Below are 72089 nucleotides of genomic sequence, written 5' to 3'. Positions count from 1 at the left end.
TGACAAGACGTGTTTTCAATACTTGCTTGGTATAAACGGTTTAAAATCTTTCACATAAATTCAAAAGCTTGGTTAGATCATTTTTTTTTGTTTTTGTTATTGCAATTTTTACTGTTTTTAGGCGGAGAAAATAGAAAAATACAAAAAATATTGTGTTTTTGTTTGTACAGAAAAATTCTATAAACTCCAAAAACATTCAAATATTGAAAAATACAAAAACATTGAAAAATGCTCCTCAAAATTGAGTTTTTGATGCAAAAAGGGAAAATGATAGCACATTGACTTAGCGGACCTAACACATAAATAAAGTAGACTTAAAAGTGCCGTAAGATCAATTGTATGATGTGTATGATAGGCTTAACAGATCGTATAAGTGCTGAAAAGATATAAACCTAAATGCTTGCCAAATCTAGTGGTGTTACATCTTGATGCATAGTTAATATATGTATTAAGTATAAAAAGCTTTAAAGATTGTTGTGTGTGCATACATTCATTTTTGAAGAAAATTCTGCTTTGTTTTATCTTTAATTTTGCAAAGAAATTCAACTTCATTTTTTCTTTATTTTTATTCAAATCTTGGATCCTCTCCTGTGCGATAAGATTATCCGACCTGAGGGTTAAGATTTGGATATTCTGCTTTATTTTCTTGGTGTTTAGTATAAAATCTTGAATTTTCTCCGCGCGATAATATGGCATTATCCGAATTGAGAGTTAAGATTTTATGCAACTTCTGCTTATTTTTATCTTTTTATTTTTGTTAAAATGGAACCTTATCTGCGTGTAGTAATACCGATCTTAAGGGAAAATTTTAACTTTCTGCTTTATTTTCTTTTTATTATTTTTGTATGAGTCACAGCTAATCAATTCAAAGAAAACTAAAAAAAACGTACATGTGAAATTCACTGTATAAGAGATATGAAACTGTGTCTGACAGGTGGGTTACACATAAGATTTGTGCTTAAGTGAACCTTAAAATGTATCGTAAAGTTACGGACGGATCTGTCTAAAGTTTAAAGTGGACAATTATATCTGCAATCATCTTTGGGTTACGTGCATAATAATGTCAAAATTAAAGTGTAGTCTATGACGTTATTAGACAATTTGATTACCTGCTCAACTCACAAAAATATGTACTGCTTTTCATTTACTGTGTTTAGTTCTTTGCTACTTGAAAATTTTCAAAATATACAAATAGATTTTATATTCTTTTTATTTTTCTGCTTTAATTTCGATTTGCCAAGCTAGCGAATTAATCATTGAGAAAAGGAAAAAGAGTTAAACCCCAGAAAAAGTTTAAGTTAAATCGTGCTTAACGTATTTTCAATTGGTAACAATTGATGTTTTAACGTAAAAATCCGTTTAAGTTAATCAGTACCGATACTTGTTGATCGGGAATTATAATATATACAAATTAAAACCTAATTTGGATTTAATTGATTAATTCGTTTGAAAACCCTAATTTGGTTTTTAATGATTATTTAATTCCTTAATGAGAAATTATTTTTCTCATTCGTTAAGGAGGTTTGGTGATTCGTTAACATGTTTAACGAATGTAAAGCCATTCGTTATTTAAATCTAACGAATGAATTATCTCATTCGCTATATAGATATTCGCTTCCGTTGTGCATAACGAATGGAAGACATTCGTTTAAACATTTAACGAATGGGAATGGTTAATGTATTATTCGTTAAATATTAACGAATGAATTATTTATTCGTTAAAGATTAACGAATGACTTAGTTATTCGTTAACAATTTAACGAATGATAGAAGATTCGTTAAAAATTTTAACGAATGAGATTCAACAGTTAACGAATGAGGTCATTCGTTAGTTCAAATTTTGAATGAATGACCTCGATTCGCATGAAATTATTGGATATAATCCCAAGGTTAGACGAATGACGGTTCATTCGCCTAATTCCTATTCCATTGTCTTCTCTAAACGAAACTCTGCCAAAATTTCATCAAAATCCATTACTTGCATATTTGCCTAATTGATTGTTATCTTTGTGATCAGTAGGTAAAAACGATACCCATCATATGTGTTTTACGAATATTTATCGGTGGTTTAAGCGTTAACTTGATTCATTAAATACGTGAAACTTAATTGAATTCTTAAAATCGATAATATTCATATATGAGATTAACTTTGAATCGTTAATGGATGAATTATTACATGCATTTGGTTTTTGAACACAAACTAAATGGTTAATGGTACAGATTGTTTGGAAATTCAAACAGATTCTAACATGAACACGACGATTTTGACTATAAATAGTCAAACTTGTTGGTATTTTGACTCTCAGTTTAGTCAAACAGACACTCTTGACTGATTCGTTATTTTTATAACGAATGAAGCATGATTCGTTATCTTTATAACGAATGTAGCTTGATTCGTTAAAATAGTTAACGAATGACTGTCTGATTCGTTAAGGTAACGAATGGATTGTTTAAAGTCATAACGAATCAGATTGGATTCGTTAAGAGTGATTCGTTAAAATTGATTCGTTACTTGTAACGAATAGGTTAACGATTAAGGATAATTCGTTAAAGATAACGAATAAACTTTTTCATGTTTAACGAATGTCCCATTCGTTTACAGTTTTTAACGAATGTGATTGTCATTTGTTAAAAAGTTTGTTTATCTTGAAATATTTTACTAATGTATGTTTGTTCTAAACAGATATGGCACTGTCTTGGAATAAAAGCCACAACATATGTGCGTTTTTAGAGCCGAACTTTGAAGATACTCCTATCTTTGGGGGTATGATTAGTTTTCTCATCCGTTCAAGAATTTACAAGGCCATTTCTACCCGTGCAGTTGTTTATTAGAAGATAATACAAGAGTTTTGAATACTGCTACGTTCAATGAAGAAGATAATCATATAGAAGCGGTTATTCAGGACAAACGGGTAGTGATTGATATTGGCGTGATCAGAGACTCACTAGGATTTAATGACACAGTTGATGACAGATGTGAGTTCGATCGAGCATTGATCAGAGGGTTATTTGGTCGTGTAAAGTATAATGGTAATTTGGGCATATCTATGTACAACAAAGCAAACTTGTGTGAACAATACAAGTATTTGCTTCACGTATTGATTCATTGTCTCGATGGCTGTAAGGGTGGATTGGACGAGTGCCGGGTGATGCTTCAATCTGCGTTTGTTGCTCTTGTTCTTAATAAACCATTCAATTTCTCCGAATTGGTGTTTTATCATTTGAAAGAAAACATCACTAGCAGACATAAGTTTTTAATGTATCCCAGATTTTTACAAATGATGATTAATGATCTGGTGCCTGACTTGGAAAAAGATCAAGCAGACGTGATGAAGCTCGATCATATGAATGATGAGACGATGCGACGTTTGAGATCGTACAGAGGTCAGAGTTTGGCAGATCGACCAAGGTTTAAACGTTTGATTGGTCATCTAGAGAATATTGATTATGTCGCGCCACCTAATGATCGTTGGGCTCATGACGATTCCGATTAAGAACGTGAGGGTGGTGATGGTGATGATGGTGGAGATGATGGTGGTGATGGTGGTCCAGGACCACAAGCCGAGTTAACTTATGAACAGAAGCGTAAGCGTAAAGGTAAAGAACCGATGTTTGAAAAAGGGGAGAAAATCAAGAAACAACGAGTTAGAAGGGGTTCGGGTATTGAGATACCAAGTCAGCCATTTGTGCCTTCTACTGCTGCTTCTACTTCTATTATTTCATCTACTGCTTCTCCAGTTCAAGTTCCACAGATTTCACGATCTCCTACTCCTATTGTTATGACAGATTTTCCTCGATCTCCAACACCTGTGCAGATGCCTACGTCTCCAATGCCTCCAACTTTGACTTTGGCTACTACTGTGAGGCCTGATCTTCATTTTGGAGACATCTTTTATACTGTATTGGCACATATGCCTTCACCACAGCCAACGACTTATGTTACTCCTGTTACTTCTACACCGTTGCCGAGGCCTGAGCACTCTTTTATGACATTCAGTCGTCCTCTAGGTCCTATGCAACCAGTACATCCTAATTTTTATCACATGGCTCCTCACGCTCAATGGTTTCACATGATGAATCTATTGCATTTACAACACACTCAAATGCAAGCAGATCGAGCTGCAAATGAGCTGGCACAACGAAATTTGCTTCGGCATCTTCTATCAGCTCAGCGTGATAATAAGGAACTTCGAGCCCTAGTTACTGCTCAGGGGGAGAGGTTAGACAAACAGGAGGAGATTATTCTTCAACTAACATGCGAGGAGATTATTCTTCAACTAACATGCAAAGAAGATGAATTAAAGAAGTTGAAGAATAATGAAGACGATCAGGATGGTGCAGGGGGTGGGGTAGATCAGCAACCGGGCGGAAGTTCCACACCGTCGGCGGGTAATAAGACTGATGCGAGTGTTGGTGATGGGTCAGAAGATAGTAATCTACAGGTTGTTCCATATAAAGATTACACGAGAGCCAAGCCAATAGACGTTATTCCGGCTAACATGCTTCTGTTTGTAGGAATGGATGGGATTGTATACAGTATGGTGAATGTTGATGAGATCGAAGAAAGTGAATTTGTTGATCATTCGTTAACGAAAGAACAAATTGCCTTGCTTCTGGATCTAAATGATGATGAGATTGAGGAATTGGGTAAAAACGTGAATGTGGAGATGGAAGATCGTACTGATACAGGTATTCCTCACGGGAATGTACCTGATTTTGAAAAAGTGGAAATGGAAGATGTTACTGCTGAAGAATATCCGGAGTTTTACACGGATAATAACAATGACTCGGGTATTCCGTTCTTTACAACTGAGCATTTCAATGCGGCAGAACGTCGATTACAGGAGGAGAAAGATAAGTTAAAAGCTGCTGAATCGAGCTATGCGTCCACTACAGAGAAGAAGCGGAAACGTGCTTTTGATGGTGTGTTTGAGTATAACGTTGAGAAGATGAATAAGATGATCGAGACTTTCAGATATCATGACCGAGAAAATGTGAAAGTTGAGAAAGCTCGGGAATCTGCATACCAGATAAAGAAGTACAATCCTGCTAAAGACGTTAAAGGTGATATGGTGGCTTGGCAGTACGATTCAGATCTTAAGGTATATATCGTTAAGTGGGAGCACGGTATTTATTATTTCAGACGCCCACACGATATTTTATCTATGCCCCGATGGGATGTACGAACCTTAGCTAATTGTCCGTTTGTTAACCGTGAAGACGATAAATGGGCTAGCTGGTTCTACAGGCAGTTATTGCATGAAACCCGCTTTGGTTTCAAATTCTTCTAGCCTCAGGTGCCGAAACACAAATATATTGACGAGATAGATACACGCACGGGATGGAGGAAGTTAATTTTAATAGTGAAGCCGCCGAAGACGATGAAGAGGGTTCCGATGAAGATATTCCCTCAGAGTCTCTTCACCTCATTTAATTATTGGTATTATGATAATCGTACAGGTGAAGCGGTTATTGTTTATGGCCAGGTTTCACGCACGAAGACGTTACGTGTATTTGATTCGATGTGGCTGATCAATCTATCTGAGTCTGACAACGACGCGTTATTCACAAATCAGATCAGATTCGCTAATGTAAAGGATTATGATCTTGCAATGCAGTTTCAGAGGGTTGTTCATGTCTGCTACGCATACAAGATTCATAGCTGCGTTGATTGGAAGACAAAGATGTTTCAACGCTAAAGTATGATAAAGAGCTCGAGACGAGGGGGAGTTTGTTGATACACGTTTTGTACGTCTCAGTCTTTATCAGGGCATTAATGTAATTAGTTTAAAGTATAGGGATCTTAATGTAAATATGGCTAAATGGGCCATTCGCTCTAATGTAAGTTACATTCGTTACCCTGTAACGAATGTAACACATTCGTCTAATCTGTAAGCTCATTCGTTAACCCAGATTAACGAATGAGATAACGAATGAGGGCTACTCGTTATATGTTAAATGTATTAACGAATGAAGAGTTCATTCGTGTGGTTAATGTAACGAATGACACATTCGTTAACTGTTATGTTAACGAATGTGGTCATCCCCTATATATATGCTGTAAATTATTCATTAATGTAAGCCTTTTCAAGTTTGTTTATCAATTCTCTCTCGTTACTCTGCCAATTAATTCTCTCACATTATTTGTATCAATCCTAATGTATATCGACCTTAATCGTATACCTAACCATCATGTATCGTCGTAATCATAAGATCTAGATCCTAACCATGCTCTCACAACTTGAATTTGGAGGGACAAAGTTGGAATCTCATTTTGTAGATGGGATATTTTGAGGATTTTCCCTAATTTCTTTGGATTAAATTAATTTTATATGTACCCTTACAAACATTAGAAATATCATATATGACCAAGCAAAACTTAAAATATCATATATGTGCGCTTACAAAATAGTTAAAATATCATATATGCACTTACCAAATAGTTAACGTATCATATATATATATATATATCTCCATTCATAAATAACACTTTAATAAATGACCATTTTACCATTTTTTTTTACAATTTTGGCTTTCATATGTGCCATTTTTTTTATGAATAGACCATTATACTCCTTTCTATTATATAATGTTTTTATATTCTATGTTATTATTTTAATTTTAGTCGACGTTTCTCATCTTTGACAACAACCAAATCGTCTCTCGTAACTTCTTCAAAATCGGAAACCCTTCAACGGTTTATCATGTCTAATGGTCTATATTGTAAACCTTTTATCGTGTCTACTCGAACTAGAGTAATATGGTGATTTTTTAAATTATTTTTAATGAACTGGATATATATTATATATTAACAACTTTGTAAGGACATATATGATATTTTTAGTTTTATGTGAATATATATGATATTTTTAGTATTTATAAGGGTATATATGAAATTGCCCCTTTTAAATTTGTTATGCAAGTATAAATAATGCCATGGCAAATAGTTATGAGATATTCAAGTCCTTGCCCATGTATGAACGTTAACTGTATAATATTTACATTGATTGTTATATATTTTTTCTAACTATGATTTTTATGTATAATAGATATATGTCGAATGTTAACCATGCATGGAGTGTTGAGAACCTTAACCATTTTGAAGCAAAAGTGATATTTGTAAAACTTGATATTTTCCTAGTAAAAATAAGGGGACTAGTTATGCCATCCTTACATAGATGTCTCATTGGACTATTGGAGTTAAAATCATATCTAATTAAGTTAAAATTTAGCGTCATTAATGTTATGCAAAAATCCCCATTGCCTCCATAAAAATTTGTTTAAGCCCCCTTATTGCCTCATGTGAGAGAGAGAGAGAGAGAGAGAGAGAGAGAGAGAGAGAAAACTATGGGTCTATCATTGATTAAAATCTGATTATGACATTCTTTGTTAGCTTGTTATGAGTGTTGTTAAAACTTGCAGGTGTCACTTGTATTTTAATCCTCTATGTTGCATATATTTTCTTCTTCTTGAGTGTCAGGTGACCTCATTCTGTTAGAGTTACTTTAAGTTCTTTTTAGAATCTGATATGCATATAGTTTTACTTTATTAGATGTTTCAGTCTTGTCTTTTTGTTTACCTCATAATAAAGTAATGAACTATCTGCATATCAGATACGAGTATCTAATTTGCTGACTCACGTGTCTATAAAAGGTCGTCGCCATACAATAATTTTCTAACAGCTTTATAATAAATGATACATGAACTAGATTATTGTATCTATGTTTTAGACTCATGTGTCCTTAATGAGAATTTTTTTTACAAGTAGGGGGTTTAAAAAGTTGTTAAGTGCTCGTAGGTGGGTGTTTGAAGAGTGGACACAAATATATATTTCGTTACTTGTACATGCGGACTCCAATTTATTTTCATAACAAAAAAAAAGAGATGACACATTGAACGCACACTTGTACTTGAGATTCGTAGTCCGTTAATTGAACAAGTAGACTATACAAGTCCGTTTGACCACGTGAGCGGATTAGGGGCGACCTTGCTTGTTCAACGAACATACTAGAATCTCTAAGTATATATGTGTGTTCCAATATACCACCTTGTTTTTTTTACTTATGAAAATTAGCTAGAGTCCATTAGTTCAAGTAGCGAACTACCTATTTGTGTTTATTCTTCAAACACCCACCTAGGAACACTTAACAACTTTCTAACACTTATACCAAAAAATTCCCTTGATACTTATTTAATTTGCTCCATAATAATTGATACATCAATCAAATTCCACACTAAAAAAATGATAAAAATCATGTATTAAGTCACGTATGTTATGATTATAAAAGAATTTATGATGTATTGGCAAAGTAGAATAGAATCTAAAGGCAAAACTAACAAGGAAAATACAAGGCATGTGGTAGTTCTGCAAAAGAACTATTCCAACGGTAGGGTATGCATCGTCTATTCTGTACGTTCTGACAGAACGGAGCCCCTATATATGGTCAAATAAAAAGACGGATTTCATATCTAGCTCTTTCCATACATTGCTACAAAATTATAGGAATTTCAAAATTCTACTTTTAGCGGTGTTTGGGATTTCTTACTTTGGGTATGTTTGTCAAGAAGCTTTTAGAGGCTTCAAGTTTCAAACTTTTAAGAAAAAATTCATACTCAATTAAAAGCCTTGTTTGGTTGAAGGAGTTTGAAGCTTTTAGGTCATGAGAAAAAGCTTAAAGCTTAAAGCTCCAACTAGTAGCGTTTAGAAAGAGCTACAAGCTTTTAATATTTTAATTACTTAAATAACATTCCAAAATAAGTATATTTAATATTATTGTTTTTTAGTTATCCCAATTTTGATTATTTTATACATTTTATTAAAAGCTCCAGCTACTTTATCAAACACCTAAATAGATCTAAAAGCTATAGCTTCCAGCTACCAGCCACCAGTCACCAGCTACCACCACTAGCTAGTCTTGCCAAACATACCATTTACCTCTTTATAACTTTTCATTAAGTTAATAAGTTACAAAAGTGTAATTTATGGAATTTTTCCTCTCACAATATAAGCAATCCCAAACACCTTATTACTTTTCAAAAAGTTTATAAGTTATAAGTTGGTGAAAATAAGCAATCCCAAACACCCCATTAATCCCTTTGCCTTACAACTTTCTATTTTCTAAGTTCGCACGTTATGGGCTAACTAGGGACGTTATTGATCACCAGGTTAGGCTCTTCACTATGGTGGGGCTTTAAAGCCCCTCCACGTCATCTTCACACCATCGTCACGTAAGAAATGAGGCATCGAAGTCCTTCTTTATAATGTCCTATTGTGGTTTAAAGCTCCTTTAACACCCTATTATATACACACACATATATGTATGCGTGTGTATGAGAGAAACACATGGCCCTACCACCACTTTCCTTACAAGGCATGCTTACACCACCTAAGGAAGCAACTTTCAACACAACACAAAAACAATCCGCCTAGATATCATAGTTAACCCATTTAATAAATGGTCGTTTTTTGGATTTACCAGCTTAATAAATGAGACATCTCTGTAGTAAGGTATCTTTCCTCAATCTAAGAAGTTGATAGTTCAAATCCTACAAAGTGTTGGTATAAGTAGATGATAAACCGTTCTAAAAAAGAGATCATTTGCCCTTCTCTAAAAATAACAAAAAAAAGCTCCTTTGAAAATAAATAAAAGAGTAGCATGTTTTATGAAAACGCTGCCCCCAAGAGAAGAGTGGGATGGGAAAGCCCCAAAAGAAACCATTTTAGATCTCATGCCTCCTTTTTTCTTCCTTTCACTTCCTTATATCGGGTCTAGTGCTTGCAAAAATATGATCCACTCGGACCTCCATTTTCAAGTGTGTAATATTTTTTTTGGATGAGTATCTATCTATGATAACTATGAAAATTGGTTAACGGTTTTTTTTTCCGTTATGGCTAAAATACAATCAACAAATCACTAAACTAATATAAATTATGTTTGTGACAAGTGAGCCTCATTGAACCCTTAGTTTAATGACTTTGATCTAAATTCCTAATTCATTGTAGAGAATATTCTATTATTGTATCTCGTAAACAGACCTAAATAATTAAATTTAGCATATATTGAATTCTTAAAGTAAGTACCGGAACAACTTGAACCGCATTTTTACATGGCTTATAGCAACAGTAGGTGTTATAGAGCGTTATAAAGAACGTGTCTGGCTTACTGGCACTGCCAGACAGGCAAACACCATAAGACACGTAAGGTGAAAGGGCGCTACCCCTTCTGGCGCTACTTGTTTCACAGGTGTTAAAGTCACAATCCATGATTTTGTTGTTTAAATTATTAATTATATATTAAACCAGTAACACATCTCTAACTTACAACACCTAGTGATTATTTTGCCCGTTCATTCACATCTCCCGTAACCTCCCTTAGTGAGTGTGAAAGGTGAAAGCCCCTTTACGGCTTTGCCAATTAAGCACTTATTTGGCACTATTTATGCATTTCACCCCTCACATAACACATTGTCACACCCTCAAAATCCACTAACGGAGTTTTACCGTTAGAGGGTGTGAACTGGCAGGATCGGAATCATCAGTTATAATCAAACCATAAAATAAAGTTTCAAAACCATGAAAACGTTTACGAGTAATTAAATGCGGAAGCGTAAAAACCTTTAACCAAAAGTTGCGTCACGCAGGACGACTTAAAACCAATGATAACTGTTAAAAATAAGTTTGCATAACAAAAGCGTTTTCAAGTAATGCATGTTCCTAAACCGCGCGCCCGCCTCGGCTACCTGAGAATAACATACTAAAAGTGTCAACACAAGGTTGGTGAGTTCACAAGTTATATAAAAATAAAACGTTTAGCGTTTGCGTTCAGCGTTTTGCGTTAAGCGTTTTGCGTTAAGCGTTTTGCGTAACCACGTTACGGCGTTTTGCGTTACCAGATAGTGTTATGTCAAATTATATATCGATAGGTAGCTAGTCTATACAACAAGTATTACTAAGTGTTCGACACCGAAGCTGACTCGTTTAGTAAGTGCCTTGTCACCAGGTCCTCCAGACCATGGTACGTGTTAGCCAAAATTACACCCGCTCGACCTCCAGTCGAGTTTAGCGTTGGGTGGGGTTTGTCAAACCCAGTAGTACTACTCAACAGTGACTCGCTATTCAAAATATTAACCGGTTCGATGTGTAGGACTTCAAATGTTTCGTTTGCCACTTAGCCTTTACAAGTGATATATAATTTATAACAAAATCTTAAATGCGTTGTGGAGTATGTTATCTCCCCCAAGTGAAAAGCGTTTGAAAACAGTTTAAAGAGGGGAAAGTGAAACTCACTGTTTGCGAAGAATTCCCAAAATAAATCACCAAGATGCGCGTCACCGAAAAACTCTCTCTAACGTTCTAAAACAACAAAGAGATTTTTCTAAGTGTCGGAATATTATCGAGTCTCTAGACCCGGCACGTAATACCTATGCATATAACATGTTTCGTGTTTCGTTTGTGAATCGTGTGTGACTTTAACAAGTGTTTTTGTGACACATCACATGTGTAAGCAATCCTATACGTGTCATGTATTCATAACGTACATTACTAGCAATTTTTCCCGTAAGGGCATTTTGGTCAACAAATAACAATTAATTAGCAGTTATTCCCCGCAAGGGCATTTTAGTCAAAACACGACAATTATCTTGCAATCATTCCCCTCAAGGGCAATTTGGTCATAACACGATAATAAATTAGCAAGTATAATATTTCATGCATTTTCACAAAACTCAGCAGCTAGTTTCACCGAGACAGAAATCCTACTAGAAAGATTGTACTATTTCACTGATCATAGCGTCTCAATTAATTTACCAAAAATCATCACAGAAGCACATATGTCTTAGGTTTCCAGAACATATTTTATTACATTTTTATTCCTCATAGTTTTCTCACAATCATCAAATCATTACAGCAAACTCATAACAGTCAGATTCATGCACAACAGAATGTTATTTGCAATTCCATTTAAACGAAAAATCCAATAAATGCAAGACCACTTGGGTTTGGTTCCTAACTCAATGAGTCAACTTCCAGAAGTGGAACCAACCCAATTGGTCTCGTAGTTCATGAGATATAACATTTACAACATAACCTAACAGCAGGTCTAACAGCTCAGCTTTGCACAACGTTTTTATAAAATCATAAAAGTTAACTTCTACTTGTCGAAAAATTACAAACTTATACTTTATAGAAACTAGACTCAACCTAGTTTACTGCAGTACCCACAATCTCAACCAACTTTCACGTTTACACTTCGTTACAGTCACTTAAACATCGTATACACATTCTGTCCAGAATCTGTTTGCATCCAAACTCAACATAATAACAATCTATGAACTATCATGCATCCATATAACCCTCTAGACCCATAAACACCGTCCATGCACATCAATTTCACATTACATACAAGATTAGGGTTTGTGTTAGAACTCAAATCAAAGACACAACAATCAACATGTAACAACATCAATACTAGTTATCAATCATCATTAATTCAACAACAATCATGTTAGCTATGTACATACTCAAAATCGGTCAGCTAGGGTTTGTTATTAACCCAGCAAACATCAAAATCAATCAACAAGAATGTAAAAGATGATCAATTATACCTTCCTAGCACCTAGTTCTTCAATCAAACACTTGATTTGAGGGTTGTATGTGTGTATAAGATGGACGGCAGCCAAGGAGCAAGGGGATGAGAGCTCCGATCGGGGTTTTTGGGTTTAGAATAATAATAAGTTAGGGTTAAGTTAAGGATATATTTATAAACACACAAGTTACACTCAAGTCCCTCTACTTTCAAGTGTTGTTTTTCTAACTTAACTACTTAGTTCTTATTTCTTGTCTAGCATTACACACAATATAATCAAGTAACACATATGTTAACAGATAATTATCACATAATTATTGTTTTGACGTTTTTCGTTTATTCATCAATCGTTTGCGTCAACTCGTTTGCGTTTCGGTGCAAATCCCGAAAGACTACACATGTAGTAAGTGTTAAGCGTCATTTAAACCCTAGTTTAAATGTAATGAAGTGTGCGTTATAGATTTAGTGATCTTAAGTTTGAATTGACGGAGTTGAGTTAACGGAGTTAACCTGAAATTGACGATTGTCACACACATACCCTAAGTTGAAAAACAAAGTATAATTATGAGTTAAAATGAAGTGTAAACTTACGTTGGCACCTAGATCTGTTGTCACCAGTCACCTCCATTGCTATCGCATGTAGGTCGCTACCACACATGACTACAACAACCAAACATGCCCCCCCCCCCGGGCGGGTTGTTCCCATTGCACTGATTCCACCAAAATCACTGGACGCCATAGAAACAGGTGAATCTGTTGTAATCCAACTCATAAGATGTTCTTTAAAGCACTTGATTGAACCAAACTCTTAAGTTGACATTTCACACTACTTGACCTGCATTGTTGTATTTAGGTATATTGGTTTTTAATGGTCCCAACTATTGCCTTTTGGTCACTGCTGGTCCCAACTAATGAATTGGCTACTGATGGTCCCAACTTTTAAAGTATTTGTTTATAATGGTCCGCGACTGACAGAATCCTAACGTCGTTAGTTTCAGGTCGTCGGGAAAACGCTTTTTGCCGGAAAATTCAAATTTGTTGCCGGAAAACACCACCTGAACACCGCAATCACCGACAATTGACTCACCGCTAACCAACTACCACCACTTGAGCACCATCAACCAATTCCGACGATGGTTCTAAGGTTTCCGGCGACCTCAATAATTGGGGCTTTTACTAGAAAAAGGTTCCTAAAGGTCCGATACAAAGTTACCAAGATGTTTGGGACCAAAATGTTGAGTTTTCGGGAAAAAAATTGAGTTTTCCAGCCAAAACCGTTTTTCCGGAGACCTGAAACTAACGACGTTAGGATTCTGTTAGTCGTGGATCGTTAGAAACAAATACTTTAAAAGTTGGGACCATTAGTAGTCAATTCATTAGTTGGGACCGGCAGTGACCAAAAGTAAATAGTTATGATAATTAAAAACCAATATACCTTTTGAAGAAACACTAAGTGACCCGGTACAGATTATAGATAATCTGGGGGTTAAATAATGTTTCCCACGGATGAGGTCTAACTGAGAAGGCTGTTCTTCAGGAGACCTGCAAAACAAACACCGTAAGCTCGTCACTGAGAAGGGGGGAGTTCCTCCTTGTGACCACCCTCCGGCGTGAGAATCAGACTAGGTTGCTCTGAATATAAGTGTATATTAAGAGATTGCTAGATAACTGGATATCAGATGATCTTACCATTCCAAGATATTGGAGTATTTATAGCCGAAGGTAGGTTTCCAAGAAGGTACAGCCGGCTGAATAGTATTCCTGTTCAACCAACAGTGGACTATGCACAGGCCATACTGGTTGGTGGGTAGGTTACGGCCAACAGTAACAAAGTCGGCTGCACTATTCCACCAACTGTAGTTTATGCACGTCCCACTTACTGTGGATTGTACGCAGGCCATGCTGGTTGGTGAATAGGTTACGGCCAACAGTAACACTATTCCACCAACTGTAGGCCGCGCATGCTCCTCAGTAAGGGTTGGTGAGTAGGCAGCGGCTAATAGTGACAAACAGTACTAGAGGGTGCTCCTCCTCGCCCTGTTGTCGATGAGCTGTCACCCTGTGATTGGCTCATGGGCTGTTCTGGTCAGATCGTCTGTCCTGTCCATACCTTGGTAGGCATGGTACAAAAGATCTTTCAGAATCAGACTGGCTCATTTAGGCGGGATTGTTCCCGCCTTGCTCATTTCTTCATGTGACTACTGAAGTAGCTAGTGTCTTGTGCGTGTAGCCCTGCTGTCTGCGGGTAGCCTTCCCTGATGGCTTGTATCCGCAACTGCGGGAACAGGCGGGGTACTTCACCATTGGGAGGCTTTCCCTGCGTGTTCAGCTTGTGTACTGCGCGTAAGATCCTATGAGCATGATGGGTCCTGCGGGAGCAGATGGCCTTTGCGCAGACGTCCCTGTTCAAGGTGAGTCTTGCGGGACCAACTGATCTCTGCTAGGACCTACCTCTTCAAGTCCCCCCAGTCCAATGTTCTTCTCATGAATGTTTAATAAAGTGAGGTGAACTTTTGGACTAATGTCACTTGCAAAGGGGTTTTGAAAAGGGGTTTCTAGTTTTAAGGTTCTCCGTGGGGATTCTTCCCGCGGGTTTCCTAATGTCACTTGCAAAAATTCCCGATTTTTTTGCTTGATCTTTGGGTATGATGCGGGTAGGTATGTAACTTTCTCGCAAGTCAGGAGCGTTGAGTCTCACTTATGTGGATTCTCCTTGAGGTTTTAGTGGTTTTGAACATAGTGATCAATTATGTTTAAACCACCAATTCCATCCTGGAGCCTCAAACAATGTATTTCTCGACGTTCCTGCTCTGCGGGGATGTTATTTCCGTTTCCACAAGCATTGCCCAGAAGATCCTTCCTGGTTTTAATTCCCTGCCGGGCGCTAGGTATGTTAAGGGTTTTGCCTTAACACTGTACCCGCGCTCGTCTTACGGTTACTTTACTTTCAAGGTACTCCTGGCGTCAATTCCCTGCGGGTGCTAGATACGTGAAGGGTTTTGCCTTAACACTGTATCCGCACCCGTCTTATAGTTACTTTGTTGCCGGGGTATTCTTGGCTTCAATTCCCTGCGGGTGGTAGGTATGTGGAAGGTTTTGCCTTAACACTGTACCCGCATCCGTCTTATGGTTACTTGGTTGCCAAGGTAAGGGGTATTTTCCCGCTTACCTTTGAATCTTTTTGAATTTTGAATTTTGAAATTCGAAAGGTTGGTGAGGATAAGAACAGTCCAAACATCTGAAACGTCGTGTGACGGTTTCTTCTGACTGTGTCAGGACGTGCAGGAAGTTATGGTGACGTGACAGAACATGGTCATTCCAGTCGCTTTTTCAGGCGCGTGGGCATGATTTTTCGGGCGCGTGGCCGCGAAATTACTGGCACACGTCCTTTCAGCAGCTGTTGCCAGCTTGCTTTTTGCCACGTGTCATAGTTTTATTGCGCCCTTGATTTCTCTCTCATCCGCATTAAATTCACCGCATTAATTGCGATTACTATATAAAGGGGGAGAGGGTTATTTGCAATTCACACTTTTCACTCTTCTTCTTCTTAGTGATTTCCGGCAAATACTCCCCTTTTTCAGGCAAGCATTTTCCCGAAATCACTCTTCTTTCTGCAATAATGTCCTCTCGTGATGCTGAAGCTATAGCTGACGACAGGGGTACTGCTGGTGAGTGCCAGTGTGCTCTGCCCGGCGATCAGTACCGGTATGTTGTCAGGAAGTTCATGCTCGATCATCTCGAGCCTGAGTTTCCTGAATCCCACCAGACCGTGTACGATGCCCCCAGTGGCAAGATCGGGGTTTATGCTGCATTTTTTGTCTATGGGAATCTTAGATTCCCATTGACAAAATTTGTTTACCGTGTCCTTGAGAGGCACGGTGTCCATTTGACCGAGCTGCACCCCATGACGATCGCCAAGATTCGCCATTTTGAGTGGGTGTGCCGGATTTTGGGCATCGATCCCCATGTGGACCGCCTGATGACCTTCTATACCTGGAGGTGCATCCAAGGGTGGTACACCCTGACGACCCGTATTAAGGGTCTGAAGATATGCGACACCGAGCGCAGTCTTCGTGCGTGGAAGCAGGAATTCTTCTACATTTCTGCCCGCGCCATCCCCCTTGCCATGAAGTTTAAAAATGGCCAAGCGATACCGAGCCTTCACGCCCCCAACTACCAGGAGGCGGAATGGTTTTCGAAGATATCCCGGATCCAATCTCCGGTTTACCGGTTTGCGGAGTCCGGGATGGTCATGTTAGGGATGAGCCGGGTGTGGAAAGATGCATCTCTGGTTCCCATCCTCCTCGAATACGGTTTGAACTCTATTCCCTATGGTATGTCTTGTTTTTCTTTTTTGATACAAGTTTGTCTTCTAACTGTTTCTTTTTTTTTTTTTTTTTTTTTTTTTTTTTCAGAGGGAAATGATTTGGAGTCGCTTCTGTTTCCGCGGGAAGCCGACGGTCCCGCGCGGATGGGTACTCGTGCTTTGGACGAGGGCGAGTTGCCCATCCTGGAGCAAACAGCGGATCGGTTTGTGGAGGTCTATCCGCTGGGCCACGAGATCCTGAGCCAACGGCGGCCAGGTAAGGCGATATTCCTTCCTCAACCCCTTAATGCTGTACCCGCTGTTGGAATTCTTGACCTGTCTTCTTCTGAGGAATCCTCAGATGCTCCTCCATTGGTGCGGAAGAAGAAAGCTGCTGCCGGCGGGAAAGGGAAGGAGAAGGCCTCCACGGCTGGTCCGGTGGTTCTATCTGACTCGGAGTCAGATAGTGAAGAGGTGGCGGGGAAGCCCGGTGGTGAGGAGACCACTGTTCCGGAGGCTGCGACCGTTACCGCCGGAGAACCAACGAAGACGACGGTGACCGGGACCAAGAGGCCGGCTCCATCGGGTTCCTCCCCGCCCGTCCGTACGTTCAGGGTCAAGAAAACCCGTAAGTACAATCATAATGTCTTTGCAGATTTATTACTTCTTAATTTTAACACTTTGTGCAGGCGTGTATGTTGACGCATTCCGGGGTGAAGCGCAGGGGGGTACTTCCCCGCCAATGACGGTAGGCTCGGTCAGCCTTCCTGAGGCGTCGACCCAGGCGCCTGCGTCTGCATCCGTTGGTCCAGTTGCTCATTCATTTGGGCCAACTGTTCCGGTCGAGATGACGTCACCGCCGGCCGTGAGTGCGATTTTTACAGCATCCTTCACGGAGCCGGCGGTTACTGCTGCTGCTGATGAGGCGGCGACCGCGGCGGCGACCCCAACGGCGACCACGGCGGCTGCCACCATGCCCGCGCCACCGGCACCAATGGCCGGACCATCAGGTACGCGCAGGGCTTCCCGCCGATCTTTGCCACCTTCCCGTCTGCCTGACCTGTTGGATGGATTTCCTTTAGGTTCAGGTGATGGGTTTGGCGGTTATCGGCCTGTCATTGACCCTACAGGTGCGTAGGGTTCCTTTCTTTTTCCCTTATGTTTTTTATCATCTTTTCCTTACTGCCTTTGTTTCTTTTGCAGTGACGGATTCCAATGAAGTGTACGTTCCGCGATGGAACATACGCCGAGGAACAACCCTTCGCACACCTGTGGAGTGCGTGGACTGGGTTCGCCACGCTGCTCCCCCGGGTGCGTTGGGGGAAGCCATGGTTAGCTACCAGGAGGGTAGGCTAACCAACGAGCTTCGGGTTCTCCAGGCCCGGATGCAGCCGCGCGTCGAGCTGCTTTGTCGTGAAAACGACAAGTTGAAAGCAGCTCGCGCCAAGGACGTATCTGAGGCGCGTGCTCTTCGGGAGGAGAACCAACAGCTGGCGGCAGCTGCCGCCGACAAGGAGAAGGCCTTCAAGGCCCTCGAGGTTGAAGTTCAGGCGCGACTCGAGGCCCGCTCCAAGGCTGCCCAAGCTGTGAATGAACAGCTTCGGCTGGCCAGGGAGACTGCGCGAAACGCAACCGAGAGGGCTGCCCAGGCTGAAGCCGTTGCTGAGCCTCTGCGTGTGGAGAATGAGGAGCTGAAAGGCAAATTAGAGGCTCTCCAACGCGCTCATGATGCCTTGGCAATGGAAGATGCCAAGAAACTCCAGGAAATCCTGGACCAGAGGGGGGTGCTTGACCAGACCCAGCGGAAGCTTAAGGGCGTCGAAGAGGCTGCCGCAAAGAAAGTTTTACTTGCCAACCTTAACAAGAGCGAAGCCGAACGCGCCCATAACGAAGCTCAAGCTGCCCTCCAATGGCTTCTTCGAGAAGCGTTGCCTCAGGTATGTTTAACTTTGTCTTCACGCTTTTCTTTTGTAAGAAAAGGTTCTAACACTTGTATATTTTTTTTTTTGTAGGTTGTGCGTCGGGTCTTTTCAGAGACCTCTTACGATGATGCTATGACCGCAGCCCTCAACGCTTCTCATGAGGATGGGGAAAAGGCCGGCTTCCTGCTTGGTCTAGGGTTTGTTGAGAAAGGCGTCCCGCCTTCCAACTTCCCTTTGTTCGATGTGGATACCGAAGCCATTTATGACCAAGCATTGAACCAATACGCCGCCTTCCCGCATCCAGTGGTGGAAAAGGTGGACGAAGTAGCTGTTGCTGATGATGGGTTAGCTGTTCTCAAAGCGTTCCTCGAACCACCCCGTTCTTCTGACGGAGCGGGTCCAAGTGGAAGCGGCCCGGAAGCTTGATCCCGAAGATCCCTTTCCATTGCTAAGATAGACTTGTATAGATTTACTCTTTCAGGCGGGTAGTAACCCGGCCATTCTTGTAATATATCATTGAAATATAAATCTTTTTGCGGATAAGATTGTTATTTCCTTCTTTGGATTCCTTGCTTTATAAACTCATAACTTGCATACTTAGTTTTAGCAATTTTCCAAGTGTTTTAGAATAAGTTAACCTGTTGAACGTGGTTGATGATGGGTTAAAGTTTCGCTTCCTCCTTCGTGATTGTGCGGGTAGAACCGTCACTTGCACTTGGTAGGATGGCTAAATTTTAACTGTCATCTGACCTGCGTGAAGGTTTTCCTCATTTTTCCTCGAAATTTCTAAGTATTTAGGATAAGTTAACCTTTGAACGTGGTTGATAGTGGGTTAAAGTTTTGCTTCCTCTTTCGTGATTGTGCTGGTTGAACCGTCACTTGCACTTGGTAGGATGGCTAAACTTTACCCATACCTGACCTGCGTGTAGGTTTTCCTTATCCTTATTTCTAAGTATTATATATATATATATATTTTTTTTTTTTTTTAGGATAACCTTTGAACGTGGTAGATGATAGTTTGAAGTTTTGCTTCCTTATTTGTGATTGTGCGGATAAGACCGTCACTTGCACTTACAAAGATGGCTAAACTTTACTTACATCATACCTGCGTGTAGGTTTCCCCTATTTTTAACGTTGTGTTTATGCGGGTTTTGCCGCCTTCCACACGCAATGACTTACTTCTCCTCATTTATGCGGTAAATACCGGCACCAGTGGGGAGTTCATAAGGATAAAGGTAAACACATTATGAAAGGAGAATCATTTCCATTAGAAGTGGCTCTTGGCCTTTTCTTTACAAGTTTTGGAATTGATCTACATATAACATTTGCGTAATTGAGCTCCATTCCATGTTCTTGGGATGGGAGTGCCATCGAGCCTTTCGAGCCGGTATGCCCCCTTTCCCAGAACCTGTTTGATAACGTATGGCCCTTCCCAGACCGGGGCCAACTTTCCTGGGCGTTCTTGGTTCGAAGCCTCGTTGTTACGCAGTATGTAGTCTCCTTCCTTGAAGTTGCAGAGTTTTACCCGCGTGTTGTAGTACTTTTGCATTTGTCGTTTGTAGTTCTCTTCACGCACTGCGGCTAAGTCTCTGCGTTCCTCGGTTAGCATAAGATCCAACCGTCTTTCCGCATCATTGTCTTCTGGCTGACTCAAGACCCTTGGTGAGGGTAGACCAATTTCGACCGGGACCATGGCTTCAGTGCCATAAGTGAGGCTGACCGGGGTTTCTCCCGTACTGGCCTTCTTCAACGTTCTGTTTGCCCAAAGGACGTGCGGAAGCTCGTCCACCCAGCCGGATCTGTGTTTCAATAGTCTTTTCTTTATGCCTTCAACGATGCTTTTATTTGCTCTTTCCACCTCACCATTTCCTTGCGGGTGTGCCACTAAGGTAAAGGTGTGGGTGATTTGAAGTTCTTTTAGCCATTGTTGTAGCTTTTTGTCAGCAAAGTTGGTGCCGTTATCGCTCACCAAATTCTGTGGAAGTCCAAAACGACAAATTATAAATTCCCAAATAAATTTTTTGATATGCTTTGCGGTTGTTTGGGCTAAAGGTTTTGCTTCTATCCACTTGGTGAAGTAGTCGATGGCTACCACTAGGAACTGAACATTTCCTGCTGCTGTAGGAAATGGGCCTGTCACATCGATGGCCCACTTCTGAAATGGCCATGAAGAAGTGACTGGAACCAGTTCGTTTTTCGGGCGATGCGTGTTAGGTGCGTAAAGCTGGCAAGACCTGCATTTTCTGATGTATGCCAGTGCATCTGTATGCATCCCCGGCCAAAAGTATCCCGCGTTGTTTAGCTTGGCTACAACAGCGCGGGGACCTGCGTGTACCCCACAGATGCCTTCGTGTACTTCCCTTAGGAGGTAGTTAGCATCTTGGTTGTCCACGCATCTCAAGAGTGGGCCAAGAAAGTTACGTCTGTAAAGGATATCATTGACGAGTTGATAATTCAGTGCTTTACAGCGTAGTTTTCTTGCCTGTGTTTTTGACTCTGGTAGTATTCCAGCTGCAAGGTAATTTATTATTGGTGTCATCCACGTTTCTGTACTGGTTTGGATGACACAAATTTCCTTGTGCGGGACTGATGGCGCTTCGAGGAGTTCAATGCGGATGTCCTTTCCCAGGTGGGTGAAGGCTAGTGATGCAAGCTTGCTTAACGCATCCGCAGATTTGTTTTCGCTGCGCTTGACATGTATGACTTTACAATCACTAAAATCACGCATAAGGGTTTTTGCCTGGGCGAGGTACAGGGCCATGGTGTCGTTCACAGCCGTGTATGTTCCATTTATTTGGTTGGCCACCAGCATGGAATCCACATGGGCTTCCAAGTTTTTCACTCCCATCTTACGCGCAATTCTCAAACCGGCCAAGAATGCTTCATATTCGGCTTCGTTATTCGTACTTGGAAAGTCCAGCCGAATAGCGTAAGTATATTCTTGGCCCGCTGGGTTGGTTAATTTTAACCCTGCGCCTGAACCCTCGTTACTGGCTGCTCCATCAGTATAGAGTCGCCAGACATCATTGACGTCCTGTGCTGGGGAGGGTTGAGCCTCCTCCTGGCACTCTTTCTCCCGCGAAGCGGGGACTTCTGCAATAAAATCGGCCAGGACCTGGCCTTTTATGGCTGGTCTTGGCTTGTACTTAATTGCATATTCTCCCAATTCAATTGCCCATTTGGCTAAACGTCCCGATAATTCGGGTTTGCCTAGAACGTTTGAGAGTTTGAAGTTGGTGAGAATGGTGATTGGGTGGCCCTGGAAATATCGTCTTAACCTGCGTGAAGCATGTATAAGTGCTAAGACTAATTTTTCGAGGGTAGAGTACCGGGTTTCTACGTCTGTTAGTACACGGCTAACATAATAGATTGGCATCTGGACGCCTTTTCGTTCTACTAGCAGGACTGCCCCGGTTGCTCTATCTGTTGCGGAAAGGTATAGGATTAACTCCTCTCCCGCTTGTGGTGCTGTAAGTGTTGGGAGTTCGATCAGGCGTGACCGAATCTCCTGAAAAGCTGCTTCCGCTTCTGGTGTCCAGCGGAAGTGCGTTTTCTTCAAGCAATTTCTCAATGTTGACACGAAAGGAAACGACTTATCTGCATGGTTTGCCAAGAAGCGATTAAGTGCGACTAGTCGTCCATTCAGTGTCTGAGCCTGTTTGATGGTGGTAGGTGATTCCATTTTAACAATGGCTTCAACCTTTTCAGGGTTCGCTCTAAAGCCATCTTTAGTAACAATGACTCCCAAGAACTTCCCTTCTTCCATCCCAAATGAACACTTGCTCGGGTTGAGCTTCATGTTTATCTTTCGGAGCGTGTTGAAAGTTTCTTCAATGTCTTTCAACATCGCCTCAGGCTCGAGGCTTTTGATGACCAAATCATCCATATAGACTTCCAAGTTTCTCCCGATTTGGGCATGAAACTCTTTGTCCATTAGTCGTTGGTACGTGGACCCTGCATTCTTAAGTCCGAATGGCATCATTTTATAACAAAATGTACCATCGGGCGTCCGAAATGCGGTTTTGTCCTGGTCATCAATGGCCATGTGGATTTGGTGGTACCCCTTATACGCATCCAAGAAGCATTTAAGGCGGAATGGTGCCAACGAATCCACTTTGAGATCAATTTCTGGTAACGGATAACAATCTTTGGGGCATGCTTTGTTCAAATCTTTGAAATCTATGCACATGCGCCATTGTTTGTCATTCTTCGGTACCATTACGGGATTTGCAACCCATGTTTGATATCTACTAACGCGTACGATGCCTGCGTCAAGGAGTTCCTTGACTTGGGTTCTACACGCGTTAGTTTGCTCAGGCCCCATCACTCTGCGCTTTTGTACGATCGGCGTAACAGCCGGATCGCATTTGAGTTTATGCTCTGCCTTACTTCGGGGTACACCAGTCATGTCAGCTGGTGCCCACGCAAAGATGTCAGCGTTTTTCTGCAGTAAGCGTTTGAGTAAGGTGCGGGTGGGATCAACGATTGTAGGTCCGATGGTAACGGCCTGGTCGGGGTATTTGCCATTGAAGGCCCATTTTTCTGGTTCAGTGATGGTTGGTTTAGCCTTTTTCGGTTTGGGTTTAGATGAAACAGATGCAATGCATACCTGGGGAATGCCAGAGATCATTGCTACACCCTCAGCTGTTGGCCATCCCATCATGCCATGGACTGAAGATACCACGGCGTTGAATCTTGCCATCCCGTCTCTTCCGAATAGGATGTCGTACGTATGATGTGGCTTTTTCATTACGACAAAATCCACGTCTTCTGTGCGTGAATGATTCCCATCAGTAAGAGTAACGGGGAAAGATAGGATACCCAGGGGTGTTTCTGTACTTCCGTCAAACCCTTCCATTGAAGCGTAGACCGTTTCCAAGCGTTCTTTGTCTTCATCATCCAGCTTATCAAAGAACTGTCTGTACATCACTGTCGACGAAGCGCCGTTGTCAGCAAGAGTGCGTGAAGTGATGTAGTGCCCCAGCTGGCTTCTGATGACGATGGGGCCTTCTTTGCTGGGGCCTCCTGGCACTCTCGGGAAGCGCACCTCAGCTTCTTTCCACGCGCATGGTTCTGCCACCCGTCTTTTTCTTCCTCTGACCTTGCCATGAACCATGTTGATGCTGATATCGACGGGCTTTCGTCCGTTACCTCTGTACCGGTTGTCATTCCTTCCTCCCTTCCTGATCGATGCCACAAGATGTGCAAGCCTTCCGTCCTTGACAAATGTCTCAATAATATCTTTCAAGGATGTGCACTCTTCAGTACCATGACCCTTTGTCCCGTGGAAATCACAGGATTTGCTTTGATCCGCATTAGGTTTCTGCCGGATCAATGGGGCTTTAGGCCATGGTAATTTTTCCGTGGCAAATATCTCCGTGACGCTCTTCGTGAGTGGCGTCCACCGGTGTTTTCGGTTTGGAGGGTGTGTGTTGTCCCTTCCGCCAACAAGAGGGCGAGAGCTGGATGAGGTGTCAAAGTTTACCCTTGACTGCCAAATACCTAGCCTCCTCTTTTTGTTTTGCCGGGCGATCCGGACATTGTTCTCTCTGGTCCTCTGCGTGTAGAGGTGTGTACTCTGGGGAAGATCTCTTCCCAGTTGCTTTTCCGTCTCGGCAAAGCGCTTTGCCGCCGTCATGATGGCATCCCAAGTTGATGGCATGCCATCCTTACCCGTCAATGTGCGGATAAGTTCTGGGTATTCGGCGCCTTGGATGAAGGCGGCGCGAACCAGATCTTCACTTATGTTGCCGAGGCTAAGCTTTTTGGAGTTGAAGCGAGTGATGAAGTCTAGTAGAGATTCATCCTCCTCTCTCACGCAGTTAAGGATCGTCCACTGCTCTTCAGTGTACTTCCTCTGTTGGCTGAAATGCTGGCTGAACTTGTTCTGAAAGTCCGCCCAGTCATATATGTGGTGGATCGGTAAACGATCAAACCATGCCCTGGCCGCTCCGACCAGAGTCATCTGGAACATGTAGCACCACGTGGGTTCCGTCCAGTTGCTGACGGTAGCCCCCGCAATGAACCTGTTCAAATGGTCGTCTGGGTCGGATAGACCATCGTAAGTGCCAATGTTGGACATTTGTTTGGCACTTCTCGGGGCGATTGCTTCCGCAATGTCCCTTGCGAACTTTTACTTCCCTGCATTTGTAGCAGTTGGTCTAAAGGTTTTGGAAAAGTCACGCGGGTTTCTCTCCACGATTGGTTTAAAGGCTTCCCCAAAATTCCTTTTTGGTTGGACGTCCGTTTCCTTACGCTTCTCTTTCGCCTTATGGCGAGGGTTCGCGTCGGTGTCGGACTCCAACTCGTCGTCTGAGTACTCGCAGTCACTGCTCATATTGAGGTGTTGGCGAGTACTGGCGAATTCGTCAGCCTGTTGAACTGAACGCAAGCGTTCGTCCAATTCGGCTTGGAATTCTCTTTGCCGTGCTTCGGCCCATGCCTTCACTTGATCTAGTGTTTGGCGAGGAACCTTCGTTCGTTTTTCCAGTTGGGTATCGGAGAACCCCAATGGAATATTTACTCCACTTGCCCCGGCTTGGGTAGTCGGGGTAGTGTTCGTAAGGATTGTATAACCGCCGGTGTTTCCCCCAGTTGCTGGGGTTGTTACCGGGGTTTCTTGGTCGGTTACTGGCCTTTGAACCGGAGTAACGTTAACCATTTCTTCAGAAATTGTGAAAAAACTAAAGTAGTTCTAGCTTTTTCCCACGGATGGCGCCAATGAAGAAACACTAAGTGACCCGGTACAGATTATAGATAATCTGGGAGTTAAATAATGTTTCCCACGGATGAGGTCTAACTGAGAAGGCTGTTCTTCAGGAGACCTGCAAAACAAACACCGTAAGCTCGTCACTGAGAAGGGGGGAGTTCCTCCTTGTGACCACCCTCCGGCGTGAGAATCAGACTAGGTTGCTCTGAATATAAGTGTATATTAAGAGATTGCTAGATAACTGGATATCAGATGATCTTACCATTCCAAGATATTGGAGTATTTATAGCCGAAGGTAGGTTTCCAAGAAGGTACAGCCGGCTGAATAGTATTCCTGTTCAACCAACAGTGGACTATGCACAGGCCATACTGGTTGGTGGGTAGGTTACGGCCAACAGTAACAAAGTCGGCTGCACTATTCCACCAACTGTAGTTTATGCACGTCCCACTTACTGTGGATTGTACGCAGGCCATGCTGGTTGGTGAATAGGTTACGGCCAACAGTAACACTATTCCACCAACTGTAGGCCGCGCATGCTCCTCAGTAAGGGTTGGTGAGTAGGCAGCGGCTAATAGTGACAAACAGTACTAGAGGGTGCTCCTCCTCGCCCTGTTGTCGATGAGCTGTCACCCTGTGATTGGCTCATGGGCTGTTCTGGTCAGATCGTCTGTCCTGTCCATACCTTGGTAGGCATGGTACAAAAGATCTTTCAGAATCAGACTGGCTCATTTAGGCGGGATTGTTCCCGCCTTGCTCATTTCTTCATGTGACTACTGAAGTAGCTAGTGTCTTGTGCGTGTAGCCCTGCTGTCTGCGGGTAGCCTTCCCTGATGGCTTGTATCCGCAACTGCGGGAACAGGCGGGGTACTTCACCATTGGGAGGCTTTCCCTGCGTGTTCAGCTTGTGTACTGCGCGTAAGATCCTATGAGCATGGTGGGTCCTGCGGGAGCAGATGGCCTTTGCGCAGACGTCCCTGTTCAAGGTGAGTCTTGCGGGACCAACTGATCTCTGCTGGGACCTACCTCTTCACCTTTTATTTACCCATTATAGTTTTTAAGAACTAACAACAAAAAATATCATACAATACCAAATAGATGCCAAAAGAGCATTTTTCAATACATGTGGAATAACCTATTACACGCGTTTGAGATATATAATACCTATATAAAAGATTTTTCAAGCCTTGAATCCTTTTTGAATTGAAAAGATAACATAACACCTAAAAAATTAGTTTGATAAAATATGATGTTCATTTTATAATACCACATGCAATGTGGTCCATGGTGTCGTTCCTGGTTACGTGGAGCATATAGTTACAGGGAGATATGAAGCATAACACGGTTTCATGGACCATCACAAACAAAAAATATAAAAAGAGACAAGAGTGGAGAGACAGGGATCCCCTAGTTTCCCGGTTTTGGATGCAAATAAATAATTGAACTTAAAAAAAAAGCATGAGAAATCGTTGAGCCTATCTTGGTTCTCATTCTCTCACTCTTTTTGTTTGTTGTTTTTTTTTGTTTTTATTTTTTATAATTCTTAGAGCATATATAACACACTCATCTAGATGAAGTTCGAAGGAGACGGATAGACGCCTAAGTGGTGGAGCTCCTGCATTGTGGGTGATGTCCAAGTGTGAAGTCTACAACGTTCAGAAATGCAGACCGAGCAACAGACCAATATGGTGTGGGGGCCCTCTCTCACATACATACCCCCGCCCCAAAATATATATTATAATTTTAATAGTTTATTAATAACGTCTGTGTTTTTATACATATTTGGCGTTATAGAAGAAAATTTGGAATATGATGTGAATGTGCTGTGTTGGGTTGTTCTTAGTTTCCTGGTTTTGGAAGCTAATAAATATGTTTTTTTTTGGGATGTTATATTCAAACGTTGGTCTCATTTTCTTGACATCAGTCTATCAAGGCTTATGCGACCTACATAGCTTATACGAGGCGCATATGTATATAGGTTTCAGACCTACGTTGTCACCGATGCTCACGCCTATATGATAAGTATAGCCTCCGATTTCTCGTATAGAGCCTCAGAGCTATACGACCCGTATAGACCTAAACAAGTTGCATAGATAGATGATTCATATGTGTGTCTATATGACTCATATAGGCTTTTTTGTTACCAACAAAGACGAATTTTCAAAACCAACAATTCAATTTGTCACAAATCCGTAAGGAGCTGACAATAAACTTGGATAGCTATATGCAAGCCAGCCTATCGACAACCCCGGTTCATTTTCTATACGTGTCTATATAACTTTGTGGCCTACAAGGCATGTATTTTACTAGTTAACGTCTCCCAGACTCCCATACGTACACTCTACCATCTATACGACCAATATAGACATACGAGTCGTATAGATGTGTCCCGATAAAAGATTTCGGTGATTGAATATCGCATGCTTCTTTTTTTCCTATTCTATTCTTAAAAGTATGAGAAATAATTGAGACTTGAGACTAACTTTGTTCTCAATCTACCACTCTTTACTATCTACCCTTTATCACTTTGGACCCCACCAAATTAAACCCATCCCACCATTTGCTTTTACTCTAGTTATAAATCATCACTCACTAGTCACAACCAAAGGAGGCTGACTGAACTCAACACTCAGCCCCTTCTCCATCTCTACAACACACTCTCATATTTACCATTCTACCCTTCTTCTCCACACTAATGGGGCAAAAAAGAACCTGCATTGTAGTGTTGTACACTCTGCTAGTACAAGTGTACGTTGCTCAAGAAGCTGGTGCATCAATGGTGTTCCAGAATGTAACACTTCCTGGCCAACACCCTTCACCTCACATTGTTGTTGAAGATCTTCAAAGGTACAAGTGTTTCTTCACAATGTACCTTAGTTTGACAAAATATGGATTTGTTAGTTGTTATGGTCCTTATTTTCACAAAAATCCAAAATGTGTTTGTTATTATGTTTCATTTTTTTTAATATTTTGTTCATTCTTTTTCCAAAAGTTGAAAGTTTTTACTACTATATAGTATATCCTCTTATCTCTTTAATAAAGATAGAATAATAATAATACATACATTAAGAGAAAATGTACTAAAAGTTCTTTAAAAAAGACACGCTTATTTATCTTTTTTGGTTAGAATTTAGATGGATTCATATGATGAAGGCCGTTAAATACCTATTGATGGTTGAATATAAGCTACTAAACTTAAGTTATTTTATATATATATTTTTACTATTATAGATTTATAGTGAATGAGACTTAGTAGTATTTTAGTTGTTTTCTTTGCTTTTTATTTTTTTCTTTTGTATTATGTTAAAAGTATGGATATAGATACTTAAAAGCTTTTAGTGATTTAATGAAAATGAGAGAATAATTTTTTTTTTTTTGTAAATATTTACATTATTACATAAACAGACATTTATGTATTCAAGTGTTGAGGATGAGTATGTTGTGAAAGAAAAAAAAAAGCTAGCCCTAATAATCAGTTAAAGTGTAATTGAAAGAATCGACAAGCATGTAGACAAAAATAAGTAATATTTTAAAGAGGATTAATGGATGTTTTTCCTTTTAAGTTTGCTTGAGCCCAGTGCTAATATAATAATAGAAAGAATTAGTAATTTAATAATTCGTCTACTTTTGACTTTCCTTTGTTCAATATATCATGACAATGGTCCCCCTGTTACTCTATTCTGGATATACGTGCTTCTTTGCTTTCTAATTTCTATTTTTATTTTGTTTTTTCTCTTTATTTTACTTCCTATTTAACCAAACAGGTTCATATGTGAAAACTCGTTGTCACATGTTGGGCAACAAACTATAACATGTAAACAAAAATATTTATCATCTTATATGTTTCATATTAAAAAAGAATTTATCATCCTACATGGTCATATTATAATAATATAAAATTTGTAACGGTCACTAGAAAATCAAATGGGACCATGAATCTAAACCAAAAGATCTTTTTTCTTGGATTCGTTATATTCAAACACCAATCTCATTGTGTGTTAATAAGTGTATAGCGTATACGACTTATATAAATGCTTCTATACGGTATAGCCCTTACGTAATTGACAAATGTCCGAACAAGACTTTACGACAGCTTTTCAGTCTATACTACTCGTATAAATTGAGACACTCCGACACATTTTGACATAATTCTGGCCTATACAGCTCGTATAGCCCCTATACAACTCGTATAGGGGCACCTGGTATTTGAATAACCCATGTGGTATGGGAATAACCTCTGCCTTTTTTCTTGTGACAGGAGGGTAAATATGTCAATCACGCGGCGAGAAATGCTATCATACGCCGCAGACGACTCATCAACATCATGTTTGACTGGCAACCCAGTCGACGACTGCTGGCGGTGTGATCCCAACTGGCATCTCAACCGTCAGCGTCTCGCCGATTGCGGCATTGGCTTCGGCCAGTACGCACTCGGCGGGAAAGGGGGCCTGTACTACGTCGTTACTGACTCCTCAGACAATGACGCAGTCAACCCCAAACCAGGCACCCTCCGGTACGCAGTCCTCCAAACCGAACCGCTCTGGATAGTGTTCCCAACCAACATGCATATCCAACTATCAGAAGAACTCATTTTCAACAGCTTTAAAACCCTAGACGGCCGCGGCGCCAACGTTCACATAACCGGAGGCGGGTGCATTACCATACAATACATCACCAACGTCATTATTCATAATATTCACATTCACCATTGCTACCAATCCGGCAACACGAACATCCGGTCCAGTCCAACACATTATGGATACCGAACAAAATCCGATGGAGATGGGATATCTGTGTTCGGTTCACGCGACATTTGGATCGATCACTGCTCGTTGTCACATTGTAAAGACGGGTTGATCGACGTGATCATGGGGTCTACTGGGATTACTATTTCGAATAACTTATTTTCGCATCATGACGAGGTGATGTTGCTTGGACATAGTGATAATTACTTGCCGGATTCAGGCATGCAAGTGACTATTGCTTTTAACCATTTTGGTGAAAAGTTGGTGCAACGGATGCCTAGGTGCCGGAGAGGGTATATACATGTTGTTAATAATGTGTATTCGCGGTGGGAGATGTATGCGATCGGTGGGAGTGGGAATCCAACGATTAATAGTCAGGGGAACCGGTATACTGCTCCGGCGAATCCAAATGCGAAAGAGGTACGATTTTTGTTTAAGTTTTGATGAAAGTTTGCTTGAAGTTTGATGATTTTGATTACTAGGTGTGTACGGTTTAGTTTGAGTTGGTTTTGGGTTAAAACTGACCAAAACCAAAACTTCGGTTTTTGAATTGTTTAAAACCGTTCGTTTTGAGTTTTTGGTTTTGGTTCGATTAACTTTCATTTTTTTTCCTTATCATTTGAGCTTTAAAGTTTTGGGGTGAAACTAACGGACCAAAAATATAAATCATTTTGTTAATTATTATATATTTGAGTTAAATATTTATTAAATTCTTATAAATTACTTAAAATAAAAAACATAATATAAAAACCTATGAATTCAGTTAAGTTAAAATTTTCTGTTTTTATAACAAGCAAAACCACCGAAGCGTAAGTTCGCTTTTTTACATAACGCAAAACCAAACTGTCAGTTTTTGTTTTAGTTTGTTCTTTTCAGTTTTGGATCGTTTTTTTGGTTTAATGCTCACCCCTAATTTAGAGATTTGAAATTTGGTCAAAAAGGTTACAAAGAGGGTGGAGACAGCAGAGAATCATTGGAAGGGTTGGAATTGGAGGAGTGAAGGGGATATTCTGATGAATGGAGCTTTCTTTGTGGCGTCTGGCGAAGGGTTAGAGCTTAAATACGAGAAAGCCTATAGTGTTGAGCCTAAATCTGCGGCATTGATCGACCAACTCACCATGAACGCCGGCGTGCTCGGCAGCAGGTTCAATCCTTTTTCAAAAATAACTTTGTCCCTAACAAACAAGTGATTGATAAAACTTAAATAGTGAAAATCAGAAATGCTATTATTGATTTGTCTAAGAAAAATAATGTATGGAATGTAAGTCAAGAAAATAATTTTCTTATAAGTATATTTATAGTATATTATAGTATATGTCATTTTATAGCTATAAAAGTTCACCAAGAAAATATAAATTTTCTAGAAAATAAAGTAGATATATAAAAAGTAGATACCTAACTTCAGATATAAATACAAAAATATTTACAAATAAAAGTATTTACAAGTGGATTATACAAAATGATTTTAGCTATGTAATAGACATCCCTTAACATTTCTCTCATGCACATACTTTTTGACTTTCTTCTTAGTCTTTGTTTCTACCTCAATGGACCTATCTTCATTTTTGCTTACTTTTCTTGTCAGTAAAAATAATATTATAATAAACCAATGATGAAAATTTTGAAAATTTACCCTAAAGTGGCAATTAGTCCATTACATTCCCACCATTCATGGTTGGTTTGTATTGTTCCTTTTAATTACTATTATGATTTTGTATGTTATGTGATCCTAAACCTTGGATTTTGATGATGGGCAGGAGCAATAAGCTTGGAAAATGGACAGACGCTGATGGTAATGTTGAAGGAGGTGTGGATGATAGCGAAAACGACTATGGTGAAGATAGCGATGGATCGTCTAGGCCAAATTCTATGGCTTTGATATTGTCCTTTTTATTTGTGTTGCTATCGTTCTTGTTCTTGTGCTCTTCGGGCGATCAAATTGTGTTCTTGTGACAACAAAGCATTTGGAAAAAGGTTTTCCAGATTGATATTGAATTAACAAGGGATTCGGGTTTATGCTTCTCTTTTGATATTTGCTTTTTTAACCTAAAAGTATCCATTTTAGTATGTTTTAAATCCCTCCATTACACGCTTGTACAAGGAATTTTCACAACCCACAACCATACAATTGTGAATCCATGGTTGCGCATCTTTGTTTATTTGTGCATCCAACTTTATCCCTCAAAGCCGACGAAAAGTCATGTCGTGTGTGAATAATGGCTTGTGTATCGCCTTTTGTTAGCATTATGAACAATAAAATGAATGTGTAGGACCAAAAAAAAAAATCCAATATACACATGATAAACACTATCTGGCTATATAAAGCATGAAGTTAAGACATATAAACACTAGTTTATAACTCATTTAAACATGATATTGTTATGCATCGGTGACACTTTATCAACGAAGGTGATCCATGCATCTCAAAGATGTTTTGTATCAAAAGATCAATATAATGTTTGTAGTCAGTACGTAAGATCGCTCATGCGATTGATATTGTAAGAATGTTTAGTCGTTAAGACTATGTTCCACTCAAGTTGTAGTTAGTGTCTTGAAAGTTAGTCAATTTTGTGGGTAGTAATTGCAACAAAGCTAGCTCATGATTGATAGAAAAAGTAATGTAACGCTTAATATCTGTCAACACTGTATTACCATTATGCATTGTACCTTCCAATGTTGTATTATAAAGAAAGGTTTTTCTCAACAGGTTTTAAAAAATCTATACTTAATAATTCTTTCTTATCGAGCCCAACCTTTTAAAATAAACTTAGTAATTATCACTTCTCAAGCCTAAAAAAACAGTTATTTTTATTATTAGTTTCATTACTTCATTGTTCATAGTATACCAAGCAAATATTGGTTTAGACTAAACAATCCCATAAGCCAAAGCCTTGCCGACAAGCCCATTAATTATGAAAATTAAATTGAGTTACTTTTTCAGGGTTAATTATTCTATAAAATGAGACCAAAAAAAAAAAATGAGAAGGATTTGTAGGAAAAAAAACCCTAAAAAAATAATGAAAACTTAATAAAAAAAATCATAACTCACATTTAATAAAAAAACAAAAAAGTATAAAAACACAAAAATGTTTCCACCGTCTTTCTCGTTTACTAAAAAAATAATAAAAAAATAAAAAAAAACTCTAAAAAGACACAAAGTTGGGGAAAAAAATCATCGTATCTTTTTATTTATCATTGTGTTTTTCATTTATTTTCGTCATTAATTGTGTTTTTTTTCCTTCACATTGTGTCTTTTTTTCTTGATATTGTGTTATATTTCTCAATATTATGTTACATTTTGTTCAGCATTGTTTTATATTTTGCGACATATTATGTCTTTTTTTATTTATCATTGTGTTGTTTGTGATTTTCGGCATTGTGTCTTTTCGGCGTTTTTTTTTTGGAACGAGAATGACTAGGGAAACATTTTGGTTTTTGATTTATATTTTTAGTTATGATTTTTTATTATTTTTTTTTAATTTTTTGGAAAGATTTTCATATGGCCACAAATCTTTCTCACACTCTCAATCATAACTTTTCCCTACTTTTTCATATCAAACAAAAAAAAAGTATTTATTTTGTTATGACAAATATTGATAATAGCATTTACGTGAAATAAATCAAGAGATTATATTTTTATACGGATCAATGAAAGCGTAAAACAAGCTAGGAAAAGAATACATTGATCATATATGACGCTAAACTTTATTTCATTATGAAGTTACTCATTCTATTACATAGACGGTGAAAGTGATGAACAATCATAGATGGCTTTGTCCGACTATATGACCACAACTACCTTATCTTTTGATGTAAATTTGCAATCAAGGATAAGTTATGCTTGTCGGAATTCCACAACCATACATTATTCATATAATTGGACACGGAGAAGTTGACCTTTTAAGGTCAAATGAACTAATACCAGGATGTAAAAAAATTCCAATTCTTGAGATTTTTAAAAACAATTCGATTCCTGAATTCAAGTACCACATAAAATGGAAGCTAGAAAAAATTCAAGATCAACTTGTAACAAAGAACTCATACCGATTTTGAGCTTGAGATAAACAACAAATTTGACTTCAAAGTCAAATATTTCATTTTCATAAATGTTTCTATATAACATGTGTTATTGATTCTTCTTACACAAGAAGAATGATGATAAATCATAAACAAAGCTACAAAAAACATTTTTTGAAGATTAAACTCATACTCGTAATTATAATGCCGGAGAATAAAACATTCATTAACGGCTTGTGATCCTAGCGATCATCAAAAGATTTGTTCATGAGCTCGACTGCTGAATCCATAAACTGCACACGATGACAAAAAATAAATTTTAATAAAAAATGTTCCAGTTAATACGGTAATTATGAAAAAAAAATAAATAAATGGAATTTACCTTCCCAATATTCCTGAGTTCTTTGCCAACAGGTTCCAAAAACTTCAAGTCAACTTCAATAGGCCAAACCTTTATACAAAATACATAGAAAGCAGGATGAGACTTGAACAAAAATTTGAAAACAGAAAACACGCATCGCAAAATGTAATTTTCATTTCAAATAAATTATAATCACCTTAAAATAAAGATATTTAACAGTTCATTTATTTCAATATCTAGAAATGAAATAAAGGAGACTCGCCGTGATATCTTCATTTCTTTTTGATGATATAAATAAGACCCGTAAAAAATGTTATGTAATAAAAACAAAATGGACAAAAGATGAAGGTTTACAAAAATCTTTCAAGATGTGAAGAAACTAATGTCATAAGTATAATCATCATTTGAACTTCAAAACCGATACAAATCCTTTCATTCGAGGTGTTTCTCATGAATATTTAGGAAAAGTTTGAATCTTTTATCCATTTAAAGTTTAGATTCTGCATACATTTAATCAAAATAGAAGATAAAAGATATATTTTGATTAAGAACCAAATAACATGAAAAATCTATCAATGTTTTTCTCTAAAACACGCGAGTCTTGAGTAAGATAAAACTTCAAAATTAACTATAGACCATCTTCGCAATTATGAAACAGCTACTACCAGCAACTTATGACTTCTGAATATATTACAAGGTAGAGCCAGTTTGAGCAGAGTGTGGTTCTGTTCGTTTGAATAAAACAACTTCATTCTATACAATGTCAAACTCAATATAATCTTGGCTTGCAGATTACTGATCACATATTAAAGATCATATGAGTATATGATCATCATGCATAGTTAACCGAAACACATAGAAGTAACAGACATTTGAAATGAATCCTTTATGAAACGTGCTCAATTGCCACAATAAACATCATCTATCCCTAAAAGAGAGTGTCATCTAACAATTTCTAATAATATTATGTACTTCTAGCTTATAAATTAAACGTGTTTTATAGTTTTAGCATATAATCAACCAATTTAAAACCAAAGTACCGAACCAACATCAATTCGAACAAAGGTATAAAATGATAAAAGGGCACCTTTAACCCGAGAAGTTTAACCGGTGTAACCTGTCCAGGAACAACACATTCCGGCCCTGCTGCTTCCACTATAGCTTCCGTCCCTAACCCGTATCCAATCGGATCCGGGTGCTGCAAAAAACCCAAAAAGATCCAATAACATTCAAAACCCACATCAAATTATGAAACAATTCCAACCTTAAGAACCCTAATCCCCAATCTTGATATACCAACACAATTACATTTTAACCCTAATTATGGATCCGGGTGCTGCGAAAAACCCGAAAAGATTCAAAAAAATTCAAAACCCACAGCAAATTATTAACCAATTTCCAACCTCAAGACCCCTAATACCCAATCTTGATATAATAACACAATTACTCTTAAACCCATGTTCATACATCAATTCAAATCCCTTAAAACCCTAAATACCGATTCGGGCACCGCAAAAAACCCAAAAAGATTCAAAAACATTCAAACCCCGCAACAAATTATCAACCAATTTTGATATAATAACACAATTACACAATAACCCATGTTCATGCATCAATTTAAAACCCTTTTGAACCCAAATTAATCAAAAAGATTGAAACTTTAATTTCAAAATTGAACTCACCTTGACAAGAGAGATGGCATAATTGGTGTATGGGTTTTGAGGGATGGAAATAAGAGGTGAATGGTGGATTTTGGGGATGGGTTTGGTGGCAGAAGAAGCTGCTCTCCATGGGGCATCCTTATGCAACACAGCAGCCCCTGTTTTCTTTGACATTTGGGGTGTGAGTTGGACCAGTAATGGTTAAGGATTGAGGGGGTGATGTGATGAATGGATTGTGTAGATGATGATGTGGTGGTGGAGGTTTAGGATTTGAAGTTTTTGGTTGAAGTTAGTGGATATACCTCAATCCTTAGTAATCATAAACGGACCTGACCAACGGGGTCTCAACTTTCCCGGGAATAACCTCAACCGGGAATTATACCATAAGACCATATCCCCACACTTAAACTGCTCAATACCCTCAATTTTAATTGGGTAGGTTTGACGGGTCGACGGATATATAGTTCTATCTTATTATGACCCTACATTTATTTATGTCTTGTCGAATCCATTTAAATCTGGTTGTCTTTCGTGTCAACCTGCTTAATGTTCGTTTGAGAATAGTAGTCATAACTAATGACTTCTTAACAATTTAAATAATCAATTACTTTCCATCTAAACAATAAACGTATAATTTTCAAACAATTCTCAAAATAGGTATTTTAAACTAGTCGTGACGAGTAGATTGTTTTAGTACATGAGTAGTTTCAGGATCCAATCAAAACATGACGCGTGGCAATAAACTAACCGCAACGAGTAACTTCGCTAACCATCTACTCGTCACGACTAAAGTAGTTGCATGCATCATAAACAACAACCACGAGTACTGCATACATGTTTAAGTCGTGACGAGTAAATTAAAACTTTTCGAGACACGAGTAGTTTACTAAACTAATCACAACGAGTTGTTTTGTTACCAAATTCATCGAATCAGTTAGTTTTACAAAAAACTAACTGGACCGGTTACTTTGAAATCTCAAATACTATGTACGAGTAGTTCTTCCTTAAACATTCCCAATACGAGTAGTTCTTCCGTAAACATATACGATACGAGTATTTTGTTACCAATTAACCCATCGCGACTAGTTTGACCTTATTATTTACTCGTGACTACTATTTTAGCGTTAATACTATTTAATTATAAAATATTCTAAAAAATAACTCGTCATGATACAATTAATTAAATCCTACTCGTCGCGGTGCGTTTATTTGGATACTACTCTGCCCGAGTTGTTTGCAGAAACCATTCAAATTCTTTTTTATTTTTTTGCATAAGCCTTTCAAATTTTTTTTTAGTAACTGTTTGAAACCTTTTAGTTTCAAACTCTCAAACTCTCTTTCCGACCAAGTGCCGAAGTGACGGCCGCCGACGAGGATTAATTGCATTATGATCAAACCTAAGCTATATAATAACGGGGGAAACCTTTTAGTTTCAAACTCTCAAACTCTCTTAATGCAATTAGGGTTAGGGTTTGGATCGTAGGGTTATAAAGGAGGTGCAGACGTGATTAATTGCATTATGATCAAGCTTAAGCTATATAATAAATTTTAGGTTTAAGTCGGTTTATAAATCTATCAATACGTATCCCAATTTTGATCTTGTTTCCTAATTGTTGATGTCAATTAGGCCACTAATGATAAGACAAATCAAAAACACAATTCAATTCCGAGTTTAGAACGAAGATTGTGGTTCAAGCAACTAAACGGGTCACGGGTTTCGGGTTAATGGGTTACGGATACGGGTTCTGGGTAAATGGGTCATAAGAGAATATATAAAATTACATCTTTAGTCCCTGGAGAATTGTGATGGAAACAAGTAAGGATTAAACTTTGTAGTTTGGGTTAAATATGTACATTTTCCAAAGTTATATATATATAAAATAAATATAATAATCAAATACAAATCGTATAGTATTTTCTCGATAAACGCAAAACATTTTAGTGATAAATTTCCCGAATATAAAACGGGTCGAGTAACGGATATAAATTCATACGTGGAAAACCCGAGTTGTTACATTGGGCATTGAGGAGGTAACTCGACATGAATTCGACCAATTTCGAATACGCTCGTTATGGTACAAAAGCTAAGACATGAAAAAATATATAAAAATTGAGATGGGCTAATGGGGGTGTCGGTAGTTAAACTTGCATGTCGGTAAAACCCGAACGTTGTTGGTCCCATACGTTGAGGCGCCGAATCCACGCGAATTCGATTGGCTTCCGTCACCTTTGTTACGGTTCCGGAAATAAAAAAAACAAAATTGGCGTCTGGTTGGCTTCCTTGTTACGGTACCGGAATTGAAACAAAACAAAAATAAAAAACAGAAAACAAAAATGGCGTTTGGTCAGCTTTCGTCATCTTCGTTATGGTACCAAAGCAAAAACAAAAACACAAAATGCCATGACATTAAGGTGCGTTAAGTGACCCGACGGACAGTCGATGCGAAACTTTTGTTAAGATGCTTGTGCACGTCCTTGGAAATTCATAGTCAGAAATGGCTAATGAGCGAGTTTATGGAACCATCAATATATTTAAAAAAAATCAAAACAAATGGCTGTAAAAACCGGTGTTGGCAATATGAATTGAACGTGAGTGGAGAAGCATTACAGTTGCTAAAACACTCTGTTGGTAAACCCCGAATGTTGTTGGTCCCATACGTTGAGGCGCCGAGTCCACGCGAATTCGATTGGCTTCCGTCACCTTTGTTATGGTTCCGGAAATAAAAAAAAACAAAATTGGCGTTTGGTTGGCTTCCTTGTTACAGTACCGGAATTGAAACAAAACAAATAAAAGACAGAAAACAAAATTGGCGTTTGGTCAGCTTTCGTCATCTTTGTTATGGTACCAAAGCAAAAACAAAAACACAAAATGCCATGACATTAAGGTGCGTTAAGTGACCCGACGTACAGTCGATGCGAAACTTTTGTTAAGATGCTTGTACACATCCTTGGAAATTGATAATCAGAAATGACTAATGAGCGAGTTTATAGGACCATCAATATAGAAAAAAAAATCAAAACAAATGGCTGTAAAAACCGGTGCCGGCAATACGGCACGAATTGAACGTGAGTGGAGAAGCATTGTAGTTGCTAGACGCTCTGTGCCCAACCACCAGAGCAATGGAACATATTTGTTTAATTTTGGTTACTATTTCACTTAACACTTAAGTAATATCACTTGAAGATTCAGTGGCACCAACATTTTGCTTTTTATCTTATGTATAATTACATTAAATATACCTGAATAACATTAATTTTTAACCAACAATTATTGTTTTCAATATCCATAACAAAAAAAAAAACAACTAAGAAAAGCAATAAAATGACATATTTGTCCGGAAAAAAAAACGCAACTAAACAAATGCATGAGGAGTCCTTTAACCATATCCTGAACTCGCTTAATTATCCTCACCCATCATACTTTTTGTTACACCCATCCGCAATGATTAGGCTTACTTGGCCCTTATCTCGGTTGTTGACGACTCTTTTTCTTTCATTTCAATTCTTTTGACGGGGTGGATTTATTAATCAGGGAATTTCTAGACTCGGAATTTTGTGACGATGAAGGCTTTTATTGTCCCACCCCGACTTAGGGCCTAGAAGTGTGATCAACAGTTGGTATCTGTTTTGTAAATACATTAGAGTTGCAGGTTTATTTTAGTAGAAGACTTTAGTCATAAAATATTAATTTATGCTGAAAATTTACTCGGGAATTAAATACCCGATTATTTAGTTTACAAATAGTGTTTCATAATATTACAAGGATTCAAACTATCAAAAGCAGGCCATCTTGTAACCCGAGCTTCTATTTCCATGATAACTTCTAATTCTATCTATTGTTACTGAACTTAATTATCTGCAATGTGGGGAAAATACGTCAACTTTATGTTGGTGAAATGTTTGACTTTAAAATCATTTAAACTACTGTAATAATACAAATATTGTTTTCTGTACAAGCTCAACGGAAACGTCTCTTATTTTCGGGATTTGTACCACTACCATACACATATAATTCAAAGGTTCTCCAAGCCACGTAACCCATTAGAGAAATGGTTATGACTACATTAGCATTCCTGCTGGGGTAAGTTATGTTTGGATCCAGGCACATGTGTCATTGGTCTGAGTTGCTTTGATTTTCTATTTTGTATTATAATGTTTTTTTAGAGATCATGTAATCTCATGTAAACATTTGACTGTCTCTTTAAGACAAGCAACCTGTTCATCCTATAGAGTATAAATATGCTTTGGCTGCCTATAAAGGTCTAACATATTCACCTGTATCGTCGGTGGTTCGTTTGAAAACATTCTTGATTGAATGATGTTAACTTATAATTAAATAGGTTTGTATAAATACCTGGATGATGTTTCTTGACCCAGCTACAAACCACATTGGCCTGGTTTTATCATTTAAAACTTCGTTTATAAAGACCGGGGCGGTTTATATCTTTAAAACTTAATTTCCTTTAAAATAATGAATTTTAATATGAGAAGGACCATATCAAAATGAGACGGTCTGTATATGTGTGACATGCCGTCACTAGTTTAAACCTTTGACCCTTATCAAAAGTTGGGATGAGACGGACCGTATAATGATTAGACGGTCCGTCAAATCTCACTGTTTGGCCCGTTAAAACAAAAAAATCATTTTGGCATATTTCCAATGATTGTTTAAGTGTTCTATGATCTTATGCATGTATAAAAACACTTATATAACTTGTGTAAACTATTTTGATTGAGGTTTGATTGATAATAGCATGGATACTCGCTTAAACATAATAACCAAGCTTAAACGAGTGTTTGGACTTGCCTCCCTCACTTCGAAGCTAATTCGCATCCTAGGAATGATTTGTGAATGCTCCTAACACTTCTGGAATGCTTGACCAGAACTTGAACTTGACCAGAAACTATTCCCCTGACTTGTTCTTGCTTAAACACACTTAAAACACTAGCTAGCTTTGATATTTGAATGTGGTATGTTATACTGAGATGGTGTGCATGAAATGGTTGCACTAGGGTGTGTTTTATAGGCCAAGATGTTGAGATTAGTCAGGAATGGGTATGTGACACGTAATGCTCGAGTTTTGACACCTCTTGCTGGATTGGGCGGTGAGATGGACCGCCTAATAATGAGACGGTTCCTCTCATCCATTGTCGGCGGATGAGACATCCCCGTCTCAAAATTGTAGGCGCTTGTGACACCCCATCACAAAAGATAACTTAATACCCAAGTTAGGTTTGAGACGGGCCGTCTAATAATGAGACAGTCCGTCTCATCTAGAATTTGAAAATTTCAGATTTAGTCCCTGTACTTTAAGTTTAGAAGAATGACAAAATTGTCCTTCACTTTAAAAGTTGAAAAAATGGCGTGGAAGTCTTAGAAATGTTACACTTATGGTCGCTGTAAATGATACACTTTGTTTCGTATAGGTTGTGTCTCTAGATTTTTAGTGCGAATATAACGGCTCCTAATTCCAGGTCATGAACTATGTAGTTATTTCTATGAAGCCTTATTTGGCGTGACGCATAGGCAATCACTTTATTTTTCTGCATAAAAACACACCCAAGTCCTTGTCGTGAAGCGTCACAATAGACTAGAAAATCATCTGTTTCGGGTAAGGACAGAATAGTTGCAATACACAACTTTTGCTTCAGGTTTTTAAAAGCTTCTTGTTTCTTGACTCCCTAGTTAAACTTGGCCTTTTCTAAGTTAAGGATATTAACGGTTGAGCAATCTTGGAAAAGTTCTCAATGAAACGTCGGTAGTATCGGTAGTATCTGGCTAGTCCTAAGAATTGTCTAACATCAGTGGGTGTTTTTGGAACTTCCCACAGCTTCAATCTTTGTTGGATCCACTTGAATTCCTTTTTCACTCGTGACATGTCCAAGGAATTGTATTTCGCGCATCCAAAACTCGCATTTTGTAAACTTAGCGTAGAGTTGTTCATTCCAAAGAAACTCCAAAATCAACCTTAGACGTTGCTCATGTTCTTCTTTGCTTCGGGAATAGATCAAGATGTCATCTATGAAACAATCACAAACTTATCCAGGTATGGTTTAAAAACTCTATTCATGAGGTCCATGAAAACGACTGGTGCGTTTGTTAAACAGAAGGGCATTACTAGGAACTCGTAGTGCCCATAACCGGTCCTAAAAGCTGTTTTAGGCACATCTTTTTCTTTAATTCTCAATTGATGGTATCCCTATATTAGGTTAATCTTCGAAAAATAGATCGATCCTTGAAATTGGTCGAACAAATCATCATGCCTGGGTAAAGGATACTAGTTTTTCACCGTAACTTTGCCCAGATCCCGGTAGTCAATGCACATTCTCAATGTGTCATCCTTCTTATTGACAAACAATACAGGTGCTCCCCATGGAGAGAAGCTTGGCCTAATGAATTCTTTATCCATAAGGCCCTGTAATTGAGTCATTAATTCTTGCATTTCCAACAGTGCAAGCCAATATGGCGACTTTGCGACAGGTGCTGCTCCAGGTACCAAGTCAATTTGAAATTCAACTTTTCTAGGTGGTGCTATACCAGGTATTTCATCAGGAAATACATCAGGAAGATCTTCCACGGTTGGTACATCTTCAATCCGCCTTTCTTCCACTCCCGCATGCAAGACATATGCTAGGTATGTTGTACACCCCTTTTTCATAAACTTATTGGCTTTCATGCAAGAAATAATGTTCAAGCATTCTTGTGATCTCTTACCATGAATGGTAAGCACCTTCTCATCAGACAATGGAATTCTTAATAATCTCTTATCACATATGATCTTGTCTTTGTTTTGGGCTAACCAATCCATACCCACAACGGCGTCAAAAACTCCTAATTGTACGGGTATTGAATTTATGGAAAAAGGATGGTCATCCAATTCCAAAGTAAGATTATCGATTATTTCACGGGCTTCCATGGTTTTACCGTTGGCCAATTCTATAACATAGGTGCTTGGTAACTTAGAAGAATCTAATTCTATTCTAGGCCTAAAGTTTTTGGATACAAAACTTTTGCTCACACCGGTATCGAATAAATCAAAATCATAATGGTTGTTTATTAAAAGCGTACCGGTTATGACAATAGGCTCTTATCTTGCTTACTCAACATTCATTACGAATGCTCTTCCTTTTGGCCGACCCACAATAGCCTTTGTCTTTTCAGCTTCGGGAATTCTGGTCGCATATGATTAGCACTTCCACAAGAATGGCACCTAGGAGAAGCTTTGGATTTAGCCCTGCAATCTACTTCTACATGACCTGGACTGTTGCACTTGTAGCACACATTCACCCTACATTCTCCCACATGATTCTTGTTGCATTGTTGCTCAACGGTTGGTTACCTAAATACGGCTTCTTTGAATTGTCGTTGTTACCATTGTTTCCTTTAAACGATCCACCAACATGGTATTTTACCAAACGTCCCACTTCCTGGGTTTCCTCCTTGCTTAATACCAAAACTTCCACCGGACTGTTCCCCAAACTTACTATAACAAACCATAAATAATAAAAAAAAATAATAAAATAATAAAAAGGAAAAGTTATGAAATAAAAAGGAAAATAGAAGAAATAAAATAAAATGAACAATGGAGAAAGTAAAGGAAGTACAAAATTCCATCCCACATTGGTGGAGGAAAGAAAATAGAAGGCTTCCACCATGGTAGAAATAAGATTTCTAATTCTTGTCCTACATCGGTAGATTATAAAACTTGTAAGCTCTTTATAAGGAAGAGAGCTCACATGATAATATTCTTATGTGCCAAATCACACCCAGTAGTCATAGTGGAGGGTGCGAAGCACCCGGCGCGCACGGGCTCTGATGCTAGACTGTCGCTATCTAGTCAAAAACTATTAAATCAGTGTCCTAATCACCTATGCAAGCTAGGATAAGTAGGGTGTCGAGCCACGAGGAGTATGTGGTCAGTGTGTAGTGAAACTGATTCCACCTTTCACCTCTCACCCTAACCGGTTCCTCAACCTCCTCATATGCGTTTCTCGGCTCAAAACCCGTCATTCCTTCTAACCCTCCAATCATCCCCATTACTACCATCATTCCTCGGTTCTCGTTCCTCATCATCTTCCTCTTCTTCGTCTTTAGTATGAATACTGACATGATCAAAATCCCATATAATCGGCTGTCGGTGACGAGGGGTATTGTTCGGGGCTGATTGTCCGGGTCTGTCAAGGTTTCGGTTTCGGTTTCTAGATTGTCGGGCTGAATTTTTTGGTTGTGGCTTGGTGTTTATCGGTGGTGGCTGGTCATTATTTGGTGGATTTAGGTTATTTGGTGGGTTAGGTTCGAGTTGGAAAACTTCGGGTGGTGGGTTTTGGTTTTGGTTTTGGTTTTGATTCTGATTCTGACATTTCATTTCTGACTCTCTAATCTGGGCTCGGTACAGTCGAGCTAAATGTTCAATTTCTGGCTCGTAAATCAGTGGGGAATTTCTTCTTGAATAGTGGGTGTGCATAAACCTGTTACCTGCACATATAACACACCCCGCGTATAATGGGAAAATAAAATAAACTAATCTAAAAATTAAAAAAATAACAACTAAATGAAACTAAGAAATCAATTAATCACAAAAACACTAAGCGCACTAACTCCCCGGCAACGGCGCCATTTTGATACTAGACTGTCGCTATCTAGTCAAAAACTATTAAATCAGTGTCCTAATCACCTAAGCAAGCTAGGGTAAGTAGGGTGTCGAACCACGAGGAGTATGTGATCAGTGTGCAGTGAAACTGATTCCTAGCATTATGAAGTAATTCAATTAACAGTGCTGATCACACTAGCAAATGATTTGGGTTTTATAATAAACAAACAAGTAATCAAGGATTCAATCAATAAAACAAGCAAATCACACCCGGGAATTCAAGTAAGTAAACTAACAGCAATCTCATGCAACTTAACATATTAACTATCAATGATCAACTCAGATTGACTAACTAGATAAACCTTAGGTATCCATGTTCGCTAACACACGGCACTGGTTATCAAACGGTCTCTGCCGGTGTGACTCAACTAAGGGCAAACGTATGCTTCATCATATTCAAACTAGTCAAAAAATCTTATAAGCAATTATCATAGCAATTGGCAAACTAATCATTCTGATCGAAATAAACCTAAACCGAATGCACTGCACAATATTTCCAGACATCAATACTTATAGATTAATCAAAGATGGTTACAAATAATTCGTTCTTAATACATGAGAAAAACTGTTAAATACAATACTCTACATCCCGGGTATGACTCGAAGGATCTAGCTGCTCATGGTCATCATATGATCTTCAATTCTTGATTCGGGATGATGAAACATAGATTTTATAGTGATTGGAGGTGTTATGGAGCTCTGAAAATGGCTAAAGTCCGTCCCAAAACGGTTAGAATCCTCCCTTTTACGAACTAGGGTTTTATGGCTTATATAGCAGCTGGGCCCATGATTTAAATCTGAATTTCACGACCCAGCATAAGCTATTCTGACCCCTGGTGTAGCTTACTCTGGGTGAAAATCCCTTACTCTGAAATCTGACTGCCTTACTCTAAAATCTGACTAGCTTACTTTGACCTAATTTGACATCGGGTAGGCTACTCTGATCCCAGAGTGGTTTACTCTGGGAGCTGAATTTCAACCAATTTGTTTCTCTTTGTTTCCAACACTTGTGTAACGGATCCAATCTTCCCGAGACTTCATTCCATGTTCGTACAAGTCTCCAATTTAGCATCTTTAACGATCAATGACCTGAAATACAAAAGAACGTATGAAGTACCAAAGTTCTAGCAATATACTCAATAAAACTGCATAATTAACACACTAATATATATACAAAATACCCAAACATCAGGCTCGGGCACGGGCACGGGGGAACTGCGATTGGCGCAATGTGGCGCTTTGATGGCGCACTTAGCACTTCGCATGCCTTCGCGCTACGTGATGTGAGAACCACGCAACGGTGACACGTTGCCTGCGTACGTGTCGTGCCACGTGGCATAGCTAGGGCTGACTCGGCAACTCTATACCTACTTCCCGCAACGCGAACCAATTGTATAGGTTTCCTTCGCGCTACGCGAAGGAACCCAATTTCATGTATAAATAGGTTGGGATTCAAACTTTCATTCTTTGTCCCATAATTCACGTTCTCTCTTAATTTTCTTATATAAGAGTGTTGGTATAATACCACGGTAGTTTTACGGTACCTTTCGATTGAAAGAAACTTATATACACGAATCCGAAAGCTCTACTTCAACAAGGTAAGACATTGTGCCATCGTGTAAAGTTTCATGTCTCGTGATTATCGTTATGATTATGGGGTTTATACTAACTTAGATATACTACATTGTGCTTAACCTAGGTGCTTAATATCAGGAGGCTTGTTAATTATAAACTTTCAAGGTAAGACATTCGAGTTTTTATACAACTCACATCAACTGATTTTCCAATACTGTCATGATGCTTTTCTGTACCTATTAAACTCATGGTAGATAGTCCAAATGTTTTCAAATATATTTTCAAATGATTTAAACTACATTACAGTGATTAAGTCTTCGTAAACTTACGGGATGGTCACTACTGGTATTGTGGGGTTTTGTATACAAGGCTTACCTATTGGGCTATTACACGTTACTTATTGGACAAGTGTTAGCCAATAAGTAATATGACCACAGTCACAGATATGATCGAGTGAGAATTATCTTACGGTAATTTGTAAGCAGGCAGATGCAAAAACATTTTACTGCTATAACTGTAAAATATGTCATTTATAAATGAATGTATTCACCAGTATTTCCTGCTGATCAAATATTTTTAAACATGTTTCAGGTGACTTGTTAGAGACAAATGAATGATGTCTGCGGACTTCCAGCTTAAATAAGTGGCTTATCACCAGAATAAAGAAACGTGTTTTGTAAATTAGGGTTTATCCCTATAAAACCTATGTTTGTATAAAAATGAGTTTTACTCCCTGTTTATGAAATAAGAATTATGGTGTTTTTATAACTCTGATCATTTTTCTTAAATACGGTCCTGATGAAATATTCCGCTGCAAATTATTTTAATAAACACCGATACCATCACTCAATGTTCACGGCTCCCCTCCCAGGGTATAGGGGTCGGGGGCTGTAATTACTTGCTACCTGAATTCTTGTTAGGGGACCTGTAGTCATCCAATTTTCTCTCAGTCCCAAAGTTATCACTTCCTTTAGCTTTATCACATTGGATTAATTCATTAGTAAGCATGCCAGCTATTTCAACGGCCTCTTGATAGGTTGACGGTTTAGTAGCTTTCACCATTCCTCTAATTTTGGTATCAATCCCCAAACATACCTACTGATTCTCTTGGATTCAGGAGTCACTAGGTGTGGTACTAGCCTTGATAGCTCATTGAAGTGTTTTGTGTACTCCATATGAGCGATGCCTTTCATTTCCAACTTTAAAAACTCGGACTCGATTTTGTCCATCTCGTTCGCAGGACAGTACTTCTTGATCATCAATTTCTTGAATTCCTCCCAAGTAATACGGTAGTGGCATTTTTGCCTCGAGTTTGTAAGATCATGTTCCACCATGCTAGAGCGCCATCTTTCAGTGAGTGAGTGGCAATTAAACCTTATCTCCCTCCAAACAGTTGCTGATATCCAAGGCTGCTTCCATTTCTTCTAGCCAGCGGATGGTTCAAGTGCCCTTTCGTTTCCAAAGTAGTCATTTGGTTTACAAGCCTGAATGACTTGTAATTACACTCAACCCTTGCACTACCGGTTCCTAAGTTGGCTTCATCGTTATCATTATTCACTACACCTCCTCCGCCCGCATTACCACCATTTCCCCCTAACAAGGTTTTCGTTACGATTTTCCAAATTACGCACAACACTCACATGCGGTTGGTAGCGCATTTGCAATTTCTTTAGCAATGAGTTGTTCGAGTCACGCCTCAGATTCGTCATTTTCAGTGTTGTTTGTGTTATTGGCAGTGTTCTTGGTGTTATATGCAGTGTTATTTGTGTTATCGGCAACGATGTTGATGTTGTTGGCATTACCGGTGTCATTGGTGTTGTTGGCATTGCCTGTAATGTCGTCGGTTCGGTTTGCAGGGATTCGGACTCGACGACATGAACGGGTTGTTATTGCACGGGGCGTTACACCGCGTCTAGGTGCTTGTGCACATCCTCGTCCTCTTGCCATTGCTATAAATAACAAATTTCTTTTATTGTTAAACACATTATATTAATGACATGATTTCGCATTTGCATATATATGCACATACACACACATATATATATGTATTACGAGTAATCAAATTTTATTTTATTATATAATAATAATAATAATAATAATAATAATAATAATAATAATGATGATGAAGATGCACAAAGATAAGATATAAGCAAAGATATATTACAATAATATCAAGAAGATTGTTATTACAAAATTTGACATGGCCTAAACTCTCTATGTCAATACAAGTACATAAAACTGAAAAGAAAGACAATAGACACCAGTGACAGGTCGTTAAGTGTCAAACATTACAACTAAGAAATAACAAAACAAATATCATATGTAAAATAAGGCGGGGTCTTCAACGGTGGCGGTGATAACATTTACCCCAGAATACATGATCAACGATCGCCTTGATGCTTCTCAAGGCCCTGCGTAACCTTCCAGCTCTCGCATGTTGTTCATCAGTTCTACTACAACTCTATCATAATCCACATGTCGTTTCCATGCACGCTCCATGGCTGCATTAAATGGGAGATCTTGTTGCCGGTGGACGCTCACTCATGAGTAGTGGCCCTGAAAGATACTCCCATCCATTCGTCGGGAAGTTCTGTGAAGCGCTAGAGTACCTCTCCGACATTAAGAAGGGATCCTCATACCTTTACGAATACCCAAGGTGCATGCTATGCCGGGCCATAATATTCTGCTCAACGGGTTCCTGATACGAGTACGGGACTGCAGGGTTGCTTAGTGGTACTGGTGGTTGAAATGCTCCGGCCCACTCCGTTTCTTGTTCCTCTCACACAGGCCGGGTAGATATACAAGCGGTGCGGCGAGCGCGTCGGGATACTTCGGTTGATGGGCCAATATGGTCTTCCTCCTTTAGCGTCTGTCATCCACGATCCATATGACTCAATGGTTGGCTCTAGTTCAGTAGGTGCCCAGTTCTCAGGGCCTGGAATGAAGCCACTTTGTCCAAGCACAGGTGGAAAGTCTCTGGCTTCCACGGGTCTTGATGGTCCTGCTCCCAAATGCATCAAAAAATATTAAATTTATTACAATACTAAGTGTCTTGTACCAAATACAACAAACGGAAAAGGAAATACAAAGTTTACCTTAAAATGAATTATTCATGAATCTAGTCTATTTATTCTTCTAACTTCATTTTTAGTTGCAACTTCATATTGCATCGTGCCTAATTGCATCACTCCTGAGTTATACCTGAAAATACATATACAAAATGCGTCAACAATATGTCGGTGAGAACATGTATTTAAGACACATGACACAAATAAAACAAATATGGCGCATATTAAATAAGTTCACAATCAAACATGTGTCCACGATGGGTGAACATCAAAATAAATACCCCTTGCCCATACCCCTTATTGTCTGCCCAACATAAGCTACAAACGGCGCGGATATATGTCATAATGTATACATTTTATCGCCCACTATAGTACTGCCCGTATATCCCATACTCCTTTCGGAGTTAATGATTGTGCTGCAATGTCGTGAATTGGTTAAGGCAACTAAACCGTTCATTAATTTAAATGGTAGCTTTTGGATTTGTATGTTTGTATTATTTGGATTGGGTTCGATTGATATGGTATTTGACATGTTGGGTCATGCTTAATAAACTATTGAAGAGTTAGGCTCGCTGAGCCTCTCCAGTAACTATCTTATTGTTTCTACGAGTCTTATATCATGTTTTATATAAGATTGTTGCTATAACTCTATGACACATAACAGAGAAAGGAAAAAAAATTGGCTCTAAAATTGGGGTCGCTACAAACACAATACCCAAAATCATTTAATCCTTCAATCTAACATTTAATACAAGATCCTAGCAACTATCAAGATCAACTATCATATGCATATCATTAACATAAATCAAGAATCAATATGAAAAATCCTTGTAACAAAACCCACATGCATACCTCTCTCTCCTCGTCACTTTTTCTCTCTATAAATGAACCAATGACCGGTCTAGACGGTTTCGAATCGAACCATGAACATCGCTACGCATAACTATCAATTTTAAAATTTCTAAACAGTCATCCTTCCCTTTTTTTTTAAAAGGAATACCAAGTTGTTGATCTCAACAGTTAAGAAAAAGAAAACGATAGCATGATGATCATAATCTGTATAAATTTGTAAACCTAATAAATCAAACTGACGCAATAATATTATCAGTTAAAAGGTTAATTACATGCCACAGTAATTCATTTGATATTATAATAACAGATCTATTATGAACAAGACCTAATTCCGGGACACAAGAGTATCCACATCCATAAATCAATTCAAGCCTTCACCTCATGTTTCACATCACTACCTACTTTTACTACTATATATATATATATAATTTTTGTTTAGTGGTTGTGATGGGGCCACTACAAACCCACACTTCTAAACGTTTGAGAATACAAACAAACACCTCCACAAACGTTTGTCTCCACCCATAAACTTTTGTTTGCACCATTCTATATCAACAAAAACCTCCATACAAACACCGGTGGAGATGCTCTTAGAGTAATACCTAATTACGAGTAATACAATAAAAGTATAAAACAATATATATTGTTACCGACTTACTATATCCTAAATTCCTAATATTAACAAAACCCATTTGGTAAACTAAAGAAATCTCATAGAGTAATTAGGAATACTGAAGATTAGTTAAGAGATTAACAAGATTAAATTGTAAATGACAAAAACAAATATATACCGGTATAAAATTAAAGCGTAGAAAAACATCATAGTTGTAGACCAGGAAGCAATTGAAGACAATTAAATATAAAGAAATCAAAGTCCATCTCGTCTCAAAATATTCTGTGTTGAGTTTCTTATTTGCGAGTGAAGAAGTGAGATTTGAAGATTTGATTTATAGCATTAAAAAATAGTTTGATGTATCATGCATGAACGGAGATATCGAAGAATTGAATGCATGCATGGGACTGTTTTTGTTGAAATGAGAGTTAATTAAATGGCAATAAATTTAGTGGGAATTAGTTGGTTGCAAAACATATTTAATATGCAAAAATAAATAAGTCGTTTGTATTATAAAATTTTCAAATTTAGTTCTTTGTAAATTGAAAAAGTTATGTTTTAGTTTATTACAATTATGCAACTAGACTCTAGGGGAGTTCTTTGTAAAATTTGGACGTATCTACCAGATTAAAATGAAAATTTCTCATAATGATCCAAAAGAGGAGATATAATTCCTTTATAACTTTCATTTGTTGAATAATCCCAAAAAATTCAAGTAAAATTCGTCGAAAGCGACGCATTTGTAAACAAGCCGACGGATTAACAAGCGAATGAAAATATGCCAGCTGAATTATATATAGGTCCTAGACCACTTTGAACCGAAGCTGGGCGTTGACGACCAAACTCCCCCAAAACTAACTTATTTGCCTTTTAATATTATTATAATTAATTTTACTTATATTTAGTTTGTTTCTTTTAAAACTTTTAAAATACAAACTTTTAATAAATTTTGATTATACCGTTAAGAAGTGCTTGTTTTATCTACGTGCCGACATAAACTTAATTCAAAAAAGAGTCGATTCAAGTTTTTATTGAACGTTTCAACATAAATTTGACCTAAATCGGTTTTGAGTAAAATTCATATCCGCACATAGATAAAAATAAACTTGTTTCAACGGTATATTTGCAGTTTTATAAATTTTATTTTTTAAAAGTTATAAAAGAAAAAACTACATATGTAACGCCCATATTATTTTATATTATTTAACAGAGTTGCTAAGCAGAAAACGGTCCCAAAATTATTTTTCTTTTAAAAAAAATGCATTAGGTTTAACAATCACCTCATTATTTAAACCTTTTAAAAATCAATCACAAGAAGTAACCATTTCATTTGGTACAAAACCGCGTTTAAAAAGAAAACATACTTAATTTACTTGGTATTCATACACATCATTTTCAAAAGTGTTTATATTTCTTATACAAATGCGTCCTTCAGATGCATGATCCGAGACCTTGAACACAAGCCTTACTATAGTGGGGCTTAGCCTTGAATCTTGATTACGGGTATTTATACTGCGGAACTGTACCTACACATAATTATACAACATAAGCATTATTTTAATCGTACAATTACATGAGTTGAGCCCAAAGATATAAAAAGAAACAGGATGAAAAAGGTTGGTGTAAACTTCACAATTGGTGTGCTTTACGCCGGCCATGGCGTAGGCTATGCCAAGTCTTGCATAAACTAGGTCCGCCTCCTTTATTCTTCTGCATATGACTTTAATTTGGAGCTCAATATCTTAATCAACCTATATGGACTTATATTACCCTCCATATTGCATGCATCACTCTTTTCCCCATTCTTTTCCCCATTATATTTCACATAAGATTCTAGATTCAAAGGGCTTGAGTTCTTAAGCAAAATCCATTCACATATAATTTCTCATTGATCGTCATGAGATTAATGTATTAGAATCCAAACCTTTACATAGATAATTTACTTTTACTTATGATATATAAAATGTAAAGCTAGAAACTTACTTTCTTGTGTTTCCATTTCACTTGTAAACAAACCTACACAGAATGAGTCACCCAATAGAATGAACGTATAAATTCTCTAACCTTTTTTATCAAAATTCTCTTAACTATTTTATTTATATCTCGGTACAAAACCTTAAGGCTTTGACAAGCCTCGACCTTTATAAACAAATAAAGATACATATATAAAAACCTTACAATGCAGAACCTTAACATAATTATAATTATATATAATAAGATAACTTATAATACATAGATCACTTATACTTGTGACGGATTGAAACGACTCATGCCCACTTTCTTTAAAGTGTTCAAGAAAAACCAAAATGCGATCTAAATGGGTCAACTATAATAAGTTATAAATGTCAAATTATACGAATAAGCACATATCTACTTATAATAGGTGTAAGAATAACTTACCTTTAATTACCCGGTGAGGTTCTTCTTAGTTTATCTCCAACCTTGATCCATTGATTCCCATGCTTTAGTATATCTAGCTCATGAATCATTAACATAAAAACTTTAGGATACATAATGTACAACATTAGTATCCATTCATTAACTACTTAACGCATACAACCATTCATCCACAAGATCAAATATAATCAATATGCATACGTATCTTAACTTGTTTGGCCTGCTTGTACAAAACTTGTGAAATTTTGACACTTTGGACACACTTGAATACATACAATAAACCATTAGAATCCAATATTCCAAGCATAGCCCAAAGATGTACAAACATAGGTCATTGATTGATATTATATAAAACTTCACTTTTGTGTAGCCCTGCTCAGTGGAGCTGTGCTTAACGACAGATTTGACCAACTAAATGCTCATATTTTTCTTTGTTCTAAAACTTTGGGGAAACTAGACTCCACAAGCTTTTCAAGCATATAGAGAACACCCAAAACGGACACTCGGTTGATTTTATATGATTTTTACCAAACAGCCTAAAATCAGAGTAAAAGCTGCGAAGATTCAGGTTTAGCTTCTTCTTAAATTCGACCAATCCCTTTAAATACAACCCTTTTCATGGCTCAAGCAAACAAATAAACACTTAGGTAGCGTTTGGTATGCATGAATGAGAGGCAAAATGGAATAGACCATTATGATGGAATGAAAAAAAATGTGTTTGATTGGTCAATGGAATGGAATCACTCATTACCATGTCTATTCCATTCCTCCTAAAACACCCCAAATTCATTCCATTCACCCCCTTGTTTTTTTCATTCCATCCCACTTTCACACTATGTTACCCCCACCACCCTCCCACTACCATTACCCATTGCCCTCTCACCACCCACCACCATCGCCTCCACCGCCCGCCACCACCCACCACCGCCTCCGCCTCCGCCACGGGCCATCATCGCCACCCCCCTCCGCCGCCCGTCACCACCACCACCCACCGCCACCTACCGGCGCCGCTCACCACCGCCATCACCAGCCATCGCTCCCGCCATCACCACCATTGCCCACCATCGTCACCGCCACCACCACCCACTATTAGCACCACCTGCCACCACCAACAATCGCTCCTGGCTCCCGCCCATCGCCACCGCCTCCCGCCACCATTACTACTCGCCGTCCATCGCTACCGCCGCCTACCACCACCATCCCACTACCACTCACTACCATTTTTATATTATTCCAGCTTTTCTAGCTTATCAAAAAATAAAGACTAATAATTCATTTCATTCCCACATGGTAACCAAACATGTCAATGGAATGGTAACTATCCATTCCATTACCTCATACCAAATAGACCCTTAGGGCGTGCTCGTTTAACAAAATTCTTAGGAATTCAAAGGAATTGGAATTAAAATCCCATGACATGGCGTGTTCGTTTCGTTGGAATTGGAATCTTAATTTCCTTTTGATGCGTTCGGTTCTCAAGGAATTGGAATCCAATTCCTTCAAATTCCTTTAAATAATGGGATTCTAAATCCTTCCAATATGTGAAGGATTTCAAGTGAATTCGTTGGAATATTTTGTCGATGGTGTTTTTTTTAACGAGAACAACGAATAAAATATTTTGGTTTTTTTACTTTTTTTTGTTTTCGATTTATATTTTGAGTTATGAATTTTTTTATTATTTTTTTGAATATTTTTTTGAGTGATTTTAGATCTTAATATAAAACCCCTAAAAAAATTCAAAAAAAAAATCATAACACAAAATATAAATAAAAAACAAAAAATCAAAAAAAACTAAAATGTTTCCGCCTAGAATGGAATTTATTTGTCAAATGAACACACCTAGAATGGAATTGGATTTCAATTTATTTGTCAAAAAAAAAAAAAAAAACTCGATTCCAATTTATTTGTCAAACGAACACATCTAAAATGGTTTTTGGTCCGAACGGTTTGAACCTGAACAGGGTTTCTACAATGAAAATAAAAAATTGATGTAACCGGTTGGGGTTGGTTCCCAACCGGTTTTTATTGAATCGGTTGAAAATCGGTTTTGCATGTTTGCTAGCGTTGGAATTCGGAAATTGCAGACTTTGTTTTATTTGAGAATTGAGACACCAATTAATGCATTAAATACACAAAAACCGGTTTTTTTATTTATGAATTAAATGCATTAATTAAATGCATTGTTTATTTGAAAATTTGTATTTTTGAATGATTCTAGAACTAGAATTATAACTCATTAAGAATTGATTATAAATTTACTACGAAAATATGAAACATTACACCAATTTTCCTCAACTGTAAACTTTCATCTACAACTTTAAACATCAAATTCACGATGGCCAACAAAGACAACATAGTAATGATAATCATAACCACCCGAGCCCCCGTGGTTTGGCAACACTATGACATATGCTTGATGCACGACGACTTAAAATATGCGCGTTGCAAATATTGCAACGCATTCCTCAGAGCCGTCTCCAATTCGATTTTGAGAAATCATACCGAGAGGAGTTACCAGTCAAAAAGTTTAAAATATTATAGCCTATAATATATAATAATATTATGATAAATATGGGATGAATATGGTTGATCATATTTAAGGAATCTATAAGTAAATGATTGCATTGAAATTGACAGTATTGAAAAGACATTCAATGCACATAAATAGCCAGCACTAACCTACAGCTACAAATTGGTTAATAACCGGGTCAAACCGATTTTTTTTGAACCGGTTACAACTCATCGGGTTCAATCCCGTTACACCTGAAAAACTCCAAACCGGTCATAACCCCGCAGTTTACAGGTGCTCAAAACCGGGTTTCATAAAATCGGGTTCAAACCGATTCGGTTACGGTTCAGTTTTCGGTTCGGTTCGGTTCGGTTAACCGGTTTGTATGCCCATCTCTAATGGTGAAGGACATGGTGGTGGCGGCGGAGGTGACAATAGCGACGGTGGTGGCGACGAAGGCAGTGGCGACAGCGGAGGTACAGTAGCGGCAGTGGTGGCGAAGGCGGAGGTGGTGACAGCGGAGGTGACAGAGGTGGCGGTGGAGGCGGCGTTGACGATGGTGGTGGGTTTTGAAGTTTATTTACCTTTTTCATTTGTCCCTCTCAAATGACAAATTTTTTGCCCTAAAACTAACCGGTTAGTCTCCGTTAGAAAAAAGCTCGGTGGAGGCCAATAGGAAGAAAGTTGAAATTAACTTAGAGAATTTCTTAAGTTGTGATTAATGACGGCCAATAGGACAAAGTTTGGATTATTAAAATCCAATATCCCTTTTGTTTATGTGTTTATTTTAGCTTAAACGACACATTGGCGATTCCATTAAAGTCCGGCCCTGTATGATCACTCAATACACACAAGATATCTAAACTTATAAGCTTAACCCGCTTAGCAACTAACATATTATATACATAAGTATTCCATATAGCAAATAAATAATTAATAATATATTATTATATTATTTAATATTATTAATTTGATATTAACTAATAATATTAAGTTTTATAAGTTTGTATTTTAGTTGCTGGAATATTTACTATTTTATATCCTTATACTTATTATACTTTGAAAATATTTTTCCGGTTTGGTTTGGTTTGTTTTGTTTTGTCGGCTTTACGTTAATCGACAAACCGTTTTAACTTTTCTTATAAAATTGAGTTTTTAATTATTTTTGAATACTTTAATTGTGAAAATATACAAGTTTTGTAAGTTATTTTATTAAAAATAGTTCCATTCTTATTTTAGTTATTAATTTCACCAAACAAGCAAATTTTTAACATTTCCGTGTCCGTTTTCTTGATACAAACCTTCAAGGACCAAGTTTTTCCATCTTGGCCTTAATATATACATTTACTTATGTAAGTTTTATATACAATAGGGGTTTAGGGGCTGTTTTATGTCACACCCCGAAATCTTATCTTAGTAGCAGAAGACTTAACTAAGTTAATTTCGGGTAATGACAGATGCCGATAGCCAAATCACGAAATAGAACGCTTAAATATATTAAAAGGCTTGTTTATTAATAAGAGTGCACATGTCATATTTTACATAGTCTATTATTATTACAAGCCTACAAGTTCCACATCATCAAAATACACACGTTCTCGGTTCCATCCCATCCCATCAAACACACACCTGAAAAGTATGTTAAAATAATTTTGTCAACACGTATGCTAGTGAGTTTCTCAATTAAAAACCGGGATATAACAGTTCTCAACTTTACACTAGCTTATTCATCATTCTTTTCATTGATAATTTCAATCATTCCTCATTCTTTTCAATGGGAATTTAATTTCCAACTTTTCCAAACATAGTTATATATTTCTTAAACAAAACGTGTTAGTTGTAAACCAGCAAAGAGTACAACACATGCTTGACTACCATTATGATAAACCTGATGCATACCAAAATAAAATATTCTCACCTTTTCAACCAGAGCGACTGGAATAGTGGGGGGGGGGGGGGGGGGGCGTCGCCCCGATAGATCTACCCCTTTCTCTCTAGGTTAACGGTTTTTCTTTTCATAATGACTCAGCCTATTTGACACAATTTGTAAAATACATAGCCCATAATTTATATACCCCCCACCCAAAAAAAACATTTATAAATCATTGAAACGAGGGGTTTACAAGAAAACTCACCTTCAGATTGGTTACTCCAACTTGTCTCGTATCTTAATCATATGGTACACAATTAATAATCCATTCACATTTTAAGTTATTTGGTCAAATTAAAATATTTCACACATTTTATTTCTTAAAATGTCATCCTTCATTTGTGTGTTTGATGTGCTAAAAGTAGTTATAAAATTATTAACTAAAATTACACTAATCTAGACACTAAGTAATAATTCTAGACTCTTAACTTAACTAAACTACTAACCGGAAAGTGAACCGGTCGACTCTAGTACAGCTAAGTAAGTCCGGATATCGAACCCACAAGACTTTTAAATTACGTAAATTAACTAATTAGACTCGACTGACTGACACGACCATTTTATTATTATTTTAAGGGGGGTTTTTATTGAGAACTAATTTTAAACTAATTAAGAAAAACAAATAAAATAAACAAAAGACAATTAAAGTGATTTGAAAACAGATGACGATGAAAAACCACCTAGGCTAGAATCCCCAAAGTTTTAGTTATCAATTAATTGGAAAAAATGCTTTATTATAGAACCAGGATCATAAAATATTTATTTAAAAGAAAACCCGAACAGGACCTCTGACCATTCTCAATAAGACACCTATGAATTTCTAATAAATTCTTCTGAACACCGGTTTTAATATTAAACTTCCTTACGGTTATCTAATTAATTATGAACGAGTACCTTTATACGAAATCCTACCTTACAGCGCGGAAATTAAAGACAATTTAATAAATTCATTCAACATTAATAAACAAAGTTGAAAAATCAAACCTAAACAGACTTCTTACGAAGAACTAAATCTAGCAATCTTAATCAACCAAGACCTATCAAATAACCTATCACCTTACAGCTTTTTAGGTTAGCAGCACACTTTTATTTATTTGATTAATAATATTGTTTCTTTGATCTTATTATAAATCAATCACAAACTAGTCAAGAACACACAGTAAATGATCTAACAGAATCCTATTATATGACAGACAATCACCAAAGACTCTGTGAAATAATAAAATTCATCAAATAAAACCAAGCACACATATACATCAAATAAATAATATTAAACTCTTTACTGATTCATAAACCCATAACGAAAAGCAAATCCCAAATAAAATAAAACGTCAATCAAAGGTTCATCATAAGCCTAGGCGGTCTAAGGGTTTAGCCAACAACTATACTCAATAACAAAAGAAAGTAAATACGTTCAAATAATAAATTCATGACAAAAATAATAAATTCAAAACCAAATATTAAGGATGCTTAGATGAGACGGTGTTGAACCAAGACACAAAACTATTGTTGCTTCTTTCTCTTTCTTGTGATGAACTCCAAAAAAAAAAAACGAACCTTTAATTCCTTTCTTCGTATCCCTTCTGTCCGTAGGGATTTTTCTTCCTGTAGCCGGCTCCCTCCAAAGTTATGTGTAACCAAAAAAAGAAAAATTATTTATAATATTGTCATGACCTCCTTCCTAAAAAAGACAATTATTAATTTTCCCCCACCGACTCTTTGTGGCTAAACTTCTGTTCCCCTCTAATCAATTCTCGTCCAATCTCCTTTGTGGGCTTGTGCCATTGTAATTTAATATCCAGTCCATTAGTCATATGATTACACAATTAAGTTTAAACTTTGAATGCATTTGAAAGCTGACATATGGTGTAAAGTCCACGTGATGCATCCCTCATCTTGAATAAACTTGATTATTGAATTCCATTATGAAAGTTATTGCATTCTTGAAACTTTAAGAGTCAAATAAATATCATGCAACTTTTAGCATCATAAAAAGCATTTTTCGAATACTATGATTGTTACTATTAAGTTAATATAATCAGTACTAATGTATGCAATACTAGTAATAAAATTCGAATGATAATATGATATTAACTCGCAAGTCACAAGTGTAATAAAAGTTCTCAATTTTAGGTCGTTGTCTATCAAGAGATTTAAAAACATAAATATGAGCCACTTGAGTAATATTCAATAAAGATATAGCTCAAAGTGTTTATAAGTGTAGGAAATATTTATATAATAATATGTATATTTTAAACCATATCAGTGCTTATTTTAGTTTCAACATCACATTGGCGATTTCGTTCAAGTCCAACCCTATATGATCATTCAACACACACAAGGTCTCTAAAATTATAAAATTACCCCCCAAGTATCACTAACACATTTCATGCATAAATATTCCATATAGCAAATAAACAAGTAATAATATATTATTAATTTATTTAATATTATCCAAAAATATTAAGTTTTGTAAATTTATATTTTAGTTTATGGAATGTTTACTATGTTATATCTTTATACTTATTACGCTTTAAAATCGTTTTTTGGTTTGGTTGGTTTTGTCGGTTTTTCGTTAATCGGCGAACTGGTTAACTTTTCTTATAAAATTGAGTTCTTAATTAATTTAAATACTTTAGTTGTGAAAATACACAAATTTACAAGTTATTTTATTAAAATAGTTCACTTCTTATTTTAGTTATTAATTTCACAAAACTAGTAACTTTGACGTTTTCGGGTTGGTTTTCGCGACACGAACAGCCAAAGACCAAGTTATTCCATATTGACCTTAATATAAACATTTACTTATGTAAGGTATATATACTATTTGGGTTTAGGGGCTGTTGTACAACAGTTCCCAGAACCATTTTCGGTTCGCGTTAAAAGACGCATTTTTCACCATTAAAGCTACCGACAAGCAATTTAAGCCAAATTAAACCCATAAAACACTTTGTAAGCTTAATACACATATTTCTAACATATAAGTTGAATCAAATTTCCAGGTTTAGACACTTAGCACAAAACACAACCTTTTAGTAATTTCAAGTTTTGACATGTTCAAGTCCTAACCTTCCAATTATAGCAATATATGAACATGCCCTTTTTACCATGTAACTTGTATAGGTAATACTTATATTTTCCATATTCTAAACCATAATACAACATGTCACTTTCAACTCATGTTGTGTCAAAAATTTAATTTTTAACATGTTCTTTGCATCTATACTAAAATCCAACATAGAACATATATTCTTCCAATCATTTGGTGTCATATTATATTCATTCTCCTAATCATTTTATCAATCACTTTTCATGCTTGTTATGATATCACAACACTTTTTAATTTTCACCATGCATGCAAATCAAGAATTCAAGTGTATAAAACTAGCATGCAACCTAAGTATCAATTTTAAGCATATAACACATAGTTGTTTTTAGTCTATTTATCGCATTCAATCATTTTAACTAGCTAACATAATGTCCTACCTAATATTAGCATGATTAGCACTTTTTAAAACAAGCATATCCACTATGTCATTCAATAAAGTTTCTTTATTTAGCAAGTTGTCTAATATTTTTCAATATTGTTATTTTTAGTCTTTCAACTTGCATAATATCTAAAATGAACCTGGTTCCTTAAGTCATCAAGTTTCAACAAAATCATCACATATATAACCCAATCATGATAATATCACCTACAATAATCACCAAGGAGAAAAATGCCCAACTTTTTCCTAAATATATTCTCTATATGCGTGCATGTATATATATACATCCAAAATCTTTCAAGAACCAATCTAAGCATAATAATCATAGACTTATGTGTGTGTATGCAGGCATGGATGCATGTGGGTTTTGGGTTCTCACACACATACACCCATGACACACACACACACAAACATACATTAGGGACTGAAATATTATAGTCTCCGAGACTAATTTATAGTCTCAGAAGAAATGTTTTAGGGGCTGAAATGACGTGGTATCAGGGAATATATTGAGGACTGAAAGTTTATGTTTCGGAGACTGACTGTTGGTCCCTGTTTGTGTCACACAACAGGGACTAACTTTTAGTCGTTAAAGCAAGTATCAAGTACTAGGCGTCCGTCACTGGTTGGGGACTAGAAATCAGTCTTTGATAACAATTAGGTACTAATTGGGGAGCATCAAAGACTAATTTTTCAGTCCCAAATACTAATATTTTTTGTAGTGACGTTGGTTGTTCCCAGCTGGAAAGTACCTTCATTTATTCTTTACACTCAAGACCTTGATTCGAGTGTAAAGAACCCATATTTGCATTTTCACAAATTTCATGGAATTGTATGATTTTTACGCATTATATCAAATTGTGTGAACTCACCAACTATTTACTTAGTTGACATTATTTTATACATATGCTATAGGTACCATTATTAGAGGATGAAGCTCGCGAAAGACACTAGACTTAGGTTATCTAAACAAATGGACAAAATGTTTAGGTGTATTTATTTTTCGTGTATTTCTTTGTTTTCAAACTTGTGTATTTGATGTTGAAATTAATTAATGAAAATATTGTCACTTAATAGTGTCACGTGTGTTTTGAGCAATCTGTACGTCACACTTGGGCGTTTTCGCCTAAGCTGGGGGTTACATATACGAACCAACTTTTCTGAACACACAATTTCAGCTTGGTTTTTGGATAGCCAATTCATCCCTATGACAACGTCGAAACTTCCTAGCTCAACGGGTAACAGATCGATGCTGAACGGTTGGTCTTTTAATGTAATACTACAATTACGAACGACTTTACTAGTTTCTATTAACTTCCCACTAGCTAGCTCAATTGAGTATTTATTGTCTAGATCACTAGATTTAATACCAAGTAGGGGTTTAAATTTCTTGGAAACAAAGCTTAAGTCGGCTCCGGTATCAAAAAGTACATAAGCAAGGTGATCGTTTATAAGGAACGTATCGGTGACTACCGATGAATCTTTTCGTGCCTTCTTCGCGTTCATCTCGAATGCTCTTCCCTTGTTTTGATTCTTGGTCTTCAGGTAGCCCCTCCTATAATATCCCACAACTCCACATTCAAAACATCCCGGGTTCTGGTTACCCAATAATGGCAGTGTCAATTAGAGCTGCACAAATCGGGTACACCTTGAAAACCCGAACCGGTTCGGAACCGGTTTTTTTCAACCCGGGTAGAGAATGACACCGGTTCCAGTCAGGAACCGGTTCGGTTCCCGACCCGAACCGGTGCCCAGATATGCGAACTTTTAAAAACCGGGTAGGGTATGAACCGGAACCGGTTTTTACGAAAAAACCGGTTCCACCGGTTTTTTTTGAAATTTATAAATTAGAGCCGTTAGGAACCGGTTCCAACGGCTATATAGCCGTTTTTGACCGTTGGAACCGGTTTTTAACTATAAATAGGGTTTTTTAACCGTTTTTGACCGTTTGACCGTTCAAACACGTGACTGACAGACAATAGTACAATTCTTCTTCGTCGAAACAAATAATTTTACCAAAACAAATAATTAGTCGAACAAGTTACAAATAATTTTACCAAAACAAATAATTACAACTCTTCTTCGTCTTCATTCTCTTCACCCTCGTCTTCGTTATCGGAAGAAACCCCGTCCTCCGCCTCCTCATCATGAATATGACGCTCTATTGGTATTTCGTCTTCAAAGTTCGACTTGTGTTGTACACGATCCACCGCATCCAAATGGTCCTTTAGGCAAATGCAAACCTCTAGAGACTCGGGAGTTAGTTTTGTTCTTCGCATAGATAACACCCTCCCACTAAGAGAAAAAACCGATTCGGAAGCAACCGTTGAGGCTTGTACGGCAAGCAAATCACGAGCCATGGCGGATAGAATGGGAAATTCGTTTTGTTTACCTTTCCACCAAGCCAATAAATCAATATTGCGAATTTCGTCTACCGTTGCGCCCTCAACATAGTTTGCTCCACTATATCGACCAAGTTCGCTACTTGGTGTGTTTCCTCTTTGCCTCTTAGATGCGGATTCACGAATCCCATTCATCAAGTTTATAAGTGGGTCATTGCACGGCCTACCACTTGTTGTTTTTTTCACAAAAGACGATCTCGTGCTTGGACCGTACATTTGAAAATAGTGGTCATAAAGGTCTTAAAGATTTTTGTTGAACTTGTCCTTCGCTTCCGTCGACAACTTCGGGTCAATCTCGTGCATACCTAAGTTGTCGAATATTTCCTCAATCGTTGTTTCAACCCCATTAACATTCCAATAGGGGTTTAATGCGGCGGCACAAGTAAAGACCGGCGGTATGATTTCAAAATATTTTATGAACTTTTCTTTCATCACCGCAACAATATTTTCGAAGAGTTTGTTCTTCTCCGCAAAGCTTTTAAAAACACAAGACATATAGTACAATTCTTGCAAAACCCAACAACTAGTAGGGTAATAGACTCCCGATAATTTTGTTGTTGACTTTTTGAACACGTCAAGATACTCCAACATATAACCGACTTGGACCCAAACACTTTCCGGAAACATATCGGCCTCGCGTTGTTCAACAAGATTGTTATGAAAAGCTTGTAAAGTTTGGCGTTGGCCAAAAGCACACTTTAACATATGACAAGTTGAGTTCCAACGGGTTGGAACGTCCCAATTCGGCCCCAAATACTTTCTTTCCACCGACTTGCAATAGTTCTTATATTCAAGATGTCTTCTTTTACCACTTTTGAAGACATCTTGTAACATAAGTCTAAAGTATTTTAAATCATCACAAATGTGTTCATTGTCAAGACCTACTTGAACAACCAAGTTGATGATATGTGCAACACATCGGACATGAAAAAAATCCCCGAAACAAGGTGGTGAATATTTAATGATAAATTTTTCAGCCGCCTTAGTATTGTTTGAAGCGTTGTCAAACGAAATCGAAAATATTTTATTTCTCAAGTTGTAAGTCGTTATAACTTCATCAAGTAATTCAAACAATTTTTCGGCGGTATGTGGGAACGGGAAGTTTTCAAAAGCGATGGTGCGTTTCATCAATTGCCATGTCACCGGATCAACCCAATGAGCGGTGACACATATGTATGATTCGGGCAACCCGTGTGGTGCCAACCAAACATCGGTAGTTAAACTAACCATGGCTTCTAAAGAATGAAAAGACTCGATTAACTCTTTTTTAGCACACTCCCACAACTTGACACAATGACGTCTTAAGGTAGTACGACTTACATGTGTGTATCTCGGTTGTAGAGTTTCGCGAATCAACGACGTCAACTCCGGGTCATCAAAGTGGTTAAACGGCAAACCTCGTTGAATAACGAACTTTGCCATTCTATCTTGAACTTGAGTCGTGTTGTAACGAAATAGTGTACCATCTTTACCCAAGTCAATTTGATCGGTCGTGCCAATCCCTTTCAACGCCTTGCAATATGGCTTCTCGATGTGCTTTCTCAAAGTAGAGTTGGAATCCTGCTTTAATATTGAACCACATAGTTTGCAACGAGCCTTTTGATAACCTTCGTCATCCACAATCAAATCCCAATTCTTCCATATGTCTTGGTTGCGGTTATGGTTGACTACCGTAACAACCCTTGGGTCCTCCGTAACAGGAACGGGGGCAACAAAAACACCCTTCTTAGCCTTGTTGTTAGTTTTTTTGATGGGTGCCATAATAATATTTTGTTGGATGGTCGGGTAAAGGAACGGGTTTGCTAAAGGAGTAGTATTTTAGTTTGTTTTTGAGTTTGGTGGTGAAACAAGTAATGGAAACAAGTTATATATAGGTTTGGCCCAAAAACCGGTTCCAACGGCTATATTACCGTTGGAACCGGTTCCAACGGATATATTGCCTCAAAAACCGGTTCCAACGGCTATATTACCGTTGGAACCGGTTCCAACGGCTACTTGGTGTCTAAAAAACCGGTTCCAACGGCTATATTACCGTTGGAACCGGTTCCAACGGCTAGTTTGACTTTTTGTTTGACCCTTGAAAAAAACCCGGTGGAACCGGTTTTTCCGGGTACGACCCGAACCGGTTCCAAATAAGAACCGGGTAGGAACCGGGTTGGAACCGGTACTGAAATATATATAGTAGAACCGGTCCCGATTTTCGGGTACAAAAATACCCAAACCGGGTATTGTTCCAACCGGGTTGGAACTGGAACCGGTTCCGGTTCGGTTCCACCGGTTAGGTTCCGGAACCGGTTTTTTTGTACACGTCTAGTGTCAATTTGGTATAACAGTCTCGAGAAAAGTGACCGACTCGGTGCGCACTTCTTGCATTCTCCGCCATGATTCTTCCCACATGTGTTACATCGGTTCATCTGATTTAAACTTCCTCTAGCTCTCTCGGCATTAGCAGAAAACATTCGACCTGAATTCGGGCTTTTCTTAAACTGTCCTCCAGAATTCCCAACCCATTTTCTCTTAAATTCTCCTGACTTCTTCTCGGGTTCAGCTGTATCGACTTTCTTTTCGATTATCCCCTTACGAACAAAGTCATTGGTCAGAGTTTTTGCTAGTTCTCTAGCAGACTGAATCATGTCGGGTTTCGAAGACGTGACCATGCCTCGAATCTCCAGTGCTAATCCCCAAACGTATCTCTCGATCTTAACATATTGGGGCATGACTAGTCGTGGTATCAGCCTCGCTAAAGCATTAACCCAAGATGCATATGATCCGATGTCAGCACCTTCCATGGCCGACTCCATAATTCAAACTCTAACTTCTGCAACTCATTCCTCGGGCAGTACTCTTTGATCAGTAACTCCTTCAACTCTTCCCATGTTTGACCATAAGCTGCATTTTCTCCCATGCTCTTAAGTAAGAGATTTCCACCATTCGAGCGACTCGTCTTGAAAAGAGCAGACTCCATATTTAACTCTCTCAGCTGGGCTACAATTACTTATATTCATGACAGATTCAATTTTCTCAATGCAGCAAACTGTTTCCAGAGGTCCTTCAGCCCCAGTGAAAGGTTTGGGTTTACATTTCTGAAATGTACTGTAGGTACAACCATGTATTGGATTCCCTGTTAACATAGTTTGTTCAAAAATCATAACTAATTATTGAGTTGTACTAGTAACAGTTTTGGAATTTTTATAAGATTATTTTCATCCTTTTATATCTACATGGAGGGTTACCAGTAACGATTCCGGTTACAGCTCCTATTCTAGCATCATTATGGGTATCCTGTCTAGGATTTCAGTTAGCATCACGATTTGTTTTTTGCTACTCGAGAGCTGAGTTAACGCGTTGGGCAATAAGCTGATCTAACTTCTCTTGGGTGAACGATAATCCGGACCCTTGGCTTGCAGAGGCTCTCCTTGTCTCGAGTGCCATTTTTCTTTTATTTTATACCAACAACGATAGCATAAGAGTTAGATTGAAGCTCATGATTATATAACTAGTGGAAGAGCCCGCGCGTTGCGGCGGGTACGCAACGGAGATTCGGTTCGTTATGGGACCGCATTTGCTATAGAAGAATTGATATTTGTTAAGTTTACGATACAAAATGTAAGAGAAATATATAACATTAGCAAAAAAAAAAACAAGCAAATTAAACACAATTAAGAATTTAAGATTTTTTTTATAAGTTAACGACAGTATTTGATATATAGCGTTTTAACGTATGTACAAAAGTTTTTTGTATGAATCAATATACAAAGATGTTAAAGTTTCAAGTCAACCCAACTATGACCCACATAAAAATTTACCATTTTTGACTCCTTATTGAATATTGGCTCGGTTAGTCCTCCCTCCAACTACAAGATTCCTTCCATCTTGTAAGCCTATATCTGTCAAACAAAATGCATAGTTTGACTTCCGAAGAAGTCAAAAATGAAATATGTTTTCTGACTTATTTTCTAATTCATACTTTGTGTAAGAGATACCTTATGCACCAAATCTAGCATAAACAATCAATACCACATAATTAGTTACATGTCAAAGCTATACATGAAACGGGCATAACCATCTAAATCAATTTAGGAAACAAACATATACTATACATGCTCAAGAACAATCACACACTACCCAATTTGACCCAACACGGCCGGGATAGACCAGACCTGTTTAACCCAACCCGGCCCGTTTTCATGAGTCATTAAGGGAGGTCGTGTTAATGTTGTGGAGCTATAGGGGAAGGAGCTCTAGGTAATGATGATGGGTGTGAGTGGTGTAAAAACACTGTAGACATTGATACCTAAATACCTACCCGTAGGGCTGTAGAATAGAGGAAGGGTTTAGTAAATTGTGGATCAAAAGATTATGGTATTCCTAATGTACTCAATCATACATTGTGGAAATATAGTTATCATAATATTCTCTCCTATCAAAACAGACTAAACAGCCGAATTACAGACTCATCTACTTCTATTCACAAACAACATCAAATATATAGAATGACAGAAGCATATCTCATGTCAAGCATACTGAAAAATATAGGAAGTTTTGATCCTATTATAAAATAAATACAACTTTCCAGCATCCCGCTAGACCACATGTTAATGAATCAAATATATAGAATAACATCAAATATGTAAATCCCTGCAAAGATGTATAGCTATATCTACAAATCAAACTCCAAACCATGAAACGTTTCTATGAATTTTTATGTTCAAGTTTGATCTTATAGTGGCAGCTAAAACTATTAATTAAACATTTGTCAAAAGCTATACGTATGTGAAAAGATCAAAAGAAGTATTATGCACAAATCAAAGGATTCCATTTAAAACAAAGGGTTTGACATGCTAGTCCCAAGATGAGCAAAATTATTCAAAATGAGCATGATTAAAGACAAAGTTATTCCTCTAACAAATCAACAACAACAGACATATGCAAGGAGCTAATAAAGAAAATTCACATAAACCAAATGTGAAAAGATACCGACATATTAGAATATGCAGTAGTAGGCGGGTCAGGTTAGGCATGTTAATGTGCCATGGTGGGTCATCTTTAATCAAACCCATAACATTAATATCAGTAGCAACAACATAAGAAGTTAGGATTGATTTCAACCTATTTATTATTTATATCTAAAAGATCATGAAGTAGATAATTTGAAATGCACAGTTAAAATAAACTACAAAAAACTTTGGATGCTGCCTTTAGTCTGCCACAACCGACGTTAACTATTACCAATAAAAACACCAAAAGAGCTTTAACATAATTGTGGAGCTTGTGGGCACATCACCATTATCTCAAGTATTTAAGTAGGCTTTACTCCAACTTAATTTGTTGTTTATCATCTTAAAGTCTTATAACATAAGCAAGGTGAAGCAAGGTCTAAAAACTTTAACTTGATTTGGATAGAACTCCTGTCATTATCTTAAACAAATAATAAGACTTACAAAAATTAACTGGAAGATAAATGAAAGCATAAATCTTCAAATCTTACAATACTTGCTAAAAAAACTCAAGATATAAATGACATTAAATCAATACTTAAACATCAAATTACCTTGATCAAGATGATAACTTTTAGCAAATTTTTTAACCGTTATATTCAACAAATAAGACACGCATGTTTATATTGCAGTACCTTGCCTTCAAACAGGAGTTAGTTTCTTTATTTAAGCAAACAGTCCCATAGTCAAGTAACGAATAGCTAAAAACAAAATAGATTAAAACTTTAATGCATGATCATTTTAATAAACAATTATTATAAAACTTTCCTCAACATACTTGGCACACTAATTATTTACATAAATAAATAAGTATAAATTTAGAACAATAGGCAGTTATCATCCAAACCCGTTTACACCCATACCAAAAGAACACGTGTTCCCACCCGTTTTACCAACTCTAACCAATGCTTGTTAAATACCAAACAAAAAAATAAACAAAAGGATTACCTCACGGTATGGGAAATCTGAATCAAGCATTCTCAACTTGACTCTTTTAGGTCACTTTCTAGAGTCAGGATTGACACATCTAAGAGCCACCAGAAGTGCGCGTTCCACAGTATGTGTTGAACATTTCAGGTCAACAACTTCCCTGCTCTTTTATTTCCTATCACCATTTTCAGCCACTCAACAAGATTGACCTGCCAGAAGTTTTAAAAGAATTGAAAATTCTACCACTGTTCTACATTAAAATGGCAATTTTGACCCATTTACCAACACATGAGTCAATTTAATTATATGGTCAAACCAGCAAATAACACAATGCTTATATATAAAAAGTATATTCTTTTAGAAATAATATACCTTTTGTAATAATATGATGCTAATTTTTTTTATCTACAGCGGTCAAACCAGCAAATAACATAATGCTTATATATAAATAGTATACTCATAGAAATAATATAGCTTTTGTAATAATATGATGCTAGTTATTGTACCTCATTAGCAGCTTAACTGTAATCCACCGGATCCCTTTCGGATACTGCTTCCACAAGGAGAGCATATCGAAACTATAAATATGACTTTTTTCATGTAACATGCTAGTATTTGCATACTTTGGAGCCACATACAGAAGTTTACACAGTATACTATATTTTTAACTCATTATGAATAAAAGGCTCATATTGCACACACTTTAATTGATGATTGAATTATATAAAAAGAATTCAATAAAAAAGCTTTTGCCCATTAAATCATGTTAGTAACTTAGTACTCCAAGCATCAAACAGGTGAAAGTTACACAAAGTGCATCAAATGCATTAAAAAACCCGAAAAATACTTACAGGAACAATGATTTTGTAATGAAGAGGGTGCAAAAGCTTGTAAGAAGCGAACAGAACGTTTCCATCCCTGTGTAACTGCATGTTCATACAATGATCTAGATGATAATCAAACATTTAACCGATACCAAACAAATACAAGGATTAATGAATCCACGATGTTAATAAAATAAATGAAGATTATTATCTCAATCGCCGATGATGATGAGCAGCCGTTACCAGAACAGATTAGGGTAGACAAAGCAATTGAACGAAGTAATCTACAATTACTAAATGAAGATTATCACCTCAGTCGACGATGATGATGAGCGGTCGTTACCAGAACAGATTAGGGTAGACAATCAATTGAACGAAGTAATCTGCAATTGAATTGAGTGTTGTGTTATAGATGTTGGTAATGATTAAAAGCTATTGGTAACGGACGCTGTTAATGCTACGGACGTGCTATGAATGCGCCGGAGATGGGAGACTTGTCGGAGAACTACCGGAGACTTAATGAGAGCATTTAAAGTACAGGCGTGTGAAGGTGAGAGAATGAGAGAATTTGAAGGATTGTCTCTCTCTTTTTATAATATATATATATATATATATATATATATATATATATATATATATATATATATATATATATAGGTAACAAGAAAATTCTAACATAACCATAACATTAATAATAATATTTCAAGATGAAAAGCTTCCAAACATTACAACCAAAATTGGTACATTATTCCTAACACTTAATAAGTTATCTTTTTCAACCTAAAATACAAAATACTAATCCAAAATACATCATACTAGGCCTAAAGTGCCTATACAAGAAACATACAAAGTATCTAAGGTAAGAAACAAAGGAACACCATGATATAGTGTACAATTTCATCAAGGGTTTCTACCCAATTCGTCTCATGCCAAACTGGCCCATCAAGTGCTCCATCATACCTACTTGGTGCTCAAGCATCTGAAAGGCAAGGATGTTACCGATCTCTCGAACTTCCATGTTCGTGAGTCGATTATGGAGGTTCCCTATGATGACCTCGCAGATGGCTATTCTCTCTGCTTGAGAGACTAGCTGGTTTACCAAGGACGGGCCTTGGTTAACCGGTGGTGGCACAGGTGCGGCAACAACAACAGGTGATACAGTAGATGGTGCAGTAGGTGGTGTAGTCGAGGCCGAACCAGAGGCCTCGAAATCGTTCCTTCCCCTCTTTCGCGGGTTCATCACGACCTGGGGAGGAATGACAGTCTGTGGTGCTGTAGGAGCTGGTAGAGTGAGGGATGTCCCTAGCCTTGTCGTCTCCTCCAGTAAGGTCGATAAAGATAGGTGGTGATGTTATATGCGGTAAGTAACTTAATTAGTGCCTTATCAATAAAATATGTATAAATAATATTTAATCATTACATTCTAATAGGTTATAAAAATTCAAATTATAACTTTAGAACATACCTTGGCTTCGTGAGGAGGGATGAACCATGTGCTTTGATTTAACGAGTTATAGTTTAGAAATTTTTTAAATATTTAAAAATTTCTA

The 72089-nt window shown here is 37.7% G+C and overlaps 3 protein-coding genes across 3 annotated transcripts; 1 reads left to right on the top strand and 2 right to left on the bottom strand.

The window, feature by feature from the left end:
- The first annotated feature begins 28050 nt into the window (after positions 1–28050).
- On the top strand, positions 28051–32270 carry LOC143575702 (putative pectate lyase 12). Its single transcript, XM_077059997.1, has 4 exons — positions 28051–28366; positions 29778–30684; positions 31206–31408; positions 32022–32270. Exons 1-4 carry the CDS (start codon positions 28215–28217, stop codon positions 32215–32217), a joined length of 1458 nt encoding a protein of 485 aa, XP_076916112.1. The 5' UTR covers positions 28051–28214; the 3' UTR covers positions 32218–32270.
- Positions 32271–34460: 2190 nt separating this feature from the next.
- On the bottom strand, positions 34461–36477 carry LOC143574630 (uncharacterized). Its single transcript, XM_077059208.1, has 4 exons — positions 36325–36477; positions 35730–35840; positions 34664–34732; positions 34461–34574 (listed from the first exon to the last, which is right to left on the bottom strand). Exons 1-4 carry the CDS (start codon positions 36475–36477, stop codon positions 34524–34526), a joined length of 384 nt encoding a protein of 127 aa, XP_076915323.1. The 3' UTR covers positions 34461–34523.
- A 6104-nt stretch (positions 36478–42581) lies between these two features.
- On the bottom strand, positions 42582–43220 carry LOC143575414 (uncharacterized). The gene has a single exon (XM_077059807.1). The coding sequence runs from the start codon at positions 43218–43220 to the stop codon at positions 42582–42584; it is 639 nt and encodes a 212-aa protein (XP_076915922.1).
- Positions 43221–72089: the final 28869 nt, after the last annotated feature.

The sequence above is a fragment of the Bidens hawaiensis genome, unplaced genomic scaffold (assembly GCF_021521415.1).
Source record: "Bidens hawaiensis isolate Kalapana, Puna unplaced genomic scaffold, B.hawaiensis_p1.1 tig00001412_1, whole genome shotgun sequence".
NCBI lineage: Eukaryota > Viridiplantae > Streptophyta > Magnoliopsida > Asterales > Asteraceae > Bidens > Bidens hawaiensis.
This window is presented reverse-complemented; position numbering and strand designations above follow the sequence as displayed.

Bases quoted from the DNA above. Each gene is read 5' to 3' on its own strand.
- LOC143575702 (XM_077059997.1), top strand. From the start codon at position 28,215: ATGGGGCAAAAAAGAACCTGCATTGTAGTGTTGTACACTCTGCTAGTA. The intron at 28,367-29,777 runs GTACAAGTGTTT...TTCTTGTGACAG, and splicing joins GTTGTTGAAGATCTTCAAAG to GAGGGTAAATATGTCAATCA. The intron at 31,409-32,021 runs GTTCAATCCTTT...GATGATGGGCAG, and splicing joins GCCGGCGTGCTCGGCAGCAG to GAGCAATAAGCTTGGAAAAT.
- LOC143574630 (XM_077059208.1), bottom strand. From the start codon at position 36,477: ATGTCAAAGAAAACAGGGGCTGCTGTGTTGCATAAGGATGCCCCATGG. The intron at 35,841-36,324 runs GTGAGTTCAATT...GGTTTTTTGCAG, and splicing joins ATGCCATCTCTCTTGTCAAG to CACCCGGATCCGATTGGATA. The intron at 34,733-35,729 runs GTGCCCTTTTAT...TTTTGTATAAAG, and splicing joins TTAAACTTCTCGGGTTAAAG to GTTTGGCCTATTGAAGTTGA.
- LOC143575414 (XM_077059807.1), bottom strand. From the start codon at position 43,220: ATGGAAGCCCGTGAAATAATCGATAATCTTACTTTGGAATTGGATGAC.